We start from the raw sequence: 71,340 nt of genomic DNA on the forward strand, positions 1-71,340 counted from the left end.
AAGTTTTTTTTTTAACTGTAACATATTTTATGAAAGTTCAACACTAAGTATCTGGGGATACGTTTACATTTGTAAACCTTTTAGTCAACACACATTTGATTTGATAGTTTTTCCAGTGCCAAAAGGGTCCAATCATTTGTGCCAACACTGCATTATAATTATGAAAACTATACGCAATGTTAAAAGGAAGAGAAATAACTCCAAACACAGTCAGGTTAACTGATTCTTATGCAACTCAAAGCTATACCACTATTATGTCATTCCCAAGTTGAATGGCACAATCTTTAAGTAATTTGACTTTTTAACTTTCTTCTTGATTTGTTATTCACTCTAAGTTAATCTTTTAAAATTGAAGATTAAGTGGGTTTTATAACCAGTAGCTAATCCAGTAGCCACAATTCTGAGAAGCAGAGCTTGTTGAATTTAATTGGGTTCATTTCTGGAGTATTGTAATATGCTGTGCCTGTGAACAGTTAAAGCAAGGGATGTAGGCTTTAGCAGAGCTTGCTTGCAGTGGGGGAATGAGTGGCATGCCACGGGCCCAGCGGCTCTACATGGCAGATATATGTCCAAAAGTGCTGAGCGGACAGAGAGGTGACAGGCAAGGCTTAGCTGACCCAGCAGTGCTGCTCTCTCTCTCTCTCTCTCTCTCTCTCTCTCTCTGTCTGACTGCAGACTCATCAGCATATAGCCCTCAATACAAAAAACGCACTCTCTCACCCTGAAACCTGACTATTCATGCAATAAAGGCAGGTTTTGATTTGAGTTCATTTCCAACAAACCTTCAAACTACAGTCATTTCAAAATCTGCCCACACCAGAAACATCTGTCATCACGTATGGAAGGATTTATTTATTTATTTTTACTCCGAGGTTATTCAACTGACCGCGAATTACCCGTTTGCTCTGACCGAAAGTAGCCTGTTGAGTTGCATAACTGCCAGCAATGGGGTGGTCAGCACGGCTTTAAGCTTGCTGAGGCCCTCCTATGATCGCGGCTCTCTCTCCTTTCTAGAGTTCCTGTCCTAGACAAAAACAAAGCCATATGAACTGATAAGAGCCAGGAAATGAGTTCCATAGAGAGAGAAACGCACAGAAGCTGTTTCATATCCAGCCGATTATAATAAGGGGGAAAATGGAATTGATGCCCGTTGTTGTTGTTGTTTTAACAGGGCCGCCTTTTGCTTTCATGTTAGGCCTGTGCGGCTTTGAAGGCTCACAAGAGGCTCGTGTCCCCTCTTATTACGTCGCAGCGAAAAACACATCCACTAAAACTGCCCCAATAAAACGCAGATCAGACCCAGTCACGTTGAGGAAGCAGCTAACCCAATATGTGAGGATGTTTTGATGACCCAGCAGCAGTAGGCTGTATTTTGGCTGTGTGCAGCTGACAAAAAAATGGGATTGAAATAATACCGTGACTGCTATTTAAGAATAGACCATACATGCTTTTAAATGGAGCACATTTGTACCAACAAAAACAAATACCGCAAATTAGACTCGGAGGCCGAAGCTATATGTACACACTTAGCTATTTGCGAACCACTCATCAGCGAAGAGACAGTCTCCCACTTCAGCCCCCAGAACAGCATGCAAGTCTGTCACAGTCTCCACCGAGGAGACAGGGTTGCAGTCTAGCATACATCCGGCCTCTTTGAATGCCGTAACACTTCAAGAGCAAAAATCTTATTTAAAGTACTTTGTACTTTGTGATGCTTTCTTTGTAATATCTGTTTTTAACTAGCCAAACGGCATGATGATGTTACATTAACAACAGCTTGGACAACCATGTGGTATTTTTTGGGGTTAAATAATAATAAAAAAAAGAGCATATTCGTTCCCTTACAAATTTGGAATGTCCGACTCTTTGTGCACTGTTGTTTTTGTCTCTGCTAAAACTCCCACCTGTTGCCCAGATTCTCCCCGCACATGTGCAGATGTGCAGATGGCCAAACCACTCTCCAGTGCAGTGACACAGGGATGAGTCAGCTTTGGTTTATTTAGATTAGAGTATAAGGGTCAGGCACTGACACTGAGTTGCACTAAATTTTAATCCTCTCCACATTTGAAGAATATTTTCCTTAAATGTTCAAAAATACATTTAAAACCAATATTAAATTGAAAAATCCACCAAAAATTAACAACTGTTTGCTTGTGATTCAAGTCACCATGATATTAAAGCTGCACTAATCAATATATTTACATTGACAATGGATCTAATGATTATTTGTTTTATGGTATCTCTCGTTTTATGGCCTGATTCGTAACTGTTTTCATTGAGTCTCACGGCTCTCATCGGCATTGCTTCCGGCCATTGTTTTTTGCAACACAAAAGAAGACGTCTGATAAGTCCACTGTATACTATCTGTTGTTAGTGACTAGTGGATGAACATACTCAAGCACTTGCTGCTTAAAAGCTACATATTTACCTCTGGGGTTGGTGGAGACCAAAAACAGAGCTAAAAGGAGAGTGGAAATTGGGGCTACAATTGGCCAGAGACATGACTCCATATGATCTCAAAATAATCTACTGTTTATTAACCATTTTGTATGTGTTTCCTTGGTTCAAAACGACAATGGAGAAATGTTGAGTTTGCTCAGCTCTTATACGGTTGTATGGTCAACGGAGACAGTGGCGACTCAGTTCACACTGTGTGCCATTTGTAAATGAATGCTACGTTCTTGAAAGCGTCCAGTCCTAGCTGCAGTAGTCCCATTTATCAGTCGAATAAGAAAAAAAATCATCAAACAAATGTAAGTCTGTTTAGCCGAATTTCTGCGCGGCTTACGGTAAAAGGTACACACAGAATTGAACCTGTGACCCTTCCAGCCAGTCTCACCAAAACACTAATCCCGCCCGCTGTCCAGACTGTGTTGTCTGTCTGAGACTGTGTGTGTGTGTGACCTCCTCTGTCCCCCTCACACCACCACCTTGTTCCCCCTCTCCTCCACCTCTGTTTACACCTCGCAGTGTCAACAGCGCCTGATCCCCATGGCAACGCACACACACACACACCGCCGCCACGAGAAGGAGGGAACATGGGGCCTTCTGCTTCCACAAGGGTTTTTTTTTACTACTGGTGTCAGAGAGGTCTGGGAAAATATTTTGAAGCTGGTATCCAACAGTGAGAGAGAAATATGCCTTTGATGTGGGGGAGCCGACGAGCGTTTTATGTTACTGCAGGTGTGAACATGGGGTTGACAATGCAAAATGTGGCCCATTCATGTAGCACAAAATCCAGTTCTGCAGCCCCAGTGCAAGGTGCTTCATATAGTATAATCTATACAATGACTGATGGACTTTTTTAAGTGCAAGCTCTGAACACTAGGGATGGGCATCGTTAGGATTTTATCGATACAGATATTGACCCATACTTATGGACCATCCTATTGATATTACTCTCCATCATTCTTTGCAGGCAATAAAGACAGGACATGAGAAGATGTGAAAAGAGATTCTACTATAACTTTTTTGGCAGAAGTGTGAGCGCATCACTTGCTGTACATGCAACTATGTACAGCAGTATATTGCATTGAGCTGCAGTTTCATTCAGTTTCCTAAAGTGAGTCCACACTTTTTCTCAACCCACGGTGAGGACTTTGAAAATGCAGCCATGTAAGCAGGAATAAACGTTACATGGATGTCGATAGATAGCATTACTCGTGAGCTTATTTAGTACCTGTTCTTTATACCCATGACTACTTATGACTGTAAAACTTAGACATGGTATGGAACCTCCCAGCTTTAAGCGCATGTCGGATTTAAGGGTCCTGACACCAGGGTTTATTCAACCAGGTGTTGAGCATCTGTCGGGACCTGTCAGTATTACCCTTTGTGTTTTTTCTTCTTAGGTGAGCTTTTTGAGGGGCTCTGGAGATATCCGAAGATGAATCGTCAAGTTATTGCGGTTCAAATGTGCCTTTCCGATGCATGCAATCTTAGGATCTGTCGAGCATCTGTTTGGTTGGTTAGGATGTGACAGGGTGGAGATGGTCCCTCAACTTAGAAGACCACAGGCTTGATCCGCACGGCTGGTAGTATACTCCAAATTAATTAGGATTTGGCATGTTCACAAAGGGAATATGAAGAATTTATGGCAACCAAAAAGAGTTGGCGGGCTGGCCGGCCACGATTGCAGCTGCTAGAACTCTCCGTCAGTGGCATGAGACTGCTAATAAGGAAATTGTTTTTTTGGAGGAATTTGATCCTATAGTGTTGTCAGTTTGCCTCTGTGTCATTTAAAGGGGAAGCCAGTGATTCTGGAAGAGCTTGTTTTCAAAATCACTTTTTTTTTAATCAAAATCAGTGAATATCTCCTCACGATCCGCTACCTGATACTGTGTGTGAGCTGAAAAAAAATCCCGGTGTTTATACACAGCCCAGGCTTTGTAAACTGGTATTTAGACAAAGGGCAAAGGGGGCCCGCCATAGCTAAAGCAACACGCCTGTTAACAGAGTCTAGGCTGAGTATACACGCCAGATTATTTTCAGTTCACACAGTAGAGGATCATGAGGAGATATTCAAAGGTTTTGATAAAAATTTGATTGTGAGTGATATTTACATGGACTATTTCTCTTTGGATATCTCCCTCTTACCATCTGGAAGAAGAAAAAGAACAGATTTTTAGAAAGGAAGAGTGCTGCACCTCCTTCAAAGAAAGATCAAAGCAGCCCTCACTGTCTCCTCTCATTCCTGTCGGTTGTAAGAGACCAAAGGCCAGACGATGCACCGTGGAGCCGCACACGAGACAAATCTCGTCATACTGCCGTGCGGGCAAACACACAGACACCTTAGCGTGCAGACACACACACAGACACAGACAAAGACCTAGACATGGGCGCTGGCTTTAACATCAACCCAAGGTGAGTAACAGCAATCCAGCCTACCTGTCTGCAACAAAAAAAAACATCTAGCACTACACCACTACCTCTTCCTCCTGCGCTCTTGAGAAGTGCAATTAAAAAAAAAACGAAATAATATAGTGTGTGCATTGTTCCATAGTATTCAGCTCAGGGAATGGACTTGATCTAATGATGGAAGATTCCCACAGCAAATCTATGTCTATACAATATTAATAGTTCCAGCAGAAGTACAAAACAATATGTGCAGTAAGGACTATTTTCTCTCCAAATTCTCATTTCCAGCACAATGAACAAACAGGGCCACGCAACTAAATAATTTAAAATGTTTGGATTGGTTTTCATGCTCCTATTGAACAGTGGAGTGCAGCTGGTAGAATATCACTTTTACACACGAGAGGTAAACCCTGGTGTTATTGAACGTTTTGCTATTATATTACTTCTGTGATGCTTGAGGCCCAGGCGCACCTTGAACAGCGACTTGTCTGACGTAAATAATTCAGATTCTTGTTATGTTCCCCCTGTTTGCTTCTTCAATAAATCGAAATGTCTGTCAAACCAACAAAATGCACACGCTGAGCGTGCATGCAGGCTCTGCTGCGTGGATTGATTCAGTGAAGTGAACCAACCGTAATCCACTTTTATACATCAACATCACACAATTGTGTTTTTTATTTTTTTATTTTTCTGCAACAGTAAATGTGTATCTGTGAATCTGAATCTGATGAAAATGGGGGCGGACCTGATAAGCCTTTGGCTTCTTCCGTCACCCTTCGGACAACACAAAGTATGATGTATGATGTGAAAGAGATAATTGTGTATTGTGTGGAATTGTCCGAAAGAATAATAATAATAACAAAAAATAATAATAACATTCCTGCTTTAAGAAATGCACAGAATGGATATATTTTCAGGTTTTAGCATATTGGATTTCTAATGTCAATCTAAAATACCCCCAAAGGCAGAGCACCAGCGCCAACCGCGTTGAAACCCAATTTGTAATTCATCCAAATTTGACTTAAAGCTGCGATACAAAAAAATATATTTTTAGTGTAAGGATGAATCTAATGTGAAATGTTTTGCTCGTAGTGACGAACCCACAGAGATTTGTCATCTTGATCTGTGAAGGTTAGCTTCTTCAAGGTCATTGTTTCGCTTTTCTGGACCGCTACCTGGCCGTTTCAGTTCAGTCTTGCTGCTCTAATCAACCCCCATTTCAGCACCAAACAACAGACAGGACTGTTGTAGCTAAGAAAGCTAAAGCTAGGTGATGAACATAAAGGAGCCCTTGGCAGCTAAGGAAACAGATATTTACCTGAAAAGATGGTGAAGACCAAAAAAGGGCAAAGGAGAGTGACTATTGTTCTTACAAAAACACAATCATGTGCTGCGATCAAGTTCGTCATATTGACCTAATACACTTATAATATATTATCTTCAATGTGGGACAATAAAATACATCAATGAATACCGTTTTAATTTCACATGCATATTCTAAGATTTCACTTTTGAAAATGCGTATTCTTGTTTGTGTCCTCAGACCCAAACTAGATTTTTTCTAAAAGACAGCACTTTCTTTGGTGAAAACCAGCATGTGGGTTCATCTGTGTTTCAGGGGTCACACAGACTGTAACCCTTCTGCACACAGCTCAAATTTTCCAATTTCCCCCTCCTTAACCCCAGGCAGAGGGTTAATTCTACACATGCATCCACAGCTGCTCCTCTCATGCATCTAATGCTTTAACTTCCCTCCTAAAGTCTGCGTTTCATAAAGCATCTTGAAGCAAGAGGCGCTGAGTGTGAGTTCATTCACTGAGGCTCTCTCTGGCATCTCTGTCGCGGTGCCCGGAAAGGGACAACAAACAAAATGTTGGATCTATATTTGAGTTCCTCTGCAGAGCTTCCAATTTGTCCGGCTTAATTGTTTGGCGGAGGAGCGTCCGGTTGGGTGAAAGCAAGGCAGTCACCAGCGCACCACAGAGAGGGCAGCAGGTTTAAAGGAGAGCCTGACATCAGAGGCGGTGCAGGCCACTGACAGCTGAACAAAAGCACATGGTGCCACATCTGGCTTCTAGTTTTTCACATGCAGTTTCCCCTCAGCAGTACCTCAGCACTATGATTATCTCCGTCCCACTGCCACACAATGGAACAAAGGGGATTGTTGTCTAAGGATAGCTTTGGGAAACAGCGCGCCCCGAGATCTAACCACCGATGAATGAGGAGGAAGAGGGGAATCATCACAGCCGTAACTCTGTGCCAGCTAGGGAGAAGAGGGCAGAGTGTCCTGGCCTGCTTGAATAGAAAGCATCTCTTTTTTTTTTTTTTTTTTTTTTTGTAATTCACATATTTATTAAATGTTCACAGGTGGTCACATAGATACAGGGACATCTGATACAAATTCATAATACAAATTCATAATACAAAGTCATATTTCATGTTTCATGGCTTCCATATTATTGTTTTCATGGTGACATAAAAAATAAATAAAAATAGTAACAATAATAATAATAATAATAATAATAATAATAATAATAATAATAATAATAATAATAATAATAATAATAATAATAATAATAGAGAAAGAAAAAAGTAAAATAATAAGAAACATCTAGATACTTCCCCCATGTGGAGATAAGAGCCAATATTTATTCTCCTTTCTTCTCCCCTCAATGTGCCATGGTCAGACCCCACAAGCAAAAACAGGCCAATGACAAAAAAAAATAAAATAAAAATAAATAAATAAATACATTTGTTACCATGGTCCGGTGATGTTAGCTGCCTTTGCAGTTGTGGCTGTATTAATTTGGGTCACTATCCACCTTTATGTGGTCCCAAAACCCTTCCCAAGAGGATACCCCCTCCCCCCAATTGTCACTTAATCGGTTCAACATGCATTCATAAGATACAGTTTCAGTCATTGCATTGGCCCATTCTTCAACTTGTGGGGCTTTTGGTATCTTCCAGTGTCTTAAAATAACACGGCAAGCCGTTACTATACCTACAATAATTACAGAAAAGTCACACTTCGATACGTTAGGTATTTGAGATTTGTCCCCTAATAGACAGAGCTCTGGGCTTAAAGGAATTTCTGAACCAAACCAATTGCTTAAAATGAAAATAATCTTAGTCCAGAGAGGCCTGACCATAGCACACTCCCAGATACAATGGAGAAAAGTACCAATTTCAGTTTTACATTTCCAGCATAGGTTATCATTCAATAGTTTCATTCTAATAGAAAGCATCTCTGAATAGAGGAGGTCGCGTCGCTAACTGCACAGTGACAATGTGTTGTTTGGTTTTGAAGCTAGCGCATACAATTTCATATAAATGAATGTCGGTTACATTCAAGCCATTGCCAAATGAGTAGACACAAACTTGATTAAGCCTATCGGTTCCACAAAACTCTTCTCTGTTTTTCTCAGTTGTTGATTCTACTGCTAAGGAAAAACATGGACGTTCAACAGAAGGTATAAAATCTGTTTGCGATCACCGAAGGCTTACTTTAAGTAGGTTTAGTCGACAGCGTTGTTGTAATTACTCAGAATTACTCATGGAGGCGAAGGAAATTATGCATTATAGCTTTAAGTTCTGCAAGTTTCCTCAGTAACCCCGTCAGTGTCCTCGTAGTCACCCCGGGACAGCTGGGCCATGTGCTCCACAGCTGAGGTTTACTGGCAGAAGAAAACCACCACAAAGTCAAGAGAAAAGAGCAGGGTGCCCCTCATACCACAGAGTGTTCGTGCACATGCTCCAGTGCGTGTGTGTGTGTGTGTGTGTGTGTGTGTGTGTGTGTGTGTGTGTGTGTGTGTGCGTGCGTGCACGGGCAACACTGTGCATGTGCATGCACCATCCACTCCTTGGTGTATGTCTTAAGGAATCCCACCAGGGATTCACTACGCCGCACGAAAAAAGGGAGGCCAGCATGTGGAATAAACAATATTCTAATTTCAACAGCAAGCAGACCCAGTGGTGAGAAGAGCTGTCGCAGGAAGGTCACAAGTTCAAAATACTGAATATTTGAGGAAATCTCCTGAACAACAACCTGCCTGCTCATTGAGTATCTCCATGTATTCTTCCATGCAAAAATCTAGTTTTTGCAACAACAACAGAAAAAATCTTGCAAAAATCACTTTTTTGCATGAATTTTTCATATCAAGTGACATACTAACTGAACTGCATACAACCCACTTAGACAAAGATCAGTTGTTGAAATTATATAACAAACTGAAACAATAGTGAATTCACCACCACCATTTGGAAATGTATTTTATTTTCAAACCCAGGTCTTATTTTTAAGAACATTACACTTATTTTAAACCTGTTTTAGAGAGATTCTGGAAATGCTAGCTCTGGCGAAGCGAGTACATTGTAACTAGGGTTGCAATATTCAAAATTGGAAATTATAGGAATTAACTAAATGTCGGTAATTTAAATGATTTTTTTCATAACCAAACATAAATCTAAACATTTAAACACTATGTTTGGTCATAGGCAGACATCCATGCAAAATAATACAATCAAAAAACATTATATTTGAACAGATTTATTTGTAAGAAGAACATTATCAAGTTTTGATTATTTTATGAACAATCAATAATTTCACTGAAAAAACAAAAAAGATGAATGTTGAGTAAAATATTACTCATCTGTCTGACCCCACCCATTCAATAAATAAAGTCAAATGCCCCGCCCCCCCATGTGATGGAGGAATGCACAGTGCATGTAAGGGGCATGGCCTCAGTAACCCTGCAGTAGGATGTGTGCTATGTGCAATTTGCCAAGTGTACTTGCATAAAATCTGGTTGTTTAAGTCAAGATTATGATACAATATATTTTCCCCAACTATATCTAAAATCACTGTTTAAGCCTCTGTACACCTGGTCTAGTAAAAATCAATATATGATATCAAGTTGGGTGTCTCAATAAACTTAAAAAAAAAATCTTATTTGAAATTAAATGTTCATAAATATATTAAAACTTAGTTGAAAAAACAGCTTTTTACTGTCTAGAATGTTTGCCTGGACTGAAATAACATAGTTAGAAGGATTTAGTGCATTTGGGTTGCTTTAAATTAGGCTAAGTAAATTCCCGTTAATTCCCATGGAAAGTTTCCAACTTTGAAAATTCCCGGAATTTAGCAACCCTAATTGTAACTCATGTAACCTCAGGTACAGTATACTCACACAAAGTAGCCACCTTAATTAGCCATTGCACCTAAAAAGACATGCTATTCTTGGCTGTAGAGATCAGAAAACAAAACAAAAAAGTACATTGGGGGAAAGCAGCTTGGGACTCCTAAAGCTATCCAAATAAGTCTCTGAGTCAGACAGAGACTGAACAAAGAAAGTAGCCATCTTGATTAGACATGGCTATCACACTTCCCATATCTTCATACCAGACATGGCGTAGAGCCGTAGACACATTTTGATTTTTCCAGATTTTGGCCCCAATAATGACAGATGTTGTGAGGTTTTGATACATAACCTAATTTAAAATACCGGTACAGGTCTGAAATCCCTTACTATAAAAGGAAAACCTGGCAAACAGAGTGAATCTACATCTCTACATGAAAGAGAACCCTGTTGCAGCCCCACTTTGTGTTTCAGACTGATAAGGCGGGTGGAGTGGGCCTATATTATCTCACTTTAGCTTGAATCACCAAATCTCTGTTGCGGCGCTGCTTGGGTGTGTGTAGCAAATGAAGAAAGCCCTTGAGTGAGGGAAAAGCCAGGTGGATCTATAGCGATTACTCACTGTACCGGCCCGACTCACACATGACTGCCATCACTGCATTCACTCTGCTTGAGCTGTTTCTATCACAGAGGTGCTGAAAGTTAGAGTCCAAGTCGTTTCCAAGCGACGAAAACATCATATCAAACATATCTCCTCTATGTCACCGCTCTCATAAAGGCTATATTCACCTAGATGGGAATTTTGGCAGTAGTAAGATTGACTCATGTATTAGTCGGGGATATGATTCATGCTAACGTCCTCAGTTGCTGTCTCCGTCTTCCCTAACCCCTCTTATAAACACACTTTCTCCCTTTATTTTTGTTGTTTTGCTGCTTTTGTGCTGTTTGTCTGTCTCTTTGCACTGTCACATATTTGCTTGAATTGTGGTAATGAAGACATATTAAGGAGTAGTTCCATATTTTGTCAATATGGTTATTCGTTATTTTTGCCGAGAGTTGGCTAAGAAGATTGACAACCTCTAGGCCTACGTTGAATATGAAAGAACCACAGGTAGACATTATCTTAAATTAGCAAGGGGGGTACAGTGGGATAGCTTGTCTGAAGGTATACATGAATCTAAATAGCCTACAGTATATACTTGACATACATTACTAGGCTATTTTGCTGACACAAATGGAGAAAATAAATCTTTTGGGGGGTGGCCTAGGTTACCATTACGTCAAGATAATTGTGCAGTCCTTGGGTTGACATCGGCCAAGTGTGTGATCACACACAAAGAATTTGACCTGTTTGAAATTGCTCTCGTTGTACTTGAACACACAGTTCCAAAAACAAATCACAGGTACCATTACCCATCCTCCCTGATACAACCTTTCCATTGAGTGGAAAGTGTGTGTGTGTGTGTTTGTGAGGGGGGGGGGGGGGGGGGGGATGATGTTCTACGTAAGTGATGTCTGCTTCCTCAATACCAGCTCAGACAGGTCTCAACTAGCTGCTCCTCCACCTTGGCAAGCCTGTGGAGTCAAAACAGCTGACATCATCCCGCGGGAAGCCTTTTTGCAAGGTGAGACTTGGGTTAGGAAAATATGCTTTGATCCATACGGGGCCAAAGGAAGGTCTTTCCAAAAAAATCTCTCAACACCTACGTGGGGACATATAGGACAACTGCAGATTAACATTGTAGCCTATGTGGACATTCCCTCTAAGATTAACAACATAGCACAACATAGTAGATACTAAATATAGAAAAAAACTGATTCATTATCGTAAATTGCAAACAAATATTCTCATGCATCTGAATAGCAATGAGATATGAAGATAAGAGATGCAGCAAAACCAGTGAGACAAAAATGTCCATTCCAGATCAATTCAAGTATGGCACTGTTCTGTACACAGTGGTGAGCATCCATATTTCATATGGCTAGACTGCCACCGTGTGGTCATCTATGACAACTGCAGCACAAAACAACATGCTCTAATTAACTGTACTACACTGCATTTGCTCCTTAGGGAATAAAAAGAGACAATAATTTGAACAGGAAAATATACACAATATGTCGACATGAGTTAATCTGAAATTCAACAGAAATCACCTTTATTGAAACACTTCCGATTTTAAAAATCAAATAACAAATAAAGACAAGTGGTAGTTTGAGCACAACAGCAACCACGACCAGCATACCGAGAGCATAAAATGTCTCTTTTGTGTTGTCCTTTAATCCACTGCTGGGAAACCTGGATGGCTGTTGAAGGTTCCACGTGCAGCTGGAACATTTATAAGTGCATGTAGCTGACATATTTAAAATGTAACGGCTTCGGATGTGCAGAAAATCCTGCCGTTCTTCCTGGTTCGTTCCCATTGGTTCTAGCTTTGACATTAAAGCTCCTCCCCATGCTGGCTTGTGGTCGTCTCAGTCTCCTCCGAGTCCTCTTCTTCTTCTGTTGAGAATGGAAGCAGAAAGCAATAATACATGTTTAGATGCAATCCAACAGTCACTTTAAGTACCGCATCTGTAGAAAGGCTGATCATGTGAAACCACTCCTTAAACCAGCACTAATCTTCACCTTGCTGTGGCGTTTGGACACACTCGCCATCCTGCTCCTCGTAGCCACTCAAGCAGCTGCACTGGTAGCTGCCTTTGTTGTTGACACACTCCTGGTGCTCCGCGGTGCACACCAACTCTGGCTGGGAACACTCGTCGATATCTGGAAAACACAATTGTTGGTACCAACACGATCTCAATCTAAACAAATCCAGAAGTTCTTTATAGTCAATTACCACGAGCAGATACAAACACAGCAACTCACACTTTGTTATTGAAATGTTTCTTTCCGCATACCCCAACCTGAACACCACCCACATTAGTTGTAAATACTCAAGTTATAGAATCACATCAGACTTTTCCTTTAGTCTCTTGAATATTTTAAGTTTAATACATTTTTTTTTGCCATTCTTATTAAGGACCTCCATGCACCAAAATACAACAATTTCTGAATGCATGTAAGAATATTTTGTCCCATACCTACAAAATTATATTTATACCAATACCAATTTAGAATACATGTATTTTTGATATACTGCCCCCTGGCTGGTACAGCATGAAAAGTGTTATTAAACTCTTCAAATAGTGAATTATTCACATCATACCTGTGCAGGTGTCCTCTGTGTTTTGGTACCCGCTGACACAGGCCTGGCACTTATCAGGACCGTCTCCAGTGCAGCCCGAGCACGCTTTGTCACAGGCTGTGAAAGACGAACACACACAAAAACCAAAAAAAAGTTCTATTAGATGAATATCACAGAAAGTCTTTGAGCTTTGACCTCCAAAATCTAATCACGTCACCCTAGAGTCCTAGAGATAAATTTGACACAAATCCCTCAATGCATTCTTGAAATATTGTGTTCAAAGATTTGAGGTCACAGCAACCTTGACCTTTGAACTCCAAAATGTAAATCAGGTTATCCTTGAGTCAATGTTGACATTTGTGCAAACGTGGTCAGGACAGACGGGCCGACAACCCAAAAACATAATGCATAGATTTATTGTCCCTTTTGGCAGAAATAAAATAAAATAGTAAAGCAATGTTGAAATTGTGTATTTTATACTGTATAAGACAGCAGAAAAACACTTAACACTAGTGGTCAACTTTAGTATACTAAGTGCTGTAACCAAATCCTACAGAGTAAAGTGTTATGAGTTGAGACGTATGACATGTTCTCTTTACCCTTGCAGGAGTAGGAGCCCTCAGTGTTTAGGCAGTACTGATCTTCATCACATGGAGAGGAGTCTTGAGAGCACTCATCTACATCTGTAACACATGGAATGTAACTGCTGTTAGGTTGACTGCACACAGAGCATAATGTCCCTTACTTCAACAGCAATTCATAAATGGTTTCAGTTTCAGCCGTTTTTCATGGCGCCTCTCTAGAGGTTCTCTTACCAACACAAGCTTCCTGGTCATCGTCCTCCCAGCCTTCCTTGCACTCGTCACAGTCTTGATTGGTCGCTCCAGTGCAGGTTTTGCAGGAGGCGTGGCATTCTGTAGGAGGAGGTGGTGGGGAAGTTCACATTCAGGATCACCACAGATTTATCACTCAACCACTTCCTTGTTGTGTATGACTTTGGCTGCATTCCAATACCCATACTTATGGTAGAAAAAAGATTTAGGATCTCCCAATTCTTGTGGTCAGATTTAGTATGCATAAAAATATGCCTATGTCTACTACATCCGGCCCTCATCATGCTACTTGGCCACATTCCCGTGCACACCGGACGTGACGTCACATGGACGGAGCCTCCGTATGAAAACAACCCGGGACGCGACGGATATAAAAGCAAGAGGCAAGATCAAGGCGCAATTTTATGATGAAATAAATAAGTAAAAGTATGTACCAATTGTATGCCTACTGCATGCTACTAGATTCTTTTTATGGTCGGATGTAGTATGTAGAATAGTAAAAAAAAAAAAAGTATGCGATTTGGAAAGCAGGGAAGGTATGGGGTTGTGTCTCAGGAAATGCTGCTTGTGTGACAGTGTTGGGCTCATGTGTGTTGAGGGCCTACCTGTGCACAGAGCGAAGGTGTCGTTCCGAACTTCAGCAAAGTAGCCGTCAATGCAGTCCAGGCAGAATTCACCCTTGTAATTGTTGTCGCAGCTGCACTTTCCGTCCCCGCCGCGAGTCCCGTCTCCGTCACACTGTCCGTTACCGTGGCACGGCCATTCAGAGCCTCCCACGCAGGCTTCAGATAGTCAAATCAGAAAGACAGCACAGCACAACCACAGGCATATTAAACAACTTCATCGCAAGCGCTGTATTCCACTTTTGGGGTTATCTGTTCCTATGCATCATTTACAAAAGGATTTTTCCTCACCATTGCAGTCCGGCCCAAATGTTCCCTTTGGACAGCACACTTTGAGCTTTTCAATGCAGAACCATTTATGCAGATCAGGATTTTTTGATTTCCTGCATTGCAACAGGAAACAGAACCGGGAAGAGATGAGGTTAAATACATTTAACTGAGGCATCATCAATCTTTATTTTATATATGGCATTGAAATCCTAGTGATATGTTAAAATGACAACCTGCACTTATATTCTGTATCAGGAAGTTTGAAGATACCAGCTTTGTGTCATAGTTCAAACAAATAGTCATTGGATACTGGAAGCACAGGCAGGCTATCTGTAGTAGAGTAAATAACACCAGAATTCCTAAGGTCATTGCAAGATATAAATGGCTGGATAGAAACCAGAGGATATGCAACCTTTGTGTTGACATTCTGTGTTGGAGATGAGTATCATGTCCTGTTTGAATGCAAGAATGTAAATGTAATGAATTATTGGAAAAAAAAGTACCTGCCAAACTATTATGTGAGCTTCCCATCTACAGGTCCTTCTCATATAATTAGCATATTGTGATAAAGTTGATTATTTTCCATAATGTAATGATAATAATTGAACTTTCATATATTTTAGATTCATTGCACACCAACTGAAATATTTCAGGTCTTTTGTTGTTTTAATACTGATGATTTTGGCATACAGCTCATGAAAACCCCAAATTCCTATCTCAAAAAATTAGCTTATCATGAAAAGGTACTCTAAACGAGCTCTTAACCTAATCATCTGAATCAACTAATTAACTCTAAACACCTGCAAAAGATTCCTGAGGCTTTTAAAAACTCCCAGCCTGGTTCATTACTCAAAACCGCAATCATGGGTAAGACTGCCGACCTGACTGCTGTCCAGAAGGCCATCATTGACACCCTCAAGCAAGAGGGTAAGACACAGAAAGACATTTCTGAGCGAATAGGCTGTTCCCAGAGTGCTATATCAAGGCACCTCAGTGGGAAGTCTGTGGGAAGGAAAAAGTGTGGCAGAAAACGCTGCACAACCAGAAGAGGTGACCGGACCCTGAGGAGGATTGTGGAGAAGGGCCGATTCCAGACCTTGGGGGACCTGCGGAAGCAGTGGACTGAGTCTGGAGTAGAAACATCCAGAGCCACCGTGCACAGGCGTGTGCAGGAAATGGGCTACAGGAGCCGCATTCCCCAGGTCAAGCCACTTTTGAACCAGAAACAGCGGCAGAAGCGCCTGACCTGGGCTACAGAGAAGCAGCACTGGACTGTTGCTCAGTGGTCCAAAGTACTTTTTTCGGATGAAAGCAAATTTTACATGTCATTCGGAAAACAAGGTGCCAGAGTCTGGAGGAAGACTGGGGAGAAGGAAATGCCAAAATGCCTGAAGTCCAGTGTCAAGTACCCACAGTCAGTGATGGTCTGGGGTGCCATGTCAGCTGCTGGTGTTGGTCCACTGTGTTTTATCAAAGGCAGGGTCAATGCAGCTAGCTATCAGGAGATTTTGGAGCACTTCATGCTTCCATCTGCTGAAAAGCTTTATGGAGATGAAGATTTCATTTTTCAACAAGACCTGGCACCTGCTCACAGTGCCAAAACCACTGGTAAATGGTTTCCTGACCATGGTATTACTGTGCTCAGTTGGCCTGCCAACTCTCCTGACCTGAACCCCATAGAGAATCTGTGGGATATTGTGAAGAGGAAGTTGAGAGACACCAGACCCAACACTGTGGATGAGCATAAGGCCGCTATCGAAGCATCCTGGGCCTCCATAACACCTCAGCAGTGCCACAAGCTGATTGACTCCATGCCACGCCGCATTGAAGCAGTCATTTCTGCGAAAGGATTCCCGACCAAGTATTGAGTGCATAACTGAACATAATTATTTGAAGGTTGACTTTTTTGTATTAAAAACACTTTTCTTTTATTGGTCGGATGAAATATGCTAATTTTTTTAGATAGAGATTTTTGGTTTTTCTTTACTTTTTTGCCAAAATCATCAATATTAAAACAATAAAAGGCTTGAACTACTTCAGTTGTGTGTAATGAATCTAAAATATATGAAAGTCTAATGTTTATCAGTACATTACAAAAAATATTGAACTTTATCACAATATGCTAATTATATGAGAAGGACCTGTATGTTTACACTATTTTCCGTTTTTTGAGGTCAGATATGCCAAAATGTATTGGTAAAAAAGGGGCTTCTTGAAAAATGTCCTCCAATTCTTGAAGTCATTTTGGTTGTATTTTGACCATATTGTACGGCACGCCATTGTTTTGTTTTTGTAATGTATGTTTGTGCTCCATACCATGATATAATGGTCACGAGGCGAGCCGTAAATAAATGAAATGAAACCCAACCGGCTTGTTTATCTGTGGCTGACCACCCACCTCTTGAACCACCAGGTCTCCAGGTCATCTTCGTGCTCTTCTAACATGCGGTTGCAGTCGAAGCTGCTGCTGTCACACAGATCCTCTATGATCTCCATAAGGCGGATTTCACTGTGAGGAGGAAGCATAGGGGTGAGCTGGTTAGACGCAACACATCCAAAGAGATAGATAGAAGGGGTAGAGTTAGCAATACGTGTCACCACTTGGACTGTGTGATAAAACAGGAAGTTACTGCAGGATTTCATGTGGGAAACAACTGTTTAATAAGGCCAGTCTTTTGTAAGATTTGGGAAAGCTCTTAGTTTGCGATCGCTGTAGTTTTAAAGTGTGCCTATTGCCTATGCATCCAACCACCTGGGCACAGTGAACTATAGCTTCCATTGCTTATCTAAAACTTCCCTTTGCTTCTTGTTCCTGGCTGGCTGCAGCCATGGCAAAGCAAACAGAGTTTAAAAATGACCCAGGGCTCCTGGGGCAGAATGACCTGTTGTCTGGACAGGATGCACTTTGTCTCACCTTGTCTCATATTTAGACAGTTTTCTCTCCTCCCAGGCTGTGTTGCCCCCGCCGAAGTTCTGCTTTGCTGTTCTCTCGAAGCCCTACAAAATAGTGTAATTTGTTAGTAGCATACAGAAGGATCTGAATGACCTTAAATACATTTCAGTTATTTAATATAGGAGTAAAAACACACAATATTAGAACAATATATGATTAGAACAAATAGAAATGCTCTCTTACCTTGTCGAAGTTATTAGTAATTTGCTGACAGGTCGTACAGGCGCTTTTTAAATCTCTCTTGGCGTCTGTGACTTGTAAAAGTAAAACTAGAGTTACACAGGACAATAGCCGCAGCAGCAGCCGCAGCTGTGGCCCGGTGGACAGCATCTCAGACTATCAATTAACACACACGTTCATATCAGTCAGGACACACGCCTCGAGGCAAGCTTTCAACAAAAACTAAAGCGCTGCACGGTTGGGACACATCTAAATGGGCTGCTCTTAACATTAAGTGTTAGTAAGGGTTATCTATGCAAAGTGCAACATGGTAGTATTTACATTGCCGGTTGAAGAATAAAAAAAAAACAGTTGCTGTTTTAGATTTCCGCGTCAGCCTCTTGGTTGTATTGTGGCTCGCGCTGATTTGTTCGGAATGCCTGTCAATCAAAAGTGCAGCAAATCACAAGCCGCCACGCTCGGGACAAAGAGCGGCTTCCCCACGTGAAATATTAATACATTTTAGTAGTAGCTTTAAAAATGTATTTGTTTTTCATTTTTGGCTCATGTGTTTGTCAATGTTCGTAAACATTATATCCATACTATTACTACACATTTTTTAATATTGTTTTTAACAATACGTGGAAACGCTTCCTGTGTTGACAGGAAGTGATGAAAACCTTTCAGCTGTCATGGCTGAGAAAAAGAATGTTTTGGGGCTGCCACTGCTGTTTTTATTAATAGCTGTGGCTCTGTTGCATTTGTTCATTTGCCCGTTCACCAAAGTCGAGGAGAGCTTTAATTTACAAGCTTCGCATGACATTCTGTATCACAGACTGAACTTTGTTAAGGTAAGCGAGAGTTATAGGTGCAGGTAGCAGGTGTGCTAACATGCTAACTGTACACAGCAACAGTTGATGCAATACATGCTATTTCCTAAAACGTTACAAAAAAAGCCATAGAGACAAGACTTAGGCTAACACAGTTAGTATGTGGAAAAATTATAACAGTCCCTGTAAATGCAAATTTTATACTAAATGCATTACAATGTTAAATAAATAATCATAATTTGTATTGTATACAGATCATTTTTATCATTATTCCTTAACTACTACATTTAATCTTACCTCTTTAGCGTCACCATTCCCATATCACACAGTTGGGGGTTTTACAGAACCACTTATATTAAGTCATATCATTACACTACCTCAAATACAAAAGAATTGTAAAAAACTTGTCCCTGTACAATTTATCAATAAATCTCAATATCAGTTTAGTAACTGGTTTAAAACTTTTGATTTTGAGGATTTTCATCAGAAGACTGAGTGTATACTGCTCTATAACTCTGGCTGATACCAGAGCCTGTCCTGTCTTTCAGTATGACCACCACCAGTTCCCCGGCGTGGTGCCAAGGACTTTCCTTGGCCCCCTGTTTGTCTCCCTGCTGTGCTCCCCTGTCGTGTTTCTGTCCTCTCTGCTGGACGCACCGAAATTCTACACACAGCTCACAGGTAAACAACTTATATCTCATCAAAACCCACTGTCCCTGTCCAATGTTAATAAATACTGGCTCTTTTAGTTGGCTAACAGTTTAAACACTTGCGTTTTTTTCTTGATGTGCTCTGTGTAGTTCGAGCCTCCCTCGGAGTGTGTGTTATCGGAGCACTGTGGCACATGCAGAGGGAGGTGAGGAGGCAGTTTGGCTCCACGGTTGCGGGGCTCTTCTGTCTGACGTGTGCTTCCCAGTTTCACCTAATGTTCTACAGCACCAGGACGCTCCCAAATGTGTTTGCGCTGCCAATAGGTAAGCTACGTTGGAGACTCTGGGGTTGAGCTTATATCTTTGTTTTCATAAATTGGTGAGTTAATCTACAAGTGACATTTGTTTTTCTTTTGAATCCAGTTCTTGTAGCATTCACGTCTTGGATGGCTCAGAAATACGGCCGGTTCATCAGCCTCTCCGCTTTGGTCATCATTGTGTTTCGGTCGGAGCTCTGCATCCTCTTGGGTCTCATGTTATTGATATCATTGTTGAGCAGGAGGCTTGGGCTGCTACAGATGCTTTACTACGCTGTCCCTGCTGGGATCTTGTCCCTGGGTGAGTAGAGAATGTGCAGTATGTGGAAAAAAAAAAGTACATACTTGGTAACAGTAAATTGCTCCTGCTGTCAAAACGGATATTGATCTCCTGTTTTTCCTTTTACAGCTCTGACGGTTGCCATTGACACCTTTTTTTGGGGGAAGTTGTTGTGGCCTGAAGGTCAGGTCTTGTGGTACAACACCATACTCAACAAAAGTTCCGATTGGGGAATATCCTTTGACTTACTGAGTGTACACTGATGTTGGTTTATCAAATCCTCAATAAAATCCTCATGGATGAACTCCACTCCCACCAGTTCTCCTTAACTCCTCTCCCCAGTAAACCTCTCCATTTCTCTGGTACTTTTACTCTGCTGTGCCCCGTGCTCTGGGTTGCACGCTGTTGTTCGTCCCCCTCGGCCTCCTCGACAGGCGGATGAGGCTGCTGCTGCTTCCCACCGTGGGCTTCATCCTCACCTACTCGCTGCTACCCCACAAGGAGATGCGCTTCATCATATACACTTTCCCTGTGCTCAGCTTGGTGGCTAGCCGAGGCTGCTCTTTCATGTAAGCCGAAACACATTTACTCAATTCTAGCATTTAACAGGAACTTGACATTTTATTTTAAGTACCACTCGATCATTTCCTTTTTCCTTTTCTGCTTCAGTTTGTGTAACTACCAGAAATCCTGGATGTATAAACTGGGCTCTGCGGTTGTGGTCGGCCAGCTGTTGATCAATGCAGCTTACTCGAGTGTCTGTCTCTACGTCTCCCACCACAACTACCCAGGGGGCCGAGGCCTGCAGGAATTGCACAGGCTGTTGCCAGTCACTACAGGTTGGATCCCTCTCAGCCCATTTTTATTTGCTGGGAGTTTCTTACGTACAGAAAACCAGAAATACTGGTCATTCTGGCCATCTTTAACAAGAGCTATAAAGTTAAAAAGTATTTAGGATTTAATCATTAGCTTTTATTTGTACTCGTATCTAAACCATTTTGGTATGATTAAGTGCATAAACTGTGTATGAGACAAAATCATTTTGGCTTTAAGATGTATTTTTTTAGCAATCATTCAAAACTGTATATTATAATCGATCTCTGAAAACATGCATAAAAGGTTTGTTACATTCTACCTTTGTCCCCTCAGATGTCTTTGTTCATATTGACACCTATGCTGCTGAAACTGGAGTATCTCGCTTCTTGGAGCAGAACAGAAACTGGAGGTCAGTGAATTTGTATTGTTTTCAAAAATAACATACCCAATATGACTTCTGTAATGCCATGCCTATTTTTTTTTATTTTTTTATAAATCTTTTGAACAGATATGACAAACGTGAGGACCTGAGTCTCACTAATCCCGAGATCAAAATGTACTCACACCTACTGATGGAGGCTAATGTCACCAAGATACGGCTACTGCGACACACTCATCAGCCTCTGGCCTTCATAGAAGGTTACAACAACATTGCCCTCAACAGGTTTCACTTCCCTCCCGTAACTGTCCGATTGGAGAAAAAAACTGTACTGATGGAGAGGAAGACTGCGTCCGGGCAAAAAGAAGAGGGACTTTCATGATGTGTTGGATTAAGGATTAATGTTTTCTCGGTGACCAAAAGAAAAAGACCAAATGTGAAGGTTATAATGGGACAGATTGGAATGTTAAGGCGATGTATTCACAAACACGTCTGTTTGTCCCAATACAGATTAACTGCTGAAATGTATCTACCCGAGCAGATAAATATGAATATTTTGCATTGAACTTTCATGCACCTTTTCTGATGGTTAAAACAGTTCTCATGCTGTCATGCAATGCGTTTCACCATTCACAGCAAAGAGAAAATAAAGTGTACTAGCAGACAAGGAAACATTTTCTATTATATATCTTTGAATTCTCAGACTGTATTTGTATATTTTATAGATTTAACATATGAATAAAGCTGAAACTGGATGGAAGCAACCCGATTCTTAAATTGGACGTAACTGCACATTAAAACATCACTAATTGATAATCATAACACACCCTGCAATATTGCATAAGGAAAACCTTTATTTACAAACCACAACATTTTGCATGGTTCCAGTCTCAATGCTAACACATTTATCAAATTAGGTTCATTTAATATAAAAAATGTACAGTACATTGTTTAACTCAATAATAAACCCATAATTTAATCCCCTGGACATAAACTTAAATTGTGCTTAAGAGACAAATTGTATATTCCAAACAAACTGCTTATTCTGAAAATACAGCAATATCATACATGAACTTATTAAAAACATTTCAGCAAGTTAAAAAAAAGAAGTCTATTTCTAAACAACAGTACCATGAGCCACAAATTCACAATGAAAATTAAATAACATTAACTTATAACATCTTTCAGTCACAGCATTTATTTTTGGGCCATGTTTTCATTCAGAAAACATCTCTGCATCAATTTATAATACATAATCAAAAAAGCATCCTGACGTGATCTGCACAATTTAACAAAATATATACAGCATTTTGACCTGAAGTAGTTTTGGATAAGGCACAAGGAGAGAGTAGACAGAAAACGAAAACATCGATTTACAAGCACACACACACACGCACACACATTATTACCAACCCCTACAGCTAGAAAAACCCTCCCTCCCTGATACACTTTTGACTGAGACAGCTCCAAAGTGTTTAACAGTAGTACACAAATACAATTAAACCTCAAAATCTGGCCATTGCATTGAGAATCAGTGTATAAATTGATATTTTACATTTTGCCCAACAGAAAAACAAAACAATTTCACAGCTATGCAACTTGGTCCTTGATAAGGGGTTTCAAGTTAATGCTAAACCATAATCAGTACTGAAAGTAAATCAAGGGGAGGTTGACCTTGAGGAACAGCAGACCCTCCATGTTTTCCAGTAAAGGCCTGGGCTGATTTAGGGCACAGTTGACACTAGCTGTGCTGAACAGTGTCTCTGCTGGGACGATGCTGGGAGGGCAGCCCACGTAACGGGCGGCTACTTTGGCAAGATCGGGCCACAGGAACTTTTTCAGGTTCCAATAGTCGAGGGGGTCACAGCTTTGATCGAGAATGTCTTCCTCAAGGTACTCCAGCACTGCCAGCTCTGAGGACTTTGGCTTTTCCTCGTGTTTTATCTTTTGTCGGATGTCGGCCATTAGAGACCAGAGGTTGTCCTTGTTTGAACGTGGGGGGCTGGATGAAACGGGGGCCTCGTTGCAGCCATTGGGCAGCGGAGGCTTAACTGCCACTGAGGTAGACAAGGACGAGTCCAGCTCCTGGATTAGATCTTGTTTACATTGCTCAGCTTCCTCCTCTGTGAACAATGAAGACTTGTATCGTGGGTCCAGCATGGTCGCCCAGGTGTACCGTGAGTCGTGCAGAGTCGCCGACATTCTGCTCACCATGGCTTCCTTTAGAGATTTAAGCATGTTGTCTATGCCCACAGTTTCGTCAAACAGCATGTCTATCTTCCTATTGAGGATATGAATGAGTGGTATCACTTGTCCCAGAGTGGCAGTGCGATTGCTCATCTCCCTGTAGGCGACTTCAAAAGGTTTCAGTGCATTGCAGACCGACAGCATCACCTCCCACTGATCGCAGCTGATGATTTCCCTGAAATTGCACTCGATCGACATCTCGTCGATGGCTTTCTTCTGTTCCACCAGCCGCTCGAGCATGAAAAAGGAGGTTCTCCATTTGGAAGGAACGTCCTGAATCAGTTGGTTCTCCGGAAGCTGGTGGGTCCTTTGGAGCTCACCCAGCTTCTCCTTGGCCTTTGCTGAGCGGTGCACACGTTCACAGATCTTTCGTGCAATACTCAGAAGGTTCTGAACCATTCTCTGGCTCTTTATGGCTTCGCTAACAATGAGGTCTATTGTGTGTCCAAAACACTGCATGGTGACATGGCCATGGTCCTCCAAGGTGTTTTGGATGTTGTTGTTATCAGTTACAGTGAACCCCTTTTTCAGTCCTGATGAGGTGATCCAGGAATCCCATAGATACTCGAGCTGCTTTGGGATGTCATGCATATCTTGATCACAGTCTATTTGCGAGACACTTAGGAGAGCGGAGCAATGAAAGTCCTGACCCTGGGGCCGGACACTCGAGTCATACGTCGCCCAGTGGGCGGTAAGGGTCAGGAATTCCCTAGTCTGGCTACTGACCCAGATACTAGTTGTGAAGTGGACAACACCACCTTCGGCCTCTTTCAGGTGGGTCAGCACTACGTCTTTCACCCTTTCGTACATATCTGGTATGGCAGTGCTGGTGAAGAAAGAAGAGGTCGGTAGAGAATACTGAGGCTGAAGGTACTCTAGTAGTCTGTTCAATCCAGCATTCTCCACCATAGCTGATGGCTGAAGATCCAGTGCGAGCATTTCTGCGATAAGTTTGGTGATTTTTTTGGCAACCGTGTGGTGTTCATCAAACTTCTCAAGGGTTTGTTCCATTTCATAAACAGAAGTGTCCATGAGCTCTTTTTTAACGTGAATGTCAGCAGACGGCACATCACCTGAGATAGTATTGTTACTTTCAAGAACATGTACATGAAACCTCTGCATGTGCCTGAAGAGGCAGCTTGTGCCAAGATTTGTAGTCTTTTTGCCTCTGCTAATTGTGCGGCTACAGTGCAAACAAACCACCTTTGTGGGGTCATCGGGTGAAATGGAAAAATGGTTCCACAGTTTTGACGTCTTTTTGCTGAAAACGGGCAGGGTTTGTGGCTTTTTCTTACTGGCAGGGTTCTCAGTTTCTTTTGTTGAAACTTCGTCCTTTGCTTGAATATTGGTGTAGGGATGAGGGGAGGTTTCCTTCTCATCTGTGCTTTTTTGGTTTTTGAGGACGTCTGGGTGGCGTCTCATTAGATGCCTCATCAGGCAGCTTGTACCAAAGTCGCCTCGTTTACCCCGACTGATGACGCATGGACAGTAACGGCACAGTGCTTTTAACTGGTCAACCGGTGACACAATGAAATGGTGCCAAACTTCCGATTTCACCCGTTTCATGATCCTTTTGTTTTGTTGGAAAACTGAATGATCCTGATTGAGGCTGGGGCCCTCTGAGAGGTCGCATGGTGAGGAAGTAATAGGTGAATCTTCCCCCTGGGTTTTGAAGGAAAAATTGAGAGAGGACTCCTGCCCTGAAAGATGCATCGCCTCATCAGATTCCTCTTTGATATCCATACTTTCCTCCATGCTTTGGGGTAATTCATCAGGTATGGTTTCAGGTGAGGATGGAAGAAGCGGCGATTCTTTTTTTAATTCAATTGGATCCTGTACTACTATGCGGGGCAACATTGAAGGAGGGTTTGTATAGGGTGGGGGAATGTGATTTCCCTGTCCATTTTCCTCAATGACAACCTCCTTGTGGGCCCTCCACATGTGACGAATAAGACAGCTCGTCCCCAGATCCTTCCCATTTTTACCCCTACTGAATTCATTCATACAATGGATACACACTGCTTTGGAGTTGTCTGCAGGCGACAGGTAGAAGTGTTTCCATACAGCAGATCTCCGACGGGAGCTTGAGCTCTTGGGGGTCCCAGGGAGGCGCTCGGCCCCTCCGTCTGACATTTCTTCGAGGAGGTTTTCGTTGGAATGTGAGGATGAGAGCGTGCTGCAAACAGTGTCAGTGTTGGCAATGGCATACGATTCTGATTTTGGTTCAACTTTGGGTAACACTTCTTTGGATGACAGATCTGAATTTTCAGCTGAGGAGGTGGACGGTGAAGTGTTCTTTGAGGCAGAAGAGATAACACTATTTGTCATGTCTCCATTTTTTGGTGAGTTTGGGGAGGAAGGTATCACAGATGAGGCAAGAGGGCTATTGAGATTAATTGAGGACATGTCTGCTCCGTCTTGTAAAAGCACAGTGGGGTGAGCCCTTCGCACATGCCTCATTAAACAACTTGTACTGAGGTCTTTCTCATTCTTACCCCGACTGAACTCTTTCATGCAGTATAAACAGATTGCTTTGGTACTGTCTCGTGGCGATATGCAGAAATGATTCCACGCTGGGGATTTTTTCCTCGGATTAGTATTACTCCTCATAGATGACAAAAGGCTCTGCGTGACAGCGTCCATGGCAACATCATAAAGGGTGCTTGTGTATCCACTTAGTAGATTATTATACTCTTCACCATCTTTAGTAACAAAGGGGCCAATTGAGCTACCAAATGCTAGCCTTTCATCATCCTGCGTTTCTTCCTCCATTCCATTTGCATCCTCCGTCTCCTCTTTGATGTGTGGACTTTCTTCGTTACCATTTTCATATTTTTCACTCTCCGTATTTCCCTCAGTATCAGTGTTTAGGCATTTGTTTGAGGGAGTGGGAGAAGCTGGTTCAGTCTCGCTGGCTGGGTCTGACTCCAACTGTTTTTCGTCCTGAGAAGATAAATGAAAAGAAGGGGGAGAGTCTTTATCCAGTGTTATTGAGGAGCAAGCAGGTGACTTTGCATCTGCACTTTCATGAGGGCTAAAGCTGTAGGATTTGAATACGTAGCCATCCTGGCCCTCAATTTTCAGGCACGTTCCCTTTGCCTCTCTTTTTTTACTTTCCATGGAGCCATTAGGTTCACTGACCATATCGTCACTCATTTGAGCGACATCTTCCTCCCCATCCATGGCGGCAGCCCAAGGGTTTTAGTAGAACGGTCAGGTCTGCGTTGTCAAATGTAATCACTTTGTTCAGGTGTAGTCATCGATTCTGTGCCTCTCAAGCAGGTGTTGTAATGAGTGAGTGGCTGTCGGGGACACAGGGTGCCTGCTTGTCCCTCTCCATTTAAGACTGAAGTAGTTCCACGTCTCTGCACAGAACCTAGAGAGAGGGAGGGAGAGAAGAGATCAAAGCGCATTCTTCAGCAATAACAATAGTCCAAACAAACAGGTAAGATGGGTATTCTGTGATGACAAAGAAGTCCTGCACATAACATTTTACCACTTTTTTTTTATTCTTCCAAAACTGGTTGATCAGGATTTTTTATCAAGGTTTGGCAAGAACAAATGGTTTGTTGAAGTTAAAAGTTACAACTTCTCCTGCTGTAAAATCAAGTGTCATAAATCTAAGTTTACGGCCCCTTTCTAAACCACTTAGAATTTACATTTGAAAGCAGTTGTGTGATTATGAACTTGAAAATGTTTGAATAACAGCCCGGACACAGTATTAGTTTTGGTCTACACAGTCTCATTTCCATGTGCAGGCTCAGCCCGGCCTTCAGATCCTCTTAACTAGCCTTCAAGGCTCACAGCTTACATGAAAGCAGCCACCTGGAAAATAGTAATCATCTATCAACAGCAGGAACCGTTCAAAACGCTTCTTCCACACAAACATTTTTGCCAAATTGTGTTGGGTTAGTTTTCTGAATCAGAATAACCTGTCCTCATCCCCAAAAAGAATGATGCTAACTTTTTTTAAATGTTCTTATTTACTGGAAACATTGTGCTATAGCATATTCACTTTATTTATTCTGATATTTTTAGTTTTGAGTCTGTAACTTTATTTTGGATGACATTGAATCATGTACTGTAGAGTAGATCAATGCACTCCTAAACTAAACACATGTGCCGTTTTCATATTTTTTTTTAAATGAACGAGGATCCTTGAGCATACATGTTTTTGTTCCATTGAAACTCTAAAGTGGCAAATAATGAGGAACACATCTTAAGGAATTAATGACTAACAGGGTAATGTCTGGTTGAGAGTCACTATGGAATCTAGTGTCTAGATTTTTGCTATAGCATTAGGATCTAACGAATGCATTATCACCACAACAACTTCAAAATTGTGACCCTGTCAAATTGCATGTAGGTCTATGGGTATGAGTATGAGTATGACATTGTTTTCAATGAACACATGGTGAGATGAGGCCAGATGTTTAAATGTAGTCGCCATTTAGCTAACGCTAATTAAGTCTATTTACAGAAGCCCTAGGCTACAACTACCATAATAAAGAGGTGGCGAGGTGTTTATACATTATTTAGTCTAGCCTCACTGGTATCAATTGGGTGGTCAAAATATTAGAAACACCTCAGTATAATGCAATAGTTTCAATGGCCCTTACTTTGCAGTGCATGTAACGTTTGTGTGTCAACATCTTCTTTAGAACCAACACAATCAAGATCAAGCAAGTTGTAAAATAAGCACGGAGGAAGAAACATTGTATATATTATCTTTCACAATACACTAGCAACTAATACAAGACCGAGATGGAAGTTAACAATGCACAAGAGACACATTGATTACATTAGCTTTAGTACACAAGCATGACCCAAATGCAGTCCGTCATAATCTTTAATAAATGCTTTAAAACAAATACTCGTTCATTCAACCTAGAAATAACCTAGCTGGTATCAATCGTGTGGTCAAAATGCCTTCATTGGGCAGGGGATCCAAAAAACAAGTAAGGTTAAGCCATTTCCTAAGAGCAGTGACAACCAGTTTTTCCGGGTTTGGCTTGAAGTGCTATTCAGGAAGATGCGAAAGGAAAGCAGAACATATCCAACGCTCTGAAGCGTTCATCTTCACACAACGCACAAACTAGTAAATGGTTATCAACACACCGGCTTTCGGCTTGTTCTCAATGAAAAACAGTTAACACTCATCCCGAATATTGTACAAGCACTGTACGAATCCATGTTTAACATAATGTTACATAGCTGGCAGTTACGCTACATCATCAGTAAACACCACGGTGGCTATTCTGGTGCTAACTAGTTTAGCCACAAGGCTAATAAACACATAAAAAAACAACAGGCAGGTACTTCCGTCACGTGGATTTGTAGCACAAATATTCGAGACAATGCAACTTCTACAACTACCCCGTTTACGTTGTAATGAGCCGGGGGACGGCGTTTGGCACATTTCGGACCACACCACGACAGCTAGCTGGTTAGCTGCCAGCTAGGCCACACCATAGACAGGACATGCAAGCTAACCTGGCGAGGCAGAACCCAGCCGTGGCAACACACGAACCACACGGGATCCGAATCAGACCAGCACTCACCACGACGCCCCAGTCGCAACAAATCCCGTCCTTTAAACGTGTTCGTGTGCTCTGGATACTTACTGTGAAGTGTGACGGCGTGATCACTAGGTTTCGGCTCCTAAACGGTTAAATATGACACATTTGATTGATCCGGAGGGGGGTTCACTTTGTTGCTTTTGTCTCCTGGCTTGCTACTAGCAGTTTACGTTCGGCCGGAGCAGCTCCACACAGCGTCGGACGGAAGGAACATGTTTTAATGATGTCACAGGGCTCGGGGGCTTCACTATCATGTCCCATAACAACAACGTGCAATTACTTACACATGTTTTATCCTTTAACATGTGTCAGTCAGTTATGTTATTGCGATTAGTTATTGTTTTCTTTAACAAACGTGTAATATTAACAGTAATGCTAACTTATTGAACCATTTCACAGTCTTTCTGTGTCTATAATAATAATACAAATAATAATATTCATGATACCCTTTTGAATACCAGAATCTATACTTTTTAATATTATAAAACTGTATATTATATGTTTATTGAATTAGCAGTTTTTACCTGTAGGCATGTACCTGTCAAACCACAACACGCTTTTAAATAAACACGCACATTAGGCATGGAACACTTCACTTATTTGTATGATATTTGAATTAGTTTATTATTATCCTCCTATTATTTAAATAAAATAATCATTTGGATTATTACTATTGTTATTGCATTTGTATGTATTTTTACATTCTGCTTTGGCCATGCTTTTCTTATTACATTCTTGACAATAAAGCTTATCGAATTTTAGAATAGCTTTGGGTTGGGTTCGCTTTGAAAAGTAACCGTACACTGTATAAAAATAACCGAACTAGGTGGACTTCGAAGGCGTGAACTTCTAAGCGACTACTACTTCTCTTTTATGTTGCATTCACGGCCTGGGGCAAACGCTTCGATATTAAATAGGAACCCATATGGTGTGTATGGTTTTCATCGCCGTATCACGTTATTACTACGTTAAACCGACAGGGCTTTCTTGACCTAACGGATACCATCTGATGCGAACTGGTCACAGGGTGGGGCATAAAGTATCTAGTTGTTGTCTGACAGTCCTCTGTGACTTGGCGAGACCATGCTGAATCAGTAGCCCATACCATGACAAACAGCAATACCATTTTAAAGACTCAATATCCGCTGGATAGAGCCAACACAGAAATAGGTTTCATCTTTACTCAGACGGTGCTACTGCCCCATATTCGCGCTTTGTTTGCAGCTTTGTCTGTGCGTGCGTGTGTAGTGTCTAGTAAGGACTGACAAAGGGCAATGCGTTGATAGTGTGACAGATGGGCTTTTGTGCGAAATGTACGACTCACCACCAACATGACCTCCAGCGTCACACGTAGAGTAGTGCGTGCGGGTGGGAGTTGTCTGGTGAAACGCATTGTTGTGTTGGGGGATGAGCCGTTCTCCATAGTAGTGCTGCTGGTGCTATCCGCTCCTACTCGACTGTGGCTAAGCGAGCGACTCCAGCCTATGAATGGTCCACAAAGCAAAATAACGGAGTGTTCTCTGTAGAATTCAAGACCGAAACTTCACAGGCACCAAGCAGGCCTCCTGCTCTTTTTTATGCGTAGCCGAAAAGACCCCAGTATCGTCCGTTGGATGAGAACACAGTGTACGGAATCAGAGCCACTTAGCAGGCCGTGTCGCCATTGCTTTGTAAGGCTGCGGGCTAGCCACCGTCTTCTTCAACTAGCAAAACTGTTCATCTACCCGAGGTATGTGCTATGCTTTTTTTCATGTGGTGGTGTCCAGGCGGCATACACCGCCTTTTCCAAATGTGTATTTGATGTTGCAACTTGTTAATGAAGAAACAAATGTTTTAAAGAGCTCGAGTGTTGTTTTTTTGACGCCATTTGCTCCGTTTAGGGGGTGGCTAACTCCTCTCGCTAGGTAGCTGGCTAGCTAATGTTATTGTTAGCAACTTTGCCACTTTGAATCATTAGTGGAAAAAAAGAGAAGGAAATCGCACCTCTGCACCAAATGGGCAAGTGCTAACCCCTGCGCCGTCCCGGTTGATAGTGCCCGGTGTGGCCGCCTCCCACTCCGTTTAAATGCCCCAGCTCATTGACAAAGCTGTAACGTACAGCTGGCTGCTACATTACAGTTGACAACAGATATGGTCTTTGTAGTTTAAAACATTGAACTTCAATGAAAGTCGCACCTTCCCTTTGCTCACTCAATCAGCTGGTTATCTTAACCTTTATTAAAGTACGAGGTGTTTACATCACTCAATGTTAGACACTATCTCTGTGAGTTTATGTTTTGCCAACAATGTTTTGCACTGTTTAAAGAAACCCTTCTTGTAAATAAGCTTTCATTTCACCACAGAACACTGTGTCCTTCCAGTATGGCCTTTTGTTTTTCTAACCCCCACCAAAGGACAGATCCCTCAATAAAAACGCCTCAAATTTAACTTATCTGACCCCCATGAAAAAACCCATGCAGGAGGTCTCTAACCCTTTATCTTACGTACTCCTCTTGTGTCTCCCACAGCAACACGGAGCTGCGGGAAGATGAAGAAGAAGGTCCGGCCTCACCGGGTGGCGGTGCCGCAGCGTCCGCCCTCTCCCATCAGGCCTTCGCCCAACAAGCAGATCCTGACCTACGAGCAGGCGCAGCGCATGGTGGAGTTCGCCATCGACGGCCGCCTCCACCGCATCAGCGTCCTTGACAAGCTGGACGTGATCTCTGACGACGACCCCACGGCGCAGGAGATGATGGAGTGTACCAGCAATAAGGAGAACGCCGAGAAGCCGCAGCAGCAGGTCCTCCTCCGCTCGGTGAGACTAAAAAACAACCAGGAGAAGAGAAACGCAGCACTGGGCCTCACCGCTCAAGCAGGAGGAGGAGGAGGAGGTGGACAAAACACCGTGGTGAATGCCGGTCCGAAGTTCCTGGAGCCCAAATTTCGCACGGTGGAATACAATCTCCCCGCGGTGCCCAAGCGCCCGGCCGCTTTTTTTAAATTCGAGGAGAAGACAGAGGAGGAGCTGGACGAGGACACGGAGTACGACATGGACGAGGAGGACTACGCCTGGCTGGAGCTGGTCAACGAGAAGCGGCGCGGCGAGGGCGTCAGCCAGGTCTCACACAACGTCTTTGAGTTCCTGGTGGACCGCTTCGAGAAGGAGCTTCACCTGGAGAGTCTGGACAAGAGCGGCCAGGAGCACGCCCCCGTGGACGAAGACGCCGTCTGCTGCATCTGCGTGGACGGCGAGTGCCACAACAGCAACGCCATCCTCTTCTGCGACGCGTGCAACGTGGCCGTGCACCAGGAGTGCTACGGCGTCCCTTACATTCCCGAGGGCCAGTGGCTGTGCAGACACTGCCTGCAGTCGCCCGGCCGGCCCGCCGACTGCATTCTCTGTCCCAACGCGGGCGGGGCCGTGAAGAAGACCGACGACGAGCGCTGGGGCCACGTGGTGTGCGCCCTGTGGGTCCCCGAGGTGGGCTTCTCCAACACAACTTTTATCGAGCCCATAGACGGCGTCAGTCAAATCCCCGCGGCCCGCTGGAAGCTCACCTGCTACCTCTGCAAGGAGAAAGGCGTAGGGGCGTGTATACAGTGCCACAAGGCCAACTGCTACACCGCCTTCCACGTCAGCTGCGCCCAAAAGGCCGGCCTCTTCATGAAGATGGAGCCCATCAAGGAGGTGACGGACGCGGGAGAGCCTACGTTCTCTGTGAAAAAGACTGCTTACTGTGGAGCTCACACGCCCAATGGGTGCGTCAGGAGGCCGCTCACCATATACGACGGCGGCAAACCCAAAAACGGACTATGTAAGAAAACGGACATTGTTAAGGGGAGAGGTGTTGGTAAAGGACGCTCAAAAGGAAAACAGAGGAAGAAGAGTAAAATGAAGAAGCCTGAACCTGAAATAGAAAGTGAAGCCGCGACCCCTGCTACTGTGCATACGTTTCCTGCTCACAGGTATGAGTTGTGTTATTGATGGGAGGTGAGGTATTGGATTCAACGTTCAGTTGATGCTTGGCGAGTGAGTGGTTGCATTGATTGAGAGGGCTTTCTCGAGGACACTGATACAGCGTGTTGATGTGCAAACCCTGGCTGTTGCAGGATTTTTGAGCATGTGACCCTGGGAATGTTTGGCTTCACAAATAGAAGCTTCATTGATCAACTTGCATGCCTTTGGTCAGTCTCCTCAAATGCTGGTTAAAGGTCGTCTGTGGCTGTTAAGTGTAATATTACTCTGAGGAGGAGCCTCTGTTTCCATAGTCTGTTTTCTAAAAAAAAGGATACTTGTATAATAGTCACATGAGCAGCTAGTGACCTATGCCTAACACCCGTCTTCCTGGCTTCTCCTAGGTTACAAACCATTCTGATCCAGGTGTCCATCCAGAAGAAGAGAGCCTTTGTGGAGCTGGTCCTCAATTACTGGGCACTAAAGAGGCAATCCAGGAATGGGCTTCCCCTCATCAGACGCCTTCAGACAAGCCTGCATTCTCAGAAGAATGCACAGCCGGTTTGTTCATCTGTCAGTCCACCACAGGAGACTTTCTGTCTTCGTTTTGCCCTTTACCAAAGTAGTGAAGAAGTGAAATATGTTTTTATTGTATCTATCAGCATGTACCTATTATACAAGTTGATACTTTTTTATATTGTTTTAATACTTTTCTGTCTTTTAATGCAGTGCTGCTCAAACTTTTCGTATGCCTTGACTGGCCCCAAACATTTCTGTCAAAGAAAAACAAGCCTATACAAATAATTCAAATACAGTGATGTGGCATCAGTGTCTAATTCATTAAACAACATTGTAACTGACAACACTTGCAATAATAAATAAACTGTAGTTATAGTTTCACTTTTAATGGAGTGCAACGTTTTTGTTGTACATTATGTGTAACTCATATTTTTAAATTTTTAATGAAACCTTTAAAAGAAAATCGCACATGCCCCACCCTACAGTACCCCCATCTGAGAATCACTGCTAAAATGTATGCATTTTTCTATTTAAATGTCCTCTCCAGAAGCAGATTGAGGAAGAGAGCCGGGCACTGAAGGACCAGTTGAAGGAATGGCATCGACTCAGACACGACCTGGAGAGAGCCCGGCTGCTGCTGGAGCTCATCCGCAAGAGGGAGAAGCTCAAGAGGGAGGAGGTAGGAATGGAGGGATCAGCGGGGTAGATAAAATACACTTCGACCAGCTTTCAGGGGGAAAATTCCACAAAATATTTAAAATGACGCCATTAATCCCATGGTTTCCTCTCTGTGCAGATAAGACAGCAGGAGACCCTCCTGGAGATGCAGTTGACTCCCTTCAGTATTTTGCTCCGAACCCTTTTGGACCAGCTCCAGGCCAAAGACCAGGCCAAGATCTTCTCGCAGCCGGTTGATATCAATGAGGTGAACTTCAGTGGATGCTCAACCCCTTATTAAAGCTGTTGTTTCATTTAATTTGTCTTCAAAGACTGTGTATTGTTTGGATGCCACGTAAACATCCCCAACCCTTTACCTCTGGCAGAATATGAATACAATGAGAACAATAATGCTGCAAAACCATTTTATTATTAACATATTATTTCTTGTTTGTGCGATAAGTGTTGCATTTCTTAAGGGGTGATTTAGTTTTCTTATATTATTATGCAGATGTACCTTATCTCATTCTGAGGCACTGGGTGTTTTTATTATTATTATTATTTATTGCACGGAAGTTGGAAATTGTAGCATTGTTACCAGAGGGCTCGTTGCTCATTGCTCCACAAGGAAACACAGATAGTGCTGGAAAAAAAGAAAAAACGGATTTTGGCTCTACCCTTTTTATCTATTTTTCGAAGCCAATTGTTGTTTTGCTTCCAGGCAATGAATTAAAGAATCAAATAACTGCAGCATTGATTAACCTTTTTAAGAGGTGAAAAATACGGCATTAAACAAACACAAGGACCTGCATAGCCATGCGTGTCCTGTTTGACAAGGCTTCAAAACTGGACTTGCTGGTTTTTGTTTCAACACAGCCCATTGCATCTTGCCATTGTGCTGTTTAAAGGACGAAAGCCCAATAACCCACTAGTAATACTGTACTAAGTGTTCCCTGTTCTTTGCCTGATTGCCAGGTTCAAATATGTTCAAATAATTGGCATGAATGATGTGTATCTCTAAAGAAGCCATGCAAACATTTAGTGCATTAAAACTCCAACAATTTGTACATTGGAATTCTGGGGAAGTTGTTAGATAGCATGTCAATGATATGAGTTTCCCTAATTCCTAAGAGCCACGACAGAACAAGTAGAACTATATGAAAACGACCAGCACAAACTCTGACCACAGTGACTGCGTTTAAACATCAACGTCCCCTCCCTTTGTAGACTCTGTTGAGCAATGTTTAGCAAACTTCCTGCTAAGAACAATGAGTAACTTGAGAACAGGGTCCATCAGCAGACGACCGTTAAAGGGCTCAAAGTTGCTTGTCTTTATAGTACAGGCAGATCATGGGACTTTCAGTGTTGTGCGTCCCAGCCCCAAGCTGGACATTCCTTTTGACTGTTGTTGAGTCCACCATATATAGATTATTCATTTTCTTGGTTAGCTGAGCACGTGCTTAAAGTGATTGTATTGGCATTCAAACTTCTAAGCTTTAAAGCTATAGTGTGTAACTTTTTCATATCAATGAATGTCTTATAATGTTGTCTATGTTTTTTTCTTTTTGATTCTGAATTTCTGTCACAGAATAAAAGATGGTCTACTTTGCAGTCAAATTTTCAGCGGTCCTTGTTGACATAAATAACTTAGATGCTTTATCTAAATTAATCATCAGTGAATGAAATATGTTGAGTTAAAAAAAAAAAATTTAAACGGTCAAAGTATATAAACATAATTCACTCTATTTGCCGTTTCCTGCAGGTGCCTGACTACCTCAACCACATTAAGAACCCGATGGACTTCTCCACCATGCGGCAGCGCATTGACGCGCAGGAATACAACAACCTGGAGCAGTTTGAGAGCGACTTCAACCTCATCGTGGACAACTGCATGAAGTACAACTCAAAGGACACGTATTTCCACCGGGCCGGCGTGCGCCTCCGAGACCTGGGCGGGGCCCTGCTTCGAAAGGCGCGGCGAGATGTGGAGAGAATCGGCTTCGACCCGGAGAGCGGCATGCACCTGACCGAAGCGCCCGAAATCAAAACGTCACCGTCGTTCTCTTGGCAGGACGGTGAGTAGCCGAAGCAAAGACAAATGTGGCGTGTTCCTGTTAGAATTTGAAAAAAAAAATTGTGATCAACTTTTTATTTACAATCAACAAAACATTATATACAGAGACCAGTTGGAGTGTAGAAGCCAATGACAACACAAAGTGAATGCTAATATCTTTATAAAAAAACAAACGATAACAAGATACAACAATAACCAAATGAATAAATAAAATAAAAATAGATGTATACATGAGGAGGATAACATGCACAGGCTCAGATAGCATTCTAGATGCAGGAAGCTACCATATCCACCTCTCCAGACCAACAGTACACACTTTATAACATTCAGTCATGACATTGTGCCATAGTGTGTGACAGAACACAACAATCTTACCTACGTCAAACACAAAATTACAATCAGAACAACTTGTTGAACAAAACCGTGTTTCTATCTCCTGCTCATTGCTTTCATTCTCTCCTTTCAGTGGACCGCCTACTAGTGCCGGCCAACCGGGAGCATCTGTCTCAGGAGAAGCAGCTGCAGTACTTGCTGGAGAAGTTTGACCTGACCTGTGCCATGAAGTCCAGCCCCTCCCGCAGCAAACGCCTCAAGCTGCTCAAGAAGACCATCAACGACGTGCGCAGCGAAATGAGCCTAAAGCGATCGCTACCCTCCCACCACCACCACCACCACCACCACAACCACTGCTCCTCCTCCTCTTCCTCCATCACCACTCCATCCACATCACTGTCATCTTCATCATCCACCGCCTCCCACCACAAAGTGCTTAAACCCACAGAGGAGGGACCCACGTCCAATGGACATTTCCCAGATGACGAGGGTGTGTACGGATCTTGCTTTGGATTTTTGGATAAGAATGTTTTAACCGTGATGGTCATTGAGCCTCTCAGATAAAAAAAAAAAAAGAATCACATGTCCTCAATATCCTCAAGTGCAGGTCAAAGTTCAGAGATTAGCCCCTGACCCAGGCATTAGCCACGAAGGGCAAAGTCACATGTTGTTCCCTACAACAAGTATGTCTTTACTGCTTTTAGTGGTATAACACTAGCCTTGTTCCAGAGTATTTAAAGGTGGAGTCATTGATTTTGGGGAATGCTTGTTGTCAAGATCAGTTTGTCAAAATCAGTGAATATCTCCTCATGATCAGCTACCTGTCTGTACTTTGTGTGCACTGTAAACAAAATTCAGTGTTAATACAAAGCCTAGGCTCTGTAAACGGGCATGTTGCTAGCTACAGTGGGCCCCCTTTGTTAACATACCATTTGTTAACATAAAAGATTACAGAGCCTAGGCTGTGTATTAACACCAGATTCTTTTTCAGCGCACACAGTACAGACAGCGGATCGGTAGGAGATATTCTCTTAGAAGTGATTTTGACAACAAGCTTTCTTCAGAATGACTGACTCCACCTTTTTAAATTACGTCTCGGATTGTCTTGTTTTGTGATTCAAATGAACAGCTACAGTAACACGTGATCTGTATAAACTTCACCCTGTAGTATGTGTGGAGTTAAGCATCTGTCTGCTGTGAAGGGGAAATTTGCCAAAAACGATACAGATGTTCCTGGTATTTGAGAAAGCAGAGCATATGGTTGGGAACATTAAGCTTTATTTCCCGAAACTAGAAATCCCAGACAGCCAAAATCATCTTAGTTATTAGACATAAAAAGTCTTTAACAGTTGAGAACTAATTAACATTGGCACATACTTAGCAATATTCATTGCACCAATAAAAGTACATCTTTGTGACGGAGAAATCCAGTGGAGCATTTATATCCAAATGGCACTGTAGTTTTAACTCCGATTCACTGGGTTCTAACTGTTAGTTAAAAAATCAATAAAATAAATCAATAAAGCATGACATTCTTAGAGAGTAGTCACACAGTCCCTACATAACAGATTGTTTCACTCAAAACAGCTTCCTGATAAACAAAGCCTTCAACAAACTCCTAATTCCGAATAACAGAACCAGACAGTAGCAATATTAGTATTAAACGGTGGTGAGATGCCAGTGCTGTAGCAGCAGAGGAAAAGTGTTATGGGTGAATCCTAACAACATCGGTATGTCTCTCTCTGGATCGGATCCCTGAATGAATAGCGTTATAATAAAGCTACTGAGGAGGAAGGAAAAAGTAATTTTGCTAAAATTTTTTTATTTATAAAAGTGCCTCTGCGTTATGCTAAACAGGGCCTTGTTTTACTTTTTATGATAAACCTAAAAGCCGTACGATAAAGTACACAGTCGGCATTTTCCCCAAACACAAGGACAAAGTGGAGGTGTTGCTGTGCATTACTTTTGCTAATAGCGTTAGACTGCGGGCCATATTTTCAAGTCTTTGTCATCATGACTAGACCTTTGTTATTTTGTTAATGTTTTCTTTCCCCCTCAAAAAATGGCCAAGTCTTCATTGTGTTCCTCTGCATAGCTAATCCTTTACCACAATACTTTACTTCTATAGCACCATGCAGAAATGTAAATGTTGTTGAAATAAAACGAGAAAATCCATTTAATAAAACACAAATATAATCAATGCACTGCAACCAACAAACGATACAAAATGTGGTGCATAATTGTCCGAAGTAAAAACACCCTGCATGTGTAAAGTGTTTTTGTACTTACAGTTAACAGTTTTGCGTAATAATATTGATTGTGTAGTCTAATCTTCTCTGTTTGCCTTTTTTCTCCTCTTCTTCTCCCCTTCAGGAGACAAGTCTCTGCCTCCCCTGCTGGAGCTTTCAGACTCCATCCCGCCCCTCATTCACTCAGACATTGACCCCGGGCCCCCCACCCTGAAACCCATCGATGCCGCGCCCGACCGTGACGACAAGACCCACTGCAGGCGTTCCCAGTCGCACGAGGACACCCCAGACCTGCTCCCCGCCATGCCACGGCTCAACGGCTTCTCCCACAACAACAGCAACCTGCTGGACGGAGACGTGAGCGTAGTGGCCACCTCCACCCTGGCCAAACCCACCGGCAAGGTCAACCGCCGCACCGCCGTGCTCTTCCGCAAATCAAAGACACCCAGTCCCCACAAGCCCCAAAATGGCAGAGGCGAGGGCGCCGAGAAAGTGGACAGAAAAGAGGGTGTAGAAGAAGAGGTAGTGTTGGAGGAGGATGAGGATGGCGCACAGCTGGGCTCCAAGTCCTTCCTGACGGTGGTCATACCGCGGCTAGAGACGCTGCTACACGGCAAGAAGAGGAAGCACGGTGGTGGCGGCAAGGACAGCGAGGGAGAGGAGGCAGGGCACAAAGAAGAGGGAGAATCCCCCGTCAAACGACTTGACACTGGTAAGAAAGGGTGTGAGAAAATAGTAAGCAAGGTCACAGTGGCCTTGATGTTTGACCTCCAATGTAATCAGGTGATCCTTACATTGGGAGTTTGTGCCAAATTTGACAAAAATCCCTCAAAGCGTTCTTGAGATATTGCAATCATGAGGCATGAGGTCACAGTGACCTTGGCCTTTGACCTCCAAAATCTAATCGGTTCATTCATGAATAAGAGTGGAGTGCAAAGTTAGAAGAAAATCCCTAAAAGCGCTCATGAGATATTGTGCTCACAAGAATGACCTGTATGAACTACGAACAACACAAAAACATAATGCCTCCGGCTGTCGCCGGCGCAGACGCATACAAATTGGGGTGTTAATTTATTGCTTTCTACAATCTCACTGTCTCCTAATAACTTACACACTTTACAACATTTTTCACAATTTTCTGCATGGCTAAACATTTCTTTGACTTACAATTTGAGTGACATTTCTTCACGGCTCCATTTTAGATTATCAGAAGAGTATTTAGCTCTGCTGCTAATGCCTGAAACTGACAGTGCAAACATTGCAATTAAGTGTTACACCGCTTACAAGGCATCACAGCCAAATTCTGCTGAGCGCAGCAATAAGTAACAAAAGACACTTGTTTACATCGGTTAGGGCTTAAATTGGACTAGTTGTTGATTGCACAACCTATATCCAAGGCACAGCTCTATTCTCACTCAAATCTCTATTGTTTTAATCGGGTGCCAATCTTGTTCCTCCACTCAGGTCTGTCGAGTGGTTTTCTTGAGATGGAAGAGGATAAGGTGCTGAAAGACTCCTGTCGAGCCAGTAGGCCTGTGGAGCCACGAAGACGCTGTGCCTCTGAGTCCTCCATCTCCTCATGTAGCAGTCTGCCAGGGAGCACCAGGTAACCCACCAGACATTACATGTGTCAATACATCTGGATTTGAATTCGAAGCAGCATCTAAAGATTGCAGTGTCAGCTGGTCTTTGTTGTCCTTCCAACTCGCTGCCTGTCCAAAACTTTGGTCCAAAGCCATCATCAGCACCAGATGTTTTCTTTCTGAAGGTGACGCTGGTGTGTGTGTGTGTTTTCATGTTTTATCTCTAGCACTATTCTCAGTCTTCCAAAATGTGGGAAGGGTAAACCCGCCTTGGTCCGGAGAAACACTGTGGATGATAAAAGCGAATTAATCGCCTGCATCGAAACCGGGAATTTTGCAAAAGCTGCACGAATAGCTGCTGGTAAGTCCGCTTGATGTGTAAAACAAACCTGCACACATGTGTGAAGGTTAGCCTTAACATTACGTATGTAGACTAGCTATTTCATTCACCATTTCAAAGAAATAAACTAGATAGTTCCAGTCATATATTGATAATAAATTTAACTCATGATCAATGAAATATTCAAAGCTGCACTGAATTGAGCTGAGACAAAGATATGGGACTTGGAGGACTAACAGCAGTTCAAAACAGTAAATATGAGAAAGCGGTACATTATGAAACGGTAAAACCTCAATGGAATGATATTAATGGAAAATGGTGTCAATTGTACATTTAAAAGCTGTTATGTACTGCCCTTTCCTCAAGAAAATACAGCAATACACATACATATGTGTCAGACGACAGTGTCAGTAGTTGACTATCAATTTATAACATTTATTGTAGCCTGTTTTAGTCACTCGTCAAGTACATACAGTGCAGTAAGTTATTGTGTATATTTCCCCGATGTCTGCAGATCCTGTAAGCTATAAAAGATACAGAGTTCTTTTACCTATTGGACTGGATGATTGGCCGTCTGCTTCATTCTAGCTTCAGCATCAATTTGGCCTTAACAAGGTTAAAACTGAAAGGAACTCTCAGACACATGGCATTTATACACACATAAAAAAAAGGCAGGATTGGAAATTACCAGCAGCTACCAGCCAACTGTTTGGGCCTTTTGGCAGAGACTGTCGGGTCTTTGCACTCTGCCTGCCATCATGGCACGTAAACCAGTCAGCATCTGGAGGCTCCTTCCTCTTCTAAAAAAAAATCCTATTTGGCTGATAAAACGCCTAAAGTGGCTGGTACATTTCAATATCTGTCGCTCACTCGCGGCTCTTAAAGGAGGGGAAAGTGATTTGATTTACTGTGTGCTCTTGCACGTACATACGGCACGGCTTTGGAAATGTGTTTCTGTCTTGTGATTTTTTTATTCATATATTTTTTTTAAACCAACACATAACTTGTTTGGTGTTGTTCCCGCTTCCATAGAGGTTGGCAACAGCAATATTTGGATGCCCGCTAGTGCTGCAACAGTTGCATTGGAACCCCTAAAGCTAGTTTGGGCCAAATGTAGTGGATACCCCTCCTACCCCGCCTTGGTGAGTGTTTTGTGGGACAGTGAGCATGACTATCACTGACTTTAATTGTTTTTACTCTGAAGTTTCCTGGTCATTGTCTTCACACTGGGACACATTGGAATATAATTGTGACACACTGAGCAATAGTTTTACTACAGCTGCTCTTTTATGGACTTTTTTGGGTTGAAAATAAATTCCCCTTTATTTTCAAAATGTCCTGTTTTTCCTCTAGGTGGCAGCCTTTCACTGTATAATGTCACCGTTTGATTTGACCTTAGCATGAAAGGACAAATGAGAAAAAAAAGATTAGTACCACAAGCTGGCAGTTTGCATGCATTTATATGTTATTATGTGTGTATACAGTGTAGACATCTTCACTGTATGCATGAGTGAATCCGTGGGCGGATGGAAAATGCTTGATTGTCGTGCTTTTGCATTCCTGTGCACATGTGTTTAACTCGCTCCGCCTCTCTCCCCTTCCCCCCCGCTGCGTGTAGATCATCGACCCCCACATGCCGCGCGTGGGCTGCCAGCACAACGGGGTGTCCATCCCCATGCCCCCCATGGACGTGCTCCGCATCGGAGAGCAGATGCAGTACAAAGCCGAAGAGAAACTCTACCTCGTCCTCTTCTTCGACAACAAGCGCAGCTGGTGAGTGCCGCTCGCTCGTTTGCAGTAAAAGGATTTGAGCCGCCGCAGGTTCCCCACAAGGGTAAAGCCCTGTCAGGCTGTCCGTCAGCTGATCATTATTCTCTTGTGGCCGCGTGACATTGATTGTCAAGAGACAACCGATGACTTGTCTCCCTCCACCCCTCGAGAGGCATTTGACAATATCAGCAGGAGAAATGTTTTTCAGGCTTTAATGGCAGTGATTGTACTGTAGCCATTGTGTCACACAGACAGCTGACTTTTAAATCTGCTACTAAAAAAGAATTCTCCACATGTTGGAGTGACCTCTGTGGAACTGAAACTGACAGAATGTACTATGAAGGATAGTCAAAAATATAATCGAATACTTTGATAATGAAACTGGAGTGTAGAAAGGCTTCATAATGTTTCATTAACTTCCAGTCGGTTGGTTTAAAAAAAGCTCCAGTTGATTAAATACTCTTTTACTACTTTTTGGTCTCGGCACACTTTAAATCATTTATCTTTCTTCTATTCCTAATAACCATTTTTCCATCTGTTTAATCAGTGCACAGTGCAGATGACTCAAACGGAGCAGTCAGAGTAGAAATAGTAGCTTTTTAGGAAAATTGTAACTTTTGCTATATAGAATACCAGGAACTGTTTTGTTCTGTTTGTCGAGCGGAACAAGCAATTGTAATGACATCATGTTTGCCTTTCAGAACATTTGTTGGCTGTGTTCTAAATGTTTCTGACATTATTTAGACTAAACGGTTATTAAACAACAGTATTTTACTGGATCAACTGCAGTGGTTTCTTCAAATTAAGTTTAAGTTAAAATATTTGTGTGGCATAAAAAATGAGCTACAATGCTACAACAAGATATAAGTGCTTGTTAGCAAGATATAAATGCCAGAACATGCAGGGGGGTTGGCATTGTGTTTTCTCACCACAGATGGGATAGAAAACAACAAATATGATGACAATCATCATCTTATGAACGTTTTTAGCTTGTGGAAATGGAGTGATATAATCCTGGGAAGCAATACTTTCCGACTTTTCAACCCTAGCTACTGTTCAGGTGTTCTAATATGGATTCTGTCTCTCTCCCCCCCTCCCCCTCCAGGCAGTGGCTTCCTAGATCCAAAATGGTTCCCCTGGGAATGGACAAGACTATAGACAAAATCAAAATGATGGAGGGACGCACATCCAGCATCCGCAAGGCCGTTCAGATCGCCTTCAGCCGTGCTATGAACCACCTGAGCATAGTGCAGGACGAGCCAGTCAGCGATCTCAGCGACGTGGACTGATGACATTCTCCCCCCGTGCGCACACACACAATTGTACCTCTCGCGTACCAAATACCCTCCTCTCCCCCTCGTCTCTCTGTCTCTGCAGGAGATTCAAATGTTTACTGGGCACCTCCTGTAACAGGTGGTGTGTCTTCCTCACCCATTCCTACTCGCACACACTCCTTCCATGTGCCGATTGGGATACGGCTGCTGCTGAAATGAATGTGTTATCCTCTCCACCTTCAGGCTTGTAACTGTTCTTAGAGACTGCTCTTTTCTTTCTACTCCACCACCTTCCTCTCCCTCCCTCCCTCACTCATTCCATCATCATGACTATCAATTTCAATGATCATTTCAAGACAAAAAACAACAATAGTAACCAACTTTTTTCGTTCATTTTACCAAAAGGTCTCTGCGTTTTTGGGGCGAGAACTTAACACCGGCTGTGAAATTTTGGCTCGGGGTCAATCTGTTTTTTTTTTTTGTTTTTTTTTGGCAGGTAGCCAATCATCATTACAAGTTCTTTGAAAAAAGTAAGCTAAAGTGGACAGAAGCGTGCATTTCCTGCCTCCATTAAAAGGCTTTTTCAATTGCGTGGAATCCGATTTAGCCAAGGTCAAGAGTCAAGGTCACATTTAAAAAACCGCCGGTCACTTCCATTTACAAATACCTTCCTTTGTAATTAAACTGTAAATAATCTGTACAGTTGCCTGACACTAACTTATTTTGTAGTTTGGACATACATGGGTACTGTACAGGAGTTTTTCTTAGTATTTATACTTGATGCTTTCTGGGCACAAAGGAGCGAGTGCTATTTTGACCATGCTGTATGTTCAAGAAGAATGAAAGAATAAAAAAAAAGTGAAAAAGCCTTAGTATCATGGAGATTAGGGCTAAAATGTCATGTTTCTGAAAAGTATGAAAGTATTCCCTTATTAAGTTATTGAAGTTTTGATCTTAAGCTTCCATTTGGCATTACTCCTTTTTGTATTGAAAATAGTTTTGGTATATTTTTGTTCCTATATATATTTATATGGTTTGAATACACGGTATTACGGTATGTACAGTAAGTCTCTGAAGCTCATACAGGCAGTCTGATATTGTGGAAACAGAACGTATATATTGTTCTCAAGAAACCAAAAATGTTGCTACCCAGAAGTTTTTTGCATATTTCCTTTTTTATTTTTTTGTGTGACGTGTGGAATTGTTGCCAAAAAAAAGAAGAAACAAAGTAAAGTGTATTTCTATGGGATAAATTTGACTGTTACTTAGTTTTCCTGTAGTCGTAGGGAGACGTACCTGCGTTAACTTATTGTAAAGTATTTGCATTACTTTATATTCGATGAAATACTTGCAAACTGATTGTGGCACATTTTGTGGGTGATACTTGCCTTCTTTTTAAGTAACCTTTTCTAACTTTTTTTTGTAGCTGTATACTTCAAGACATTTCATTTTATACTATTGCCTATTTTCTCTGGGTAGCATTGGGTAGTTTTGGTATATTTTATTTTGTACTTAACTGTAGTAGTTTTTTTAATCAGGTCATACAAAAAATTGCTGGGACTGTTTTTTTTTGTAGCAAAGCAAAAAATAAAAGATACAAATATGAACATGTGCCTGAGATGTTTTGTCTATAGTGTAGTATCTCTTATAGATACATACTACAGTATTCAAAGTGTATAAATCACCATTTATTGTTCGAAATAGTGATTTAAACATCCACAAACTCACTTCAAAAGTAACTTAATGAAATAATCCAAAATCTCAATTGAATCGGAACTTTATCAGTTTCACAAGAGGGATTCAAACTCCCTTGAATGTCACTTTAAAGTCTGTACTTCCTTCATAGTTGGCATTAGTGTCTGCCGACTAATTCAGCCTACAGCTTGCCATATGGCACTGCACCCTGCTCATCTACTCCGATGATTGTCCACTTATATTGCAAATTGTGTGCTATAGGTTGCCAGCTGCGTAATATGGGCAGCAGAGATGGGTCAGCTAATGAACTGTGGCAGAACACGTCACTGTATCGCATGGACCAGGCTCGCATGGCTGATTTACACTTTGCATGTGCCCATTAATATTCAGGACAGTATTTCAAAAATATGTAATAGGCCCTTTTCCATTTTCACCAATCTGTGTATTTTGTCTTTTATTTGGCCACTTTCTTGGCACTTACTACCGAATAATTAGGGCGTGGAAAAAAGAAAGAATCGTGCAGCTCATTGAGCAGATGTGGCCTATTACCTTTGGTATATTAAGCATATTCCAACGTTTTATAGGGATTTTTGAAGATCATTTTATTTTGATGGAAGTCTCTGAACGGAAGGGTTCGACTCAATTTAGACCTGGTCCACTTTAGCAGTAAACTGCTCTGACACATGCACCCACATAATCTGCTGAAATTTTGAAATCCCCGCAAGATGTAAAACTAGTCACCATGTTTTGATTATGATTTTGGAGCAATTGAAGTGAAAATTGTTAGTTTGTTTGTCTGCTCTGACACCCGTTAGGAGAGTTAGGCTTTTGTCTGGTGAAATTCTGAATTGGCATCATTCTGATGGTTTATTCCTGAAAGCGCCTACTGTAGGCTATGACACCTTAAAATGTAGCCACAAGCCTCTACTATTTAAAACGTTACGGACATAGTAATTTGAGATAGGCCTACTCTAGTGTCCATGAGCTATAGTCTTAAACTGTGAGAAATCACATGTGTGACAATTGAAAAGCTGTAGGCTATTTAGGCTACTGGAGTCCAGTAGGCTACAGCTTTTCAATTGCCAATATGCTGCTGCTTGCCAGCTCTCACAAGCAATTTTCAGGGGATGCTGTCTTGGGTTATTTTCGGTGCTTCTCTTATGTGTAAAATTCTGAATGTCCAGATTTAAGATAGGGAGTTTATACAGCCGCAGGAGCTGTATGACTGTACAAGTATGCATCTGGTGGTGAGACCACTACCCTCTTTGGTAACTACTAACTACAACCATTACATTGCTGTGGCCTCTTCCACTAGAAAAGGGGTTACAGACTCAGAGGCATCAATCTGTAACCGGTATATCGTATTTTACGGTTTCATCTAGCCTAGGCCCATGTTATGTAGCCTAGCTAAATATTGGTTTATGTAGGCTACAAGGTAGGCTTCATCCAAGGGGTCGTGAAATGATAATGGGGTAAGAAAGAAAAAAACTAACTCTCCATAAATTTGTAGGCTATAGGGGGAGACTGGGTATGAAAGTAACACTTTTTTCCAGAGCACTTAAACTACCATTTCTTTTAAAGCTACAGTTCTGAATTTTTTAGGCAAAGTACCCATATTTGTCTACTACAAGTGGCAACCATTTACATTTCCTCAACTATATCACGGAATCTGTGAGATTAGTACAAATACAATGTGTACCTTCGTTACAACCTTCCCACTACCGGGGTAGGTTGTAACAACTACTGGGGTAGATTGTAACAGGTAGACAAAATGCAAAAAAACAATGGGACTTCATTTGATAGGCCCATTTATTGATAAGCATAAACAACAGGGTAGGTTTGAAAATAGATTCACCAAAAATATTCTTAAATTATTATTAATATTAGAGAATTAGATATTAATGAAGATAGTGATATGCATTGTGTGTGTGTGTGTGTGTGTCTGTGTGTGTGTGGTTGTGTGTGTAGGTGTGTGTGAGTGTGTGTGTGTGTGTGTGTTTGGTGTGAGTGTGTGTGTGTGTGTTTGGTGTGAGTGAGTGAGTGAGTGAGTGAGTGAGTGAGTGAGTGAGTGAGTGAGTGTGAGTGAGTGAGTGAGTGTATGTGTGTGTGAGTGAGTGTGTGTGACTCCTCACGCTAGTAAATGAATTTTCTCTATGTGCATTGATTCCAATGGATAACAGTGCCGGGGTAAGTTGTAACACATGTGTTACAACCTCCCCCGCCACTGTTATCCATGTTTAGCTAGCTGTATAAGCATGGTGCTTTGACTTTAGCAAGAGGGAGATACACCATTCTTTACTAGAGAAACTATAGTTTGACCTGAACTCATACAACTTCATCTACAACGGTAAAAGTACTAGAAGAAAAAGTAAAAAAAAAAAAAGTTTGTTTCTTACTTAAAAATTGGTTTTTCTCCCGTAGCTCCGGGAAAAATGGCTCCAATGACTGGAACATTTTCATGTGTGATCGTATAGGAGTTCTGAGGAGACTGACACCTCACATGGCTCATTTTTGATCCCTGATTGGTCGAACTGGCGGTGTTACAACTCTACCCGTGTTACTTACATCCCCGGTCTCCCCAACAAATATTGGTTGGGGACGTTTGTCTTATTTTTGTAAAATACAGGATATCTCTTTTTGGTCTCGGTAATTTAAGTAAACTGTATGAGAAGTGTAGGGGGCAATGTCTCTGGTGGAGCAGCTATATCTATGGCTAGGCCTACTAACAATTTATAGACATCTAAAAACTAGACTACAATACAAAAACCAAACTGACAAGTAATATAAATGTGGTGGAATGGAAGTATGAGTAACATTTAAAAAACTAAATCACAGGCAGAGTCAAGCCAACAAGTGTATTAGCTCACCAGGAATAGGCGGCCATTTTCATTTTGTCCACAGAGAGGCGCTGTGGCTCTACACGAAACCTCCCTCCATTTTGGCCAGGGCGTCGTAGACAAAAGCACCTGAGTGTCCACCTGCTCGGATCAGCTCTCCTCATTCCCCCCTTTCATTCAGGTAGGTATCAGTATTCAGCATATAAACCAAGTGTTCAAGTGGTGAATGCAATGATTAGAGAGAATGTCAATTAATGCTAAATCAGTTTGAAGACATAGCTGCTTTTGGCGCCCCTCTCTCTCCTGCTCAGTTAACAGCCTGCCACTCATTGACCATCTCCTAGTCCCCCTCCTCCTCCTCCATTTTTTCTATTCCCGCTGCCTTCTCCACAGACAGAGTGGGCAGACAATTCACCTATTTAAGTGTTTTATTTGTTTCTATGCTAATATTCAGATACATGTTAAGCTAACAATGATGGAAGGGTGGTAATGTGAACAAGGCATGTGTTTGTGTGTGTGGGCAGGAGTTGAACTGACTAGGTCACACTGGGTGGTAAGCTAGCTCGGCGGGTTCATTCGTAATATAAGGAGGCCTCAAGTATGGCACGTCTCAGATGCAAATTTCGGATGATAAAACTGTTGAAATATGCATTTTGCTCAAGCCAATTCAGTTTTTGTTATTTGCAAGACACTGACAATCAGAGAGGTGAAGCGGCACTGTGGGGATTAAATGAGCAGGCAATGGCCCCCTGATATAGCCTAGAAAGCCACCTTCAAGCCACATTGAAAGACATCTCCCATCTTTATAAACAATTGGTGCTAATGTAGTCGCACACAAACAACGCAGCAAGGCTCCCATCCCTCTGCATCCTCCTTTTGTCTGTCTGTCTTCTCCAGATACTAATTGTGTGGGGAGGTAAACACACAGCAGTCAAGTGGAGAGGACGGTGAGTCAAGCGTGAATATCAATCTCCCCACATCAGTGTCATCAGATGACTTTGACTGAGTTGAGGCGGGCTCATTAGGGTTGTTGGAGGAGGAGGGTGCCACCGCCGCCGCCAGCAATTACATCCAGGTGCAGGGTTCCGAAGTTATGGCGGCCTGCTGAGCTCACCAGTGAACAGGTAAGTGTGTGTGTGTGTGTGTGTGCACGTGTGTTTGTGAGACAACTCCCCTGCACAAGGGTGTCACCAGGGTTCAGGGGAGAATGTGTCACGATCCCTCTAAATTCCTCTGTGCGCATTTCACAGAAAGCATGGAAGGCTTAGTGAACTGAACCCGTTTGTAAATGTGCACATGCACGTTCTACATTCATGATCACCAGTAGTGTCGTGAGCTCCCATGTCAATGGGCCGACAGCAAGAATCGCCTGGGTTGCACATGCTTTAGTGTCAGACCTGGCAACTAAAATACCTGACAACTTTTTGTCTGCCTCCAAGATTTTAGGGCATTAAAAAGAAGACGAAAAAAGATTTTCTTGGCATTTTTAAAAACTTTTCTCCACTGAAGAATCCAAGTTATGAGGCTGCTTTTGTTATGCACCTGAGCGATTGTTGGTTCCCTGACAAATCAGAGAAGGAAAAATGCACAAACTAGTCTCAGCTAGTTTCAGAAGCCTTTTCATGTGTCATTTGTAAACCAAATATCTATGTATGTTTTGGTCTTTTTTGACGCCCGAAAGGAGAAATTTGAAGAACTTTGGAAAGTTGATACATTTGTAGACCAACCGATCAGTCAAAGATGAATTGATGATATATACAGTATACACTTACAGTGTTTCCCATACACAGGCTATAGTTGGGCGGCCCGCCTAGGTATATCAAATCTGAGTTCCATTTAATTTCCTTTCAACAATGTACATTTAAAGTGCACACGGATCAAAATTTAAATTTTTGGAGGTGTGTGTGACGTGACTCTTAAAGGAAAAACTAACTCTGAACCTCCTGCATTAAACATCATGCAAACCGACCACTTTTCACTTTTGAACATGCACAAAAAATATTATCCTCCACCGCTCCCTTCCAGATCCCTCATCTCTCTCTCTCTCTCTCTCTCTCTCTCTCTCTCTCTCTCTCTCTCTCTCTCTCTCTCTCTCTCTCTCTCTCTCTCTCTCTCTCTCTCTCTCTCTCTCTCTCTCTCTTTCGCGGGTCCCTGATATGCCCAATCTCCAGTGGCCATGTTCAAAACACTGGGCCAGAATAGCACGGGCCCTAGGTAGATACATATTTATGGGGTGCGTTTACTTATTACCACAGAGGAGAAGTAGAAAATAGTGTGTTTCCAAGGTGAGCAAAACAAACAACTTCAAAGGAATTTAAATGCAGTTCATGGAAATTTCCTACAGTCACATGTTTCTGCAGAGATTAGCGTTAGATTGTTAATGAAGGATACACGCCTCATGCCAGATGACCTGATTATTGTCTGTTTGCATAAACTGGAGCCCGGAGGCATTGGTTAACGAAAGTAGATGAAGAGAATAAAAGCGCACGCTCACTAATATAGGCCGGATATTCATGGCCGTGTGGTCCCACCATCAAGGTCCTGGCTTTTCTAGGTAGCAATCAAGCTGTCAGTTACATCATTCATTGATCAGGGTGGACTGTGATCAGAAGAGAGCGACACTAATGGATGAGATGAAAGAGCTGCTAAGCACCGCACACAAAAAAAAACAAAAAAAACATCAATGGTCTCTAGAGGTGTCATTTATTTACAGCTAATCCACAACAAACTATACGTGCTTTCACCCAGTCTGCAGCTTAATACCTATCTAATGGCGACTGTTAAATATGTGTTTATTATCTCTCCGGATTCTCTTCCAGTGACTCGTAGACGGCTGCTCGTCACACGTGCCTCCCCCCCCATCAAAGGCACCCGGGCGATCGCCTAATTATCAATTAATGCCATGATTCAGCTGGCTCCGGAAGCGTAGAGATGGTGTGTTTGTGTGCTTGTTTGTTAAGGGGGTGGTTGGTTGGTTGGTTGGTTGGTTTGAGGGGGACCAGCGGGGCTCAGAGCGAGGCCCTTTGATGTGAAAGATAATTACTTGTGTAGTTAAGATAATTAGCGAAAAGTTTAGAAAAAAAAGGAAATAGGCATACTGTCACATTCACTGTATCTGGAATGAAGTCCAGCTGAGATCCTGACAGCATGTGGCTTTCCGCTTTGCTGAGAGTTAACATTATATTTAGTATGTGCATTTTGTCACAGGTTTGGTTGATGTACACAGTATGAATGTGTTTCCTGTTGTCCTGGTGGAGGTAAAGGCGAACTCCACCTACTATATACATCACAGTCCATAGTTCTTGGGGAGCCCGAATGCATGAACTTGTAAAAGTGATTTTGTGGCTCCAGAGGTAGCTGTGCGAAATCTGATATGTTGCCCAAAGTGATGTCACTTGAGTTGGGTCGGTCCATCGTCAGTCCAACAATGTTCATGCTAAATCGATAAGAGCAACAATAGTGGTAGTTTTATATGGCCCATTTCTTACAAAAAGCTGGACCATACAGTTAAAGGAAAGATCATACATAAAAGTTATACTAGGAATGAAACACAATCAAACAAACAAACAGACATAATATGTACTATTCTCTGTTTGATTACTTAAAAATGTGGGACGAACGGGCTGTTGGAACATAGACACGCTCCCCAACCAAAATGAGTGTAAAAATACTTGAGCTGTGATGTAGAGATCATGTCCTATACTGTAGTTGCAACACGTGTGTGTGTGTGTGTGTGTGTGTGTGTGTGTGTGTGTGTGTGCGTTTAAATATGGAGACCCCTTGGGCTGATGTGGGCTTTTGTTCGTGCACGCACAGACGTGTGTGTAAGTGGCTTCATCCTGGCTCTCGTGGAAAAGATGGAAAAGAGACTCCCCTGCCGCTCTCATCACCATTCTGCTGCATTCCAAGGACACTGTTGTGATTGACGGGGCTTAACGTGCATCTTGCCAGAATTGGATTTGATCCTGGGGGCTCTGCCACGTGGGCGCCTATGTTAGACTCCTCTCCCCACACACTCCTCTTAACTCCGCTCTTGCCCTCCCTTTTCTCTGTTGAACAAACAGAAAACAGAATTACCTCTTCTGGAGGAACAGCTCCTGACTCCCTGCTTGCTGCATTGTGGGGAGATCATGTGCGGATCCGTGTCACTGGGTGATTGTGCCGCCTTTTTTTCCTTCCAGGGATGGCAAGGCTGTAGGAGAGGGTTTGTGCAAGTGAAACAAGGGCGGGAAAGAGCAGGTGCGACTATGCAAGCTTGCTTTGATGTGTGCATATGTATTTTATGTACAGGTGTGTGTTGTGGCATATGTGTCCACATTTGCGTGCCTGTTTATGCCTCTGGATGGGGTCGATTGTTGATGCACCTGCTGCCACTGAGCTGTAATTTCCCTTGCAGAATTTAGCTGAATAATCTTGCATCCCCTGCTGACGCCTCACGCTTCAAAGCACTGATGAGATGAAACAAAACAATGATTTGTGGCGGGCTTGTCAGAAACGCCATTCCCTAGAGTATCTGGGGTGAGGTGGCGTGGCAAAACTACTAGTTGCAATAGCTGGCGAAAACTTTTTCCTGAAATAAAAACTGGACTTGAGTTTGAGGCATTTGAACAGCGGTCCCCACAGCGACATTAGCTTTCAGCGTTGACATAAAGAGACTACATTTTATACCGAGCGATCGTCAATCCCAAAGACAGCCGAAGTAAAGATACCCCAAGCTTGTCGATGCTGCAAGGCTACTCGCATCTATGAAACCTGTAGCATTAGTTCACTATGCTGCCTGTTGTGAAGCTGTTGGCATACGCTGAGGGCCCCATTCTCCCCGGCTTTTAGATTGCTGACTCTTGTGTCCCACTGATCTGTGGCAGTAACATCCTTATCGTCGGCGAAAATCCTGCCATCCAGGTTTATCCATTTGGCTGAACACTGACATTACTGCAGTAGCGTCCCTCCTTATCACCGTCTGTTTCCGAGGCTTAGGAGGGGAATGCATACCAAGACAGATTCCTATTTCAGCTTGCGAAGGGAGACAATGGCTTTCTCTCTTGGTTCCATATGGAGGAACGGCTGAAGTGGCGTCCTTTATCCTTTCATACATGTGTGGGTGTGCACAAACAAACAGCAGTGTGATGTGCTGGTTCTAATCTGTGTTTGATTTCTGTTGGCTCCTTGTTATCAACTTAGTATATTACGAGAGCGTTATACACAATTTACATTGCATGACAGTATAGTAGTCCCTCCAGGAGTCCTCTGCACATTCAACCATCTTTACATGATCCTGCCATTTATTTTTCACATACTTGCAATTACTAATTATACTCACATACATATTATTATTAAAAGTCAAACTAGAAGAATCCTTGCCAGTTTTACAAGTCACAAGGCCTACAACTGAGACCCAAACCCAATGACAAACCATGTGTCTCCTTTATATACAGTAATCCATTAAACAATAACTTGAAATTCAAATTCCCACACATTTAGCTGGTATCAGCCTTACCTCGTCCAATAAGATGTGCCTACTTTGAATTTATTTGCATTGTGGGCTGCAACAGGTTTAAGATGCCACCTTGCAAATTGTTTTGGGCATTTTTCAGTATTTTCTACCATTTACATTTTCTATCTGTAAAGAATGATTCATATAACAATGTAGAAAATAATTGGTCAAACAACGTGCTCTGAAAGTAGTTGCCCTAAAATGTACTATGTGACTCTTTGTTGGCAACGCTACACAATGTTGTAAAAAGCCCCATGGTAACCTTCGAGAGTCAATTCAGGGAGAAAAATAGAGCGCAAATTAATAGCTGCCAATAGAATTGGCCTAAAACTGGGCATTCTTGGGATCCAACCCAAGTGGTGAAAATATTAAGCCAATTTATAAAGAGAAGCCACTGCAAACGTCAGTAATTTTTACCCACTATAATCACAAAAACGCTGATACACACCATATGTGTTGTATTTATAGATGGTTTCACAGTGAGGACGAAAGGGGATAAGTCCATATAACTTCCCTCAGTAGTTGTTGCTCTGTGTGCGGCTGCAGGGGAATGCAGCACTCAAGTAAAAAAAACAAATTGTCCGTCTACAGGTAAGGAGGGGAGTAGCAATGTACTTTTTTTCCTGCTCTGCGTTTTTTCTTTTACTACCGGATCTGGCGCCGTTCACCTGTCAAATAAACTCACTAAGTTATCCTGCTGGATGGCGACAATAAAGTCACTGCTGTTTCCTTCCCCACAGATGGATGGATTAAGTAAAAGTGGTTATTTCTCTCTATCCAGCCCTCCTCTGCGCTGTTACTGTGCCTATTCCTCCTCTAACCGATCCGTGTGCAGGGTACAGCTCCTGTTTCTCCTTCAGGGGCCTGTTAATGCCACCAGATAGTTCCCTGTTGCACCTGACTACTTTAGCATTTGTGTTCCACTGTGTTCTGTTTCTCCCTCCCACCTGCCCACTGCCCAACCCCAGAATAAAATGCATCCATGGGCTTCGTGGCCAAGCATGGCATTGCAAGAAATTGTCTGTCTATTTCGGTCCCTGAGCCTGGAAGAGGACTCTAGTATATCCAAATAAAATTCTGGATATCATAAGGCTCATAAGTATTTTACAACCATGAACTAAAATTGGTTGGACAGATTTTTTTTAAAAGCCTCCAAAAGCTTTTTATTTTCGTCAGTTATAGTTCTGCCTCCGAAGGGGCCCAGTGCACAGTTCCATCAATGAAACAGGTCTTACTTTGATGGATTGCTCGCACTTTTCTCGCCGTATCCAGATTTTTTTATAACTGTTCATGACGTTGATGTATTGAAGACACAAACTTGATTCTGGCAACTGATCCTGCAGACATAAAGTACGCTTGCGTTCACAGCGGCCCTTGAGAAGGAACACATTGAGCCTACTCTATTGATCCCATATATTGCAAAGGGGTGGAAAGTTTCTGGTAAATTTCCACGGGAACTTTCGCTCTGGAATTTTGGGAATATTCAAAATTGGGAATTATATGAATGAACTAAATGGCGGTCATTTAAATGTTTTTTTTATATCCAAACATTAATCAAAACATATAAACATTATGTTTTGTCATAGGCAGACATCCATAAAAAACATTACATTTTAACAGATTTATTTGTAAGTAGAACTTTATCAAGTTTTGATTATTTTATGAACAATCAATAATTTCACTGAACAACAAAAAGATGAATGTTGAGTAAAATATTACTGCCTGACCCAACCCATTCAATACATTAAGTAAATGCAATAAGCTTTAAAAAAAATCTGATTTGAAGTTAAATGTTCATAAATATTATAAAACGTAGTTGAAAAAACTGCTTTTTACAGTCTAGAACGTTTGCCAGGACTGAAATAACATAGTTAGAAGGATTTAGTACTTTTGGTTTGCTTTTAATTGAGTAAATTCCCGTTAATTCCCATAAATTCCTGTTAATTCCCATGGAAAGTTTCCAACTTTGAAAATTCCTGAAATTTTGCAACCCTAATCCCATAACAAGGAGGTATACGCTTAAAATTGCACCGTACGCCACTGAGCAACTTTCCATAACAATGAATAGGACTCAATTTTTTCTATCCTGCGTCCATATGATACGGCCATGGCCCAAACTAATGCTGTTAAACAATTTAACGCAGAATATAAGGTGCCATCAACTTTCTCGAAGAGCATCTTCCCATGGCTTCCTCCCTGTGCCTCCTCCTCGAACTGGCCCATCCCTCTGAGGCTATTGATTGTAGAACAAAAAGGAGGGACGTAGACTCACCCCCAGATTACAAGTGTGTGGAATATAATTACCTGCAGCGCTCTCTCCTCGCACCCCTTCATCTACTCCCTTTCTCTAAACAAAAAACACCGCCGAGGCCATCAGGCAAAACAGCTCAGCTAAATTAAACATGTCAGTTTTTTAATAGAGTTTATTTACTTTGGTGAGTGTTTACCTATTAATGTCGGCTATGATTTCATCTCCGTAACGGTCCTGAGCCTTTTTGCGGTGGTGTGTGTGCGAGCTTGCCAGGAGGCTTAACCTGGGGTCCTGCGCTGTATAATGCAGTAGTAGCTGAAAGTGAGGCTCTTGTCACCTAAACCCACAGGGAAACAGAAAATATTACCCAGCTAGGGAATCTGTATTTGGGCTCAAGATAGGCTTCACTGACAATATCCCGCATTACATCCATTTTAAAGAGTAGGGACAAGGCCATTGTGAAAGTTGGCTAATGAAAAATCTTTAGGGGAAATATTGATTCCTTAAGAGAGGAAGAAAGGTAGTGGTTTAGCATGTTATAGCTCATTAAGTAGAAATACTTGCATACAATTAATTAAGGTTGATTAAAGTACTTAGCACAAATAGGAAAGAAAGCACCTTTGGCCAAGAGGTCTCTTTGCATATGGATTTACGGTGTTCTATGTGTGTGTGTTAAATGGATCAGCTGGCTTTTGAAGTGGCACCGAGGGGGGTCTTGCTGGATCCTATACTAATGTCCATCAGTTTAGATGGTAAATGAAAAAGTCTTGATCACAGCCTAAGATTTCCATCGCTTTTACCAGTACCTACAAACCAGGGGCCGGTTTCCCAAAGCCTTCGTAGAACCTTCTTAACGCTACGTCATTCGTAACCCCTACGTAGAGTTCCTACTTAACATTTCGCCTGTTTCCCGAAACGTTCTTTGCTACGAATCTCTTTCGTACGTCCTACGTTGGTAAGGTTGGTCTGGAGCGCCCGCAGAGCCTTCTTAGCTCTACCGTAGGGATGTTTCAGCTCTCATTTGTGTCATTTAACTAATAAATCTGACTGTATTTCATATTAAACGGACACAGCGATGACTGTATTAAATAACAAACTGTTAAAAACGATAACTGTATATAGCGTACATATCACATTTAAAGTAAGCTATATATGTTAGCAGAATACCATTCACTCTGATTCACTAAGTGTTCAAACTATAAGTAGCCTACATAGTCATCTAACTGACTTGACAATCAGCATTAACTGATTGGATGCGATGTCCGTCAATATGAAAATAGGCTACTTTATACGTGATACACTACAGCCTACAGTCGGATCGTTTTTATCAGTTTGATATTTAATACAGTCATCGCTGTGTCCCTTTGATATGAAATACAGTCAGATGTATAAGTTTAATGACAAGTGAAGTCCCTGCGATCGCTGTGGCATCGCCAGAGATAGGCTTGGCTACTACAGACCCCCACATTTCCTTCCGTAAGCACCATGCGTAAAACGGACACGAGTGACATCCCTGTTGCGCATGGAACTGCCACAAGTCATTCATGAAGAAAATAATTGCTGGAAACAATCTTAATCTCCTCCGCTGTTTCTATATTTTTCTATAGCCTAGGCTACCTTTTTTAAATCAGTAGGCCTATAGGCTATGGCAGGGGTGGCCAACCAGTCAGAGACAAAGAGCCACATTTTTAACTGTGTTACTGCAAAGAGCCACATCGTACACACGGGTACACACAGTGGCGATTCCAGGAAATTTTGACTGGGGGTGGCCAAGGTGGGCCACAGAGTTAGAGTGGGGTGGCCATCGCACCCCTGAATGAATAGCATGTGATATGCTGTACAACCAATTCAAAGATGATTTATAATCCCAAATGGCCACATCATGTTAGTATCCATTGTAATGTTTGTCAGAAAACTAAACCCCTGAAGGGGGGTCTGGGGGCATCCCCCCCCAGAAGATTTTTTTTGTGTTTTTAACATGTAATCTAAGCATTCTGGTGCATTCTGGCGAAGATAATAAAGGAAAAAGTCAATATTTATTTCAGCTCAGATGAATAGTAAAATTAGCAAGACAACATAACTTGCTAGCAGCCAGATGCCTAACAACTGCACAGAGGGACGGATGACCACTAGCTTTTGACCAAATATCTTGCTAAAAAAATAAACCTTTATTTATGAAAGTCTGCCCTTGCTAAGAACATGTTACACTCGCTAACTACAAACTTTAATTTTTTTATTCAGATTTCAAAAATCTGCTGGGACACGTGCCTATACACATGCATGGGTGGCACGCATGTCACAAGCACACTTATGCTGTTTTCAAGACCTTTGCTGACCAGAGACCAGTTCTAGTGCCTACCATTAATTTAGTAATTGAAAATTGAAAACTGATCTCATATCAGTGGATTGGAGTGTTTGTGTGATGAACTTGGCAACTACCTATCAAAAAAAGTTAAGAAAGAAAAAAAATACATATCATCTCTGAACTAGGATACATATCAGGAAAAAAATTTAATTAAAAAAATAAAATGAAAATAAAAAATAACATTTGAACTGGGGGGGGGGGCACTGGGGTGGCCAGTAAGATTTCAGGGGGGGGGGGGGCGTTTTATTTTCGCGGGGAGCTTGCACATGCATGCACAAGCATTATTTATCAAAAAAAAAAAAAAACAGGGGGCCCCACACTAGGACTTGAAACGGGCCCCCAGATCGTTAAGGCCGCCCCTGTGATAATGACAGGACTGGACTCCTACAGTACTAAAGACGACAGGGCAGTCATTTTCAACAATGAACATTGTGTGCACTGCCTCACACACAAACTCTCAGTTCAACCAAGTCCACAAACAAAAATATAACAATTTAAAATAGCGTTTTTCTCTTACTATGCATGTTGCTTTGTGGGACTTACTTTTAGCATGGAGAGAGGTGAAGTGGCGCCGAAGATTTGAAGCCTTGAAATGCGCAAATGACACCTGGCATATAAGGCAGAATGGCTTGGCATAACGTTCAACAAAAAATATGAACTCTCCCACTCTGTTTCGGAACGAACTTGACACAAATAGTTTACTCACGGAAAACCTCCCTCCAAGCTGAGCGGGCAGTTTTATGTTGCGTCCGCACCAAACGTTTGCGAACGTTATGTTGCGTCCTCAATTAAACATTTGCGAACAGGCATACACATAGGGCCTACACATTAATGAAATAAAAAAGGAAATAATAGACAACATGTAAAACGAACGTAAGAGCCGCATGAAACGTTTGCGAACATGCACACACATAGACCAACACAAAAAAAAAGTATAAAAATAAAAAAATAAAAAAAAATTATAATCACATAATTTGATATGAACTGAAGAGCCGCACGAAGCTGGGCAAAGAGCCGCATGCGGCTCGCGAGCCTCGGGTTGGCCACCCCTGGGCTATGGTAATACGTTCGACCAAGGTTAACACTAGAACCATCGCATTGTGTTCCACACACTGCAGAGCTGTCAGCTGAGCCGGCTCAGCTGACAGCTCCGCAGTGTGCGTCGGATTCTCCGCCTCAAAACATGTAAACGTGTGAAAAAATTAATGAATAATCAATTAAAGCTTACCTTAAAATAAGTGTGCCATGTTACTGTTTATTGTATTTAGGATTTTAGCTCATTTGGACGCTGTTTGGGCCGTCTGTTTTTATTGATATAGGCCATTGGCGATATTCTACTTTCAGTTTCCTTACTGACCCACCACGAAACGTGATTATTGTTCTTAAAGATACTTAGATTATAAAGCAAGAGGTGTTAAATAAATGTTTCGGCTTAGAAGGATTTCTAGTAATCTTTTATTCGCAAAGACTTGTCATGCAGCTTCGCATGAAATAAGCAGGAAATGGAAAATCGAACTCTGAGCCATCGATTTCAGCACTGGACAGCGTCGTGTACGAGCCACGTAGGGACTGTTTCTTAAGAAGACTCCTAAGAGACCGTTCGGGAACCACGACTACAGAGGTAAACAACTTTGGTAAGTCATAACGTAGGAGTCTTCGTAGCGCGCTAAGAGATGACGTTATCGGGAAACCGGCCCCAGAGAAGCAGCTGACGTTCAGCCTTAAGGGATCGAGGCCCAACCCATGTAAAACAACACTAGACTAAAAGTATTACATTGATTAAGTATTTATATATAGGCTATATATTATTTAAAGAAAATATATGTAATAAAAGAAAATACATCAAATAGAGAACCTCCTAAGCTATATTTGAGCTGCACTGCAGTCCATATAGTTTAGCGCCACATGCCTTTCTCAAGGACACTGGAGACATGTTGTGAGCTTTCAGACATGTACAGGCCATTGAAGTGTTTGATCAGTCTTGAAAAAAGCATGCTCAATAACTGATATTCCTTTGTAAAGAAGCTATGATGTTAACTTAGGAATAGGCAAGGCACATCATAAAGTAAACATGTTTGATTAAAATATTTTGGAAGAGATGTTGGAATAATTTCCATCAAACGTTAAGAGAAAATCATATAGGAGCCAGTCTCATTGCTGGTTATTTTTTTGCTTAACAAACATAGATCACACCCACCCACTAAACATTTCCTTTGCTGTAAAATAGTCTCCTTTAGAAATGCTCTCTTAAAAAGTGGCTCCTATAAGCTGAAGTATGTTCTGCTCTGAGAAATTAGCCAGCTCACAAAGTGAGACGTCCGGCCTTTCAGAGGAAACTGTAAAACAGAAGACGTCTGCCTTTATTATGGTGCCTTGATTTTTAACAAACTTGCTACTTGCCCTACCAACTGAGCTAAGGGCACCCCCTTCAATCAATTTAGTTTGCTCTCCAAAACAATCACAACAACAAAAATGTACTACACAGGCTTCAATATAAAACATACCTGTTATTGAGCTACATCATCAAATTTCAACAGATAAATCAGCATAACATTTTTTTCTTCTCTCTCCTCTGCTGTATACTTATGAATAAAGAAGTCAGAGGGAGGAATAAAACTTTCACCCGGATCTTATTAGTTTGTCTATTTTACAGAAAGATAATATTTCCTGCTCTCTGTTTATGCCATATTGATTTTTGTTTTGCATTCCTCAAGTAGAGGATATTTTAGTCTGTTTATGTTCTCTAGATTGCATCCTGAACGGCTTATTCATGCATCCATTAATGCACAATCATCAACACAAACTTAAGGCGCACATTTTATTTCTGCTGCTGTAGAATCAATTAATTACTACTTATTTTAATCTTGTGGTATTAGCATTTTGATTCAGTCCTTGGTTGCCTTGCCATGACTCCAAAGTAGGTGGGCCCTGTCGAGTCAGAGCTGGGCCAGTGCAGGCAGCAGTTGTGTGTGTAGCCCGTTGGTCCATCCATCTGCAGCTTGACAGAGCCTGGCCCGCTCTGAGCCGCTTTAGCACAGCACCAGCCACCAAAGTGATGCTACATGCATGCCTCCTTAAGATACCAAGGGGAACACACTGCGGGTGGGTATGTGTATGCGAGTGTGTGGAGGTCGCAAGCCCAACCTAATAGGTTGATAAATCATGCACTAGCTGCAAATTAATGAACAGCATACGTGAGCGAGTGCAAATACGCAGCCAAACCTGAAACAATTGCACCAAATTACTTCATCTTGCAAAACAAAAATCAATTAAAGCCTGATATACAGTGGCTTGCGAAAGTATTCATACCCCTTGAGATTTTCCACATTTCGTCACGTTACAACCACACACGTACATTTATTTTATTGGGATTTTATGTGATAAACCAACACAAAGTGAAGCATAATTGTCAAGTGGAATGAAAATGAAATATGGTTTTAATTTCTTTTAGAAATAAAAAACTGAAAAGCGTGGCATGCATAAGTATTCAGCCCCCCTGAGTCAATACGTAGAACCAGCTATCGCTGCAACAACAGCTGCAAGTCTATTGGGGTATGTCTCCGCCAGCTTTGCCCATCTATAGACTGACATTTTTACCCATTCTTCTTTGCAAAATAGCTCAAGCTTCAGATTCAGCATCAGATTGGATGGAGAGCATCTGTGAACAGTAATTTTCAAGTATTTCCACATATTCTGAATTGGATTTAGGTCTGGACTTTGAATGGGCTATTCTAACACATGACTATTTATTCTTTTGCAGACTTTAACAGGTGTTCTGCCCTGTATTCGGCTCCATCCATCTTCCCATCAACTCTGACCAGCTTCCTGAAGAAAGGCACCCCCACTGCATTATGCTGCCACCACCATGCTTCAAGTTGGGGATGGTGTGTTCAAGGTGATGTGCAGTGTTAGTTTCGACCATTTGCATTCAGATCAAAAACTTCAAGTTTGGTCTCATCTGACTATGTTGCATGGCTTATGGCAATGGTTGGAGGAAGGTGCTCTATTCAGATGAGACCAAACTTGAAGTTTTTGGCCTGAATGCAAAACGCAATCTGTGTTGGAAAACTAACACTGCACATCACCTTGAACACAATACACCATCCCCAATGTGAAACATGGTCATGGCATCAACATGCTGTGGGGGTCATTTTCTTCAGTAGGGACAGAGAAGCTGGTCAGAGTTGATGGGAAGATGGATAGAGCCAAATACAGGGCAGAACACATGTTAGTCTGCAAAATACTTGAGACTGGGGCGGAGGTTCACCTACCAGCAGGACAACCATGCTAAACATACAGCCATACAGGCCAGATCTACAATGGAATGGTTTAGATTGAAGCATAGTCATGTGTTAGAATGGCCCAGTCAAAGGTCCAGACCTCAATACAATTCAAATGCCTTGAAAGAAGAAGAAAGACTTGAATATTGCTCACAGACACTCTCCATCCAATCTTCTGCCGAATCTGAACGGTGAGATATTTTGCAAAGAAGAATGGGCAAAAATGTCAGTCTGTAGATTTGCAAAGGTGGTAAAGACATACCCAAATAGACTTGGAGCCAGAGCTGGACTGGGACCAAAAATTGGCCCTGGCATTTTGGACCCAGACCGGCCCACCACAATTGATCGACCACCCACCAGAACACATTTATCGCGGTCCCTTAAAGATGACTGTTCCATTGAATTAAATTAAAATGTTGGTTTATTTTGATCAAGTGTACAGACATATAATACAATAATATTTACAAAGTTTTATAGTAGCTATAGTATTCTGTTGTAGCCTGGCTCCGCCCGCCTACCTACTTCCCCCCAAATTTAATTTTCCCTTCAGTCGTCAGTCTGGGGCTGCGGTGAATTCACGTGTTTGAGCTCAGGAAAATGTTCGGCCGTCCAATCAGCGAACAGAGCGAGTGGCTGAGAACGATGACGACGAAGTCGCGCTCCAGTTTCAGTTGAATGCTGCGACCAAACTTTATGCGATTGGTGGCTGATCCAGAGTGGCACTGGGCAGATCCAATAGTTTTAAACTTCAACAGACACCCGCCTCTAAGTGAGTCAGTGAACGTTTGCCAAATAGAGCAGTTCCAGACCTTCTGTACAAATGAAATTAGGTACGATGGTCTGGTAGGACCAGGCTAATTCTGTTCTGGGTGGTGCTGACGTGGGGGGAATAAGACACTCGATACGGAGTTGGTCTAAATGGTCATTTTATTGAATCGTTGAACAAAACAAACGTTTACTCACATCACTCTAGCAGATTGGGAGACATGCAGGAAAACGGAGAGCGTCCGTTCCAGTAGCCGTGCAGGGGGTGAAAGCCCCGTCTCACATACTGGTTCTTACTCAAGGTCTACATTTGATACCAGGCAGCTGTTGGCCTTATCAAAACTGTTGCTAGGCCGTTGACTGTTTCTGGCCGTTTTCCCAGAACATTCCTATCTGTCTCCCAACCACAGAAACTGTCTCTTCTAAAAACTTTATCCTACAGTGCTCAAAAAATGCCTCTAACATGGTAGGCTCAGGACGGACAAAGTAATCAACCTCCTGCTCCTTGCTCTCTCTCTCTCTCGACAGACTCCTCCTCTGTGGATGGTGGCTCAACCTCTTTCATAAATGAGGAGAGACACAATTGATTGAGGTTTTAAGGATGTATCAGTTAAAGAGGTGGAAAGATGCATTACAATAGATTTATACAGGCAAAATGCACAAATTGTTGTTTTACTAAGTAAACCAATGTGAAAAAAAGTGTACAAAAGTAATGGTCTAATGTGTATTATTCTAAAGTACATGATGGTCTATAAAGCAGGTCTAGTAAAATAAACTCAACAGCTTGTAAAAAGTAAGTAGGCTACAATTCTGTGGTGGTCTAATTTTCTGAATGTTTCTAAAAAAGAGAAGCCTAATGCCTCAAACACTGAAAGTGTTGTGAAAGGAGAAAGTGTGACAACTTTATGTTGCATATTTGAGTGAATATACTTTTCTGCATTTGTTAACTTTGTGATATATTAATATATTTTTAATGTTCAGGTCAAATTACAGTCTGTATTTTTAAATTGCATTTAAATTATATATAAAATAAATAAAATTCAAGTATGTTTAACCATGTCAACAATCAGTACAGAAAAGTATATTTAAGTAAAACATTATTAAATCCACTATACTGAATAAGTAGGCTACAGCAAGAAGCAAAAACTCACAGCTTCCTCACTTTAAAGAGGACCTATTATACTACTTTTCTGGTCTTAATTTCTTGTTTTACACTGCTATAGAGCAACCTGACACGAATCACATCACAAAAAACTATGTAGATTTTCGGGAAGCTCTTTCTCTTATTTTGGCGATCCAGCACGTCCTGTCAACACTTGAGTGTGTGTGCATCGGCCATCTCCGCTCCCTCCGCCTGTGCTTTGGCAATCTCCGCTCCCCTCCCCCCTCCTGCAAACCCCACTCCGTTGTGATTGGTTACCTTCCTTCCGGAACACTTTCAGTGGCGGGAAGCGCGAGCATGGACCTATAAGGGCGCGAGGCAGACGCGAACAGGGAAGTGACAGCATTACCATACATGGAAACATCCGCGTGGTGACGTCACGAAGTTACATGCGACGTCACAAAGTTACAAAGGGTAGACCGCTTTGAACACGTGACTTCTCGACTGGCTAGAATAGTGTTTAGTGCTCTGCACAGACACCCCAGACGGTCAGCAGGGAATACGTCGAAATGCATGTAAGTCATTATTTGATAATTTAGTATGGTTAAGCATGACTATGAATCATCATAACAACGTTTATAGGTCATAAAAGTCAAAAAGCATCATAGGTCCTCTTTAATGACATGTTGATCAGCTATCAAAGTAATGATACTCTTTCAATACACCAACAACAGAGCTATTTAACTCCTCTTAAAAACCACAAGAGAGCTAGCAAATGTTTAGTAGGTTATTAGCTAAAATAGCCACTTTGACCTGGCTCTATAAATGGCTCTATCCATGATGTTAACGCAAGCAGCTAGCTGTTGGCAAACTGTACACATGCTGTGTTGGTTAAAATTCAGCAAGCTACACAAATAATTGTTCTCAACATAACTTTATTTTCAACTCCTTACCACTAGTCCAGCAACTGTCTCCTTTCCGTTTCTTCTCCGTTTTTCTCGAGTTGTTTTTCTGTCTGTTAGTGACGTGACTTGATTGAGTGATTGACAGCCGAGGCCCAAGGGGCGGGACCTCGGCCCTCCGCTGTGTGTGTGATTGGTCCAGGCCCGGTCCAGAACCAATCATGATGAATGGGCCAATATTTCATTGGCCTTTCAGGTCTGCGCGGCCGAGAGGGAAGGGACCTCGGCCCATGGCTGTGTGACAAAAGGCCGCATTTGCCCGGTATGCCAGATGGTCAGTCCAGCCATGCTTGGAGCTGTTATTGCAGCGATACGTGGATCTACAAAGCATTGATTCAGGGGTCTGAATATTTTTGCACGCCACACTTTTCAGTTTTTTATTTATAAAAGAAATTGAAAACCACGTGTCTTTTTCATTCCACTTCACAATTATGCTTCACTTTGTCTTGGTCTATCACATAAAATCCCAATAAATTAAATGTACGTGTGGTTGTTACGTGACAAAATGTGGAAAAGTTCAAGGGGTATGAATACTTTTGCAAGCCACTGTATATGTATCTCATGTTGCTACAGCACTCGCGTTGCAAAAGGAAAAACCGAGGGCAGGGAAAAGTGTGAAGCCTGTGGTTTTTCAAGTGGTTATTTGCATTAGAAGGAGAAGAAAAGTAAAAGGTCTGTCGAAGGTCAGTTTGCATTGTGAAAGGCAGGAATTTCTTTCTGACTTGTTTGCTTGAAAAACAAGCTATATCAACAAGCCTTGAGTTGATAGAAATTGGATAAAACCCTCAGGGCTCAGGCGTATGAATTCCATATCCATTATGTTTGAATGTGTTCGCCCACTTTGGACCATCCCTCCTTATAAGGAAATGTATAAAGGAAAGTATGCATCACTGAAATAGTATTTCACATTGGGGACTGTCGGTGTGACAGCAGTGCACTGTGGTCAGATAGGAAGAGACAGGCGAAGGGATAAGGAATGAGACAAAATAAAGGGAAAAGAGTTAGTTAGGTGGTCAACGCGCCACCTGTGATCCGCAGTAAAACTAAACCCTCTCATTCCCCATCCTCTCCTCTTTTCCTCATCCCTTTTGTTTTTTAAGGTGCTTGGAGGATATTGCAGCCGTATTCTTTCAGTGGTAAAATGTCCCTAGGCACAAAGCTATTTCAGATGCTTTACCGATAGGCCCCAAAGTGATAGAAAAGGCGTAATTTGTTTTGACTTTTCCTCTCACACAAACCAATCTCCTGGTGTTATTTAAGTCCCCGCTCTTCTCTCGCTCTCAGCAGCATCTGGCGACAAACAACAAATCTCAGGTTGCCATGGATCTTCGCTATTTATAGGTCTGTTTTTGGTGTCTTTTCGCATGTTTGTCTCTCGTGTGTGTGTGTATGTGCGTGTTTAATTGTCAACTCTTCCCCTCCCCCATCATACATGATATCATACGTAACAGCCTAGCTATCGCAATGTGGATTCAGTTGCATCCCATTGCTTCCAGATAGAATAAAAAGAGAAAAATCCTTGAATTAGACTTAAATAAATGTATTCATGTCGTATTCCCTGTACACTCATATCCGGGCTGGTGTGATCCGAGGATGCAGATTAGAAGCAGAAGGGCCTATCAGAAGCGACGAGAAGCCCTAAAAAAATACCTGATGGTCCCAAAATAGAGAGCTTCATTATGCCAGTGCAGGGAAAGATTTCCAGCCCCCGCCTGTTGAAGATCAATTCCCTCTAGTGACTTCTGAGCTGCACACTTCAGGCCAAGAGATGCTAGCTAAAAGAAGATATCTAAACTTCTGCAAGCATGCTGGGTTCACTGTTTGCTTAGCACAAATGGAAGTCATATTAAGGACACATTTACGTTTGTTCTCCTGTCATTTAACTGTAGCCTACTTGACTGCCAGCGCATTTGTTTGGTGCACAGGTACTTTATTGTCAGGAAGTAACTTGGTATCCCATGCTTTAACAACTAGAAAGAGGGGAAAGGAAAAGCATTTGATTTGATGCCGCCTCCCACACACAGAGTACTGTCTCCTGTCACACTCAACCTCTTTTCAAGCCACCACAAGCAGCTGCCAATCTTATTTCCTTCCCGCATCATTTTAAACAGTGGTTCCCAATCTGAGACTTGCCACGCATAAGGCCATATCGGAGGAGCTCAAGTACCTTCTCATCAAATCCACTCTTTATGGTGTTTATTATGTTAGTGTGTTGTTTTAATTTGATTTTAAACTAGATGTCATTGAACAATTATTTAAAAACCTAAACGTACTATAGTTCTTATTTTTTATATCTGACTGAATTGTCAATGTCAACTTCTTACAGTTGGAGTGGCAGATTGAAGCTGGACCTTTAAACCATTCAGACATTTAAAAAATAAAAATGCCCTGTCCCGCTCACTCATACACAATGGCTAAGAGATGTTATGTCCTGCCTTAAGTTGGAGAAAATTAGGTACTCGCTTCGGCATTCCAGCGCAGGGTTTCAAAAAGCATGGGGACCTTTTCTGGCCTCATGTCAGGCTCTGTGAACTGGCAGTGACTTGGGAGGGATAATTTTTGGGTATTTTGATGTTTTTTTATTTTATTGTTTGTTTCAATGTAAGTGGCATAAGTTGTTTTTTTATTTATTCTTTCATTTTACCCGTCTGTAACAAATGAACAACTTTTCACTTTTCTATTCAAAAAAACAAATAAAAAGAAATGCAATAATTTACGCCTACATCTACAGTGTGCTTTACTTTAGCGAACTATCCTTATCATTACTTTTAGCTATGTATTTTTTTAACCAGTTTTGCCATTATTTCAACCTTGGATCTATGGCCTACTACTTTTAGCGAACCATTTCAATATTTTCCCCAATTACATTTAGCAATTACATTTCTAAACTAACTATTTCAACCATTCCCAATTTCTTGTAGCTAAATATTTCAATCATTCTCCCATTACTTGTAGCTATTTTAAGAATGTATTCATTAACATAAACTAAGTATTTCCAGTTCTCTGCTCAGTTGCTGACCAGTTTTCAAACACTATCAATTGTACCACGTGATTCCATGATTATAACTGAGTCAGTTTGATGGGTATTATGTACTATACAGTAGAGTAAGCCCAGTCACTGTTTAGTTTAGTGTAGTTAATTAAGATCAGCATTAGTTTATGTGTGTCTGTCTGTCTGTAACTGGTGTATTAGTGGTTATTATTACAAAATCAAACCTTAACAGATCATTTTTATTTTTCAAATATTTGAGCTACTCCACATTCCGTATATAGGAGTAACCCCTGGCCGGTAATTACTGATATAAAACCTACTTAAACACATTTTCAGTTTTTGTCCACTGGCTGTCCCATCTCAACATGCATTTTGGCAAATGAGCTGCTGCAGAGAAAAAGAGGGAGGTGGTGCTGTACATGCAACCCATCATATATCCACGGCTCTAATTACCTCCACACTCCTCCCTTGTGTCTTGGATGGATTCTCGGGAGTCAGAAGTGGAGCATCAGCACTTTCCATCCCTCCTACCCACTCTGTGTTCTTTTTCTCCATTGTCACAGCGGGGCTTGTGTTATTAACCTTCTGTCTGCTCATGCAAATAGGACGCTATAGGCCTTTCTCTCGCTCGCCGGAAGCTCATTTTAGACAGTTCAGCTCCCTTTTGAAAATGTTCCGTGTCTTGTTTCCTCTTATAGAAATCCTGCAGCATTCGGGCTGGGATCCAGAGCAGAAGAAAAGGCAAATAAGACCTCTCCTATTTGCCTTTTCTCTGTGGGGGAATAGACATTGAGTGGACAGTACATGTCAATTATTGTCACATCTCACTTGAGAACAAGGGAAACGATGGTGAAATTGCTGTGAGAACGGAGAGCTGATGCATTAAGAGAGAGCAGATGTAGAAAACATAGAGCAATAAAATGGACTTTGTGATGAAGTACAAGTTGAAGTGTTGCTCTGTTTGCAGCTGTGTGTGTATGTGTGCACGTGTTACCGAGATTGTACTACTGCACAACATAAAGGGGTCAGGAGTGTACTTAGTTTTGATGTTAGATACCTTTGTTCCTAAGGCTACTTCCCCGTCCTCTATTTGTTCCTCTCTCAGCTTCATCATTAAAGGTGCTAAGCACCTCCCAGAGTGCTTTTTGTGCCTCTAAATCAGCACAGCGGACCAATTGGGCAGCGCAGCGATTACGAAAGCCAGGCAGGGACAGCAATAATCATAAGATGTGTATCAAATATGAATTGACATCTCTACATTGGGGCCCTCGCGTCTGATAAACGGACAGCTCGTGGCTAAAGGACCCCCTAACATTGTCATTAGCTCGGCCCCCTCTCTTCCACCAGCAGCTCTAGCCCCACCCCTGCAATGACCAATGATGAGGGGCTCGTGGTGTTGCACATAAAAGCCACATTCATTCTGTGCTCTATAGGGGCACATAAAAATGACAGCTGCACTTTAAAGTGTTACTGGTTTAGCATGTTACGGCAGACACAATGAGATACACAGTTGTTAAAGGCCTCTAATTTGGCTTTTATGGGAATGGGGATGCTGCATAAGTAGTGCATAAATGCGCCTGCTGATCCTCTTTTGCCATTGTTGTTTTATCCATCTATTAACTAGAATAATCTGTAATGTACTGTATTTTTCAATTAATTTTTTTACAATCACAGTCCTCTCAATGCCAGGACACACCGGCCCGATAATCGGCCTTCGTACATGGTCGGAGAGTCTGGAGGGGGCGGGGACACAAATCTGTTTGGTGTGTTCCGTGACGTCGGCTTCTTTTCAGCCGATTGAATGTTCAATCGGCGTCGGGCAGTCTTTCAATTGGAACAATTTGATTGGTGGAGGGCTAGCGAATCAGTGAAGCCCGGAAGTGAGGCGGGTAGCACTAACGGCTGACAACAGTATTGCATCGCTAGCTATTGTTTTAATGTGTTTGTTTGTTTCGTTCAGCGAGTACTCACATGCATCAACCCCTCTTTTAACCCTCTGGGCCTGTTATAATATTAGGCACACTTGTACCGCTAAGGTCCGTAAAATGGACATTTAATTGAAATAGCTATAAAGAATATTAAACATTATATTTTAACTTTTTTTTTTGCCAATTCTTGTCCCCTACATCTGACCTAACTATTGATATAAAATACTTATACATTTTTAAAGATTTTAACCCTTTAAATTCCAGGTTTTGGTGATGATGCCGTCGTATTTTAGATGAAGAAAACTGAAAAAATCTACTATTTTCAATATACTACTTGCAAACTAATTTTTTTTTTGTTGAATTATTAGGCCTGGGATATGTCAATCATTAGCAGCAAAACTGATTTTTAGGCTTTATTATTTTGTGTGCAATGTCAAATACTCACACTCGTACCGCTAAGGTCCATAAAATGGACATTTCATTTAAATAGCTATAGAAAATATTATACATTGTATTTTTACATTTTTTCTTTAGCCAATTATTTTCCCCTACGTCTGACCTAACTATTGATATAAAATACTTATACATTTTTAAAGATTCTAACCCTTTAAATGCCAGGTTTTGGTCATGATGCCATCGTATTTTAGATGAAGAAAACTGAAAAAATCTATTATTTTCAATATACTACTTGCAAACTAATTTTTTTTTGTTGTTGAATTATTAGGCCTGGGATATGTCAATCATCAGCAGCAAAACTGGTTTTTAGGCATTATTATTTTGTGTGCAGTGTCAAATACTCACACTCACCGCTAAGGTCCAT

At 41.9% G+C, this 71,340-nt stretch overlaps 4 protein-coding genes across 8 annotated transcripts; 2 read left to right on the top strand and 2 right to left on the bottom strand.

Moving 5' to 3' along the window:
• Window positions 1–12,126: 12,126 nt before the first annotated feature.
• On the bottom strand, window positions 12,127–18,381 carry creld2 (cysteine-rich with EGF-like domains 2). The gene is made up of 10 exons (XM_080051367.1): window positions 18,043–18,381; window positions 17,821–17,903; window positions 17,305–17,415; window positions 14,928–15,019; window positions 14,619–14,795; window positions 13,996–14,094; window positions 13,780–13,863; window positions 13,202–13,297; window positions 12,619–12,759; window positions 12,127–12,492 (listed from the first exon to the last, which is right to left on the bottom strand). The coding sequence occupies exons 1-10, from the start codon at window positions 18,187–18,189 to the stop codon at window positions 12,431–12,433; spliced, it is 1,092 nt and encodes a 363-aa protein (XP_079907493.1). The 5' UTR covers window positions 18,190–18,381; the 3' UTR covers window positions 12,127–12,430.
• A 296-nt stretch (window positions 18,382–18,677) lies between these two features.
• On the top strand, window positions 18,678–21,987 carry alg12 (ALG12 alpha-1,6-mannosyltransferase). Its single transcript, XM_080050690.1, has 9 exons — window positions 18,678–18,869; window positions 19,397–19,529; window positions 19,649–19,822; window positions 19,922–20,116; window positions 20,225–20,327; window positions 20,440–20,664; window positions 20,765–20,934; window positions 21,245–21,320; window positions 21,420–21,987. Exons 1-9 carry the CDS (start codon window positions 18,711–18,713, stop codon window positions 21,670–21,672), a joined length of 1,488 nt encoding a protein of 495 aa, XP_079906816.1. The 5' UTR covers window positions 18,678–18,710; the 3' UTR covers window positions 21,673–21,987.
• A 181-nt stretch (window positions 21,988–22,168) lies between these two features.
• zbed4 (zinc finger, BED-type containing 4) lies at window positions 22,169–29,281 on the bottom strand. 2 transcript variants are annotated; one of them, XM_080051404.1, is made up of 3 exons: window positions 29,162–29,281; window positions 26,679–26,913; window positions 22,169–26,480 (listed from the first exon to the last, which is right to left on the bottom strand). In XM_080051404.1, exons 2-3 carry the CDS (start codon window positions 26,718–26,720, stop codon window positions 22,932–22,934), a joined length of 3,591 nt encoding a protein of 1,196 aa, XP_079907530.1. In that variant the 5' UTR covers window positions 26,721–26,913; window positions 29,162–29,281; the 3' UTR covers window positions 22,169–22,931. The 2 variants fall into 2 exon arrangements, with proteins under 2 accessions (XP_079907530.1, XP_079907529.1); XM_080051403.1 differs by having other exon boundaries at window positions 22,169–26,913.
• A 1,284-nt stretch (window positions 29,282–30,565) lies between these two features.
• brd1a (bromodomain containing 1a) lies at window positions 30,566–44,009 on the top strand. 4 transcript variants are annotated; one of them, XM_080051249.1, is made up of 13 exons: window positions 30,566–30,845; window positions 31,624–33,061; window positions 33,455–33,623; window positions 34,117–34,248; window positions 34,366–34,494; window positions 35,989–36,301; window positions 36,767–37,123; window positions 39,007–39,594; window positions 40,347–40,488; window positions 40,693–40,826; window positions 41,838–41,947; window positions 42,424–42,578; window positions 43,681–44,009. In XM_080051249.1, the coding sequence occupies exons 2-13, from the start codon at window positions 31,644–31,646 to the stop codon at window positions 43,862–43,864; spliced, it is 3,831 nt and encodes a 1,276-aa protein (XP_079907375.1). In that variant the 5' UTR covers window positions 30,566–30,845; window positions 31,624–31,643; the 3' UTR covers window positions 43,865–44,009. The 4 variants fall into 4 exon arrangements, with proteins under 4 accessions (XP_079907375.1, XP_079907376.1, XP_079907377.1 ...); XM_080051250.1 differs by having other exon boundaries at window positions 33,455–33,611; XM_080051251.1 differs by lacking the exon at window positions 41,838–41,947 and having other exon boundaries at window positions 43,681–43,847.
• Window positions 44,010–71,340: the final 27,331 nt, after the last annotated feature.

The sequence above is a fragment of the Ammodytes marinus genome, assembly GCF_949987685.1.
Source record: "Ammodytes marinus genome assembly, chromosome: 22".
Lineage (NCBI taxonomy): Eukaryota > Metazoa > Chordata > Actinopteri > Uranoscopiformes > Ammodytidae > Ammodytes > Ammodytes marinus.

Bases quoted from the DNA above. Each gene is read 5' to 3' on its own strand.
- creld2 (XM_080051367.1), bottom strand. From the start codon at position 18,189: ATGCTGTCCACCGGGCCACAGCTGCGGCTGCTGCTGCGGCTATTGTCC. The intron at 17,416-17,820 runs GTGAGACAAAGT...TCCTCCTCACAG, and splicing joins CTGTCTAAATATGAGACAAG to TGAAATCCGCCTTATGGAGA. The intron at 14,095-14,618 runs GTAGGCCCTCAA...CTCCTCCTACAG, and splicing joins CACCTTCGCTCTGTGCACAG to AATGCCACGCCTCCTGCAAA.
- alg12 (XM_080050690.1), top strand. From the start codon at position 18,711: ATGGCTGAGAAAAAGAATGTTTTGGGGCTGCCACTGCTGTTTTTATTA. The intron at 18,870-19,396 runs GTAAGCGAGAGT...CCTGTCTTTCAG, and splicing joins ACAGACTGAACTTTGTTAAG to TATGACCACCACCAGTTCCC. The intron at 20,935-21,244 runs GTTGGATCCCTC...TTGTCCCCTCAG, and splicing joins GCTGTTGCCAGTCACTACAG to ATGTCTTTGTTCATATTGAC.
- zbed4 (XM_080051403.1), bottom strand. From the start codon at position 26,720: ATGGATGGGGAGGAAGATGTCGCTCAAATGAGTGACGATATGGTCAGT.
- brd1a (XM_080051249.1), top strand. From the start codon at position 31,644: ATGAAGAAGAAGGTCCGGCCTCACCGGGTGGCGGTGCCGCAGCGTCCG. The intron at 33,624-34,116 runs GTCAGTCCACCA...TGTCCTCTCCAG, and splicing joins CACAGCCGGTTTGTTCATCT to AAGCAGATTGAGGAAGAGAG. The intron at 37,124-39,006 runs GTGTGTACGGAT...TCTCCCCTTCAG, and splicing joins ACATTTCCCAGATGACGAGG to GAGACAAGTCTCTGCCTCCC.